The following is a 72,089-nucleotide window of genomic DNA, read 5'->3' as shown; positions in this document are numbered from 1 at the left end:
GTCCCTTCCATGACAGGGGTGGCACTGGATGAAATTTTAAGTCCCCTCTCCCAACCCAAATGTCTCTGTGATCCTATGAAAACAGATCAACACTGGTGCAGGAGCCAGATCCAGCTCCTGGAGCACCAGCAGAGCCAGAAGCAGAGTGTGGAAAGGCAACATGAGAAGAGAGAGAAACAGCCACACAAAGTGTCTCCTGTTTGCAGGTGCTCACAGTGCTCGTGGCCCCAAGGCTCTCTGCCAGCTCCTGCTTTTCCCCCTGCCCCTAAAGTAAATAGGATGCCCAGGTGTTGACAAAGACTATCAGCAGAAAGCAAGGTTAAAAAAGCAATAATTCAGCCAACTAACTGCCACCGCCGTTCCTCCCTATCCCTGCATTCTTGATAAACAAATTCATAACAAGATTTTACTGCTCTGTTCCCCGGAGCAGTCTATTAGTCTGTCGTTCAACATGCACTACCAGTCGGAGCCGAGCTCCCACAGCACAACATCCCTTCAGATGATCTCCTTTGCATTGGCTGTGATGTAATTATGCTAATTATCCAGCCGGCTTTAATATCCTCGCATTTTCCAGGAGGTTTATGATCAAACCTGTTCCTTTAATTGACTTTCCCTGCCGTCGGAGCGGGGCTCTTTGGATGCTCCCTGCCACACGTTCGTGTCTCTGCGGCTTCTCAAGGCCACGGGGAGCTCAAGCACAGCACTGCATCCCAGCTGACAGGAATTCCAAAAATTATTTATCCCAACCTGCACTTTTCCAATGTTTGATGGCTTTCCCCCATCCATGACATTACATTGATAATGCCCATCTGCATTTTGAGGTTTCATCCTCCTTCCTTCCTTCCTTCCTTCCTTCCTTCCTTCCTTCCTTCCTTCCTTCCTTCCTTCCTTCCTTCCTTCCTTCCTTCCTTCCTTCCTTCCTTCCTTCCTTCCTTCCTTCCTTCCTTCCTTCCTTCCTTCCTTCCTTCCTTCCTTCCTTCCTTCCTTCCTTCCTTCCTTCCTTCCTTCCTTCCTTCCTTCCTTCTTCCTTCCTTCCTTCCTTCCGCCACTTCCTTCCTTCCGCCACTTCCTTCCTTCCTTCCTTCCTTCCTTCCTTCCTTCCGCCACTTCCTTCCTTCCGCCACTTCCTTCCTTCCGCCACTTCCTTCCGCCACTTCCTTCCTTCCGCCACTTCCTTCCTTCCGCCACTTCCTCCTTTTCTAAGCTAGTAGTGTATTAAATTTCCTGGGAAGTCTTCACATATTTACCCTTCACCTTGAAATTAAAGCCCTGCCTGCACAATTAACATTTATCTTTGCAAAACAATGCAAAACCCTAAAAATTTTGGAATCTGGATTCTTGCAGCCAGTATAAAAATGATGCATATTATAAAACAGACGTGGGGGCGCAGAAATCAGTCTGGAACAAATTGCTTTAAGTAAAATATATGAAAAATATTATTTGACATAAATATCTCATTATTTTCCCTACAGCATAGTCCAAACCCTACCAGAGTGGATCACAGAAAGTCGTCCTTATTCAAGGGGCATTAGCTTACTTAAGAATATTTTCTTTCATGTTTATAAAGTTTTGGTGCAAGTGCTCAGTGCGATATGGGTTTCATTAGCTTTTTCATTTCAACTTTTGCTGCGTGCTTTCTTTTCCTAAAAAAAACAAAACGAAATCTGAATTTTCATGGCTTGGGGCTACCACAAATTTTTCTCCCCATAAAATGTGATTTAAATTCCAAGAATAGTTGGCTATCATCAGAATAGAAAAACCAAACATGACCCAGATCCCTTTCCTAGAGGTTTTCTTGGCGCACATCATTTCCCTAAGTCCTAGTGCATGCAGTGACCATTGGTTGCATAATTCAGAATAATTTAGACTATTACCCTTTTTTTTTTCCCCTCCATTGCCAGTTAGCTGAGTGACCTCACAAAATCACAGAATGTTTTGGGTTGGAAGGGACCTTAAAGCACCCACAGCACCCACAGCTCAGTGCACAGGTGGATGAAGGTCGATCACACCTCTTCAATTTTCCTGTCAGATACAGAAACCCAGCTCCAGCAGACTGACACATGCAGGTGGCAACACCAACCAGGGTTTTTTACACAGCTGCTTTTCACCAGTGGGTGATCCTATCCCCACCTGATCCCATCATTCCCACATGTCACAAATTCCAAGGGCACAGGGTCAGCCCTCCACGCCAAAGCTCAGCCATGGAGCTGCTCAGCCCAGCACTGCTGGTGCCCTCAGTGCTGCAGTGAGGACACTCTGCTTGAGAAGAAGGTGTGGAAAATGACAGGATCAATCTCCTGGGTGAATCAGACACAGGTTTAGGGAGAAGACTCTGAAGGATTGCTCCTTCCCTGAGAGCTGAGCTGTGAGGAGTCTGGTTTCCTCAATCCCCTCATGACAGCACAAGAAAACAAATGAAGGACACAGATTTCCAAGCCAAAGCCAGGACAGGAGGTCCTGAAAGAGCCAGAGGGGAAACTCGAACTGCTGGTTCTACTGGGAGTCCCAAAATCCTCAGAAGCTGTAAGAGGAAGAGGGAAAATTGCTCCTGGGAGATCCCCTGTCATTAACTCAGACCTCTGGTACTACAGGAGGAGTGAGCAAACAAAGAGACCCGTAGGACATCCCAGGTGTGAATTTCAGACTCAGGATTTGCAAATGGGCAAATCTCTGGCCCAAGAGGTCAGGGACTATTCCACAGCAATTCCAGGGACATCAGTCTTTAGCAGACATGAAGAGGGCAGTATAAATCACAGAAGCCCAGAATGGGTCAGACTGGAAGGGACCACAGTGGGTGCTGCTCCCAGCTCATTTCTCCAGCAGGCCCATCCCAGAGCACAGGGCATGGGATTGCATCCTGATGGGTCTGGAATATGCCCAGTGAGGGAAACTCCACACCCTCTCTGGGCAGCCTGTCCAGGGCTTGGTCACTGTCCAGGGCTTGGTCACTGCTCAGGGCAGGAGTTCCTGCTCGTGTCCAGGTGGAATTCCCTGGGCTCAGTCCCTGCTCATTCCTCTGGTGCCATTGCTGTCCCCAGAGCAGAGCCTGGGCCCTGCTGTGTCCCTCCCTGCACACAGGGACACACATTGAGATCTGGCTCCAAACTGCTCCACTGGCCAGAACCACCAGGCCATCCTTGTGACTTCTTCAGAGCTGCACAAAGCAACAGCAAAGCTGAGGAATCACAGAATATCCTGGGCTGGAATGAACCCACCAGGATCACCCAGTCCAGCTCCTACCCTGCACACACACATCCCAACAATCCCACCCTGTGCATCCCTGGAATAGTGTCCAAACACTCCTGGAGCTCTGGCAGCCTCGGGGCTGTGCCCATTCCCAGGGAAGAACCTTTTCCCTAATGTCCAAACTAATCCTCCCTGGACAAAACTCCAGCCATTCTCTCAGGTCCTATCACTGCCTGTCCCTGAGAGATTCCAGGGAAGTTCAGCCATGCAATCGGAAACACCTCAGAAGGACCCTGGGCATGACGAACCTCCTCAAAAGCAGAGGCATCCACCTTTGCTGATCACGTGGGAAATGAGCAGGCTGGGTCTATTTACATTGGGCTAAGCCCACATCACATGCCTTTGAAATGATTTCCAAATAGATCCCCTGCCTGGTGGGAAAAAAAGCAGAACTGCACTCAGCTTATCTCCTAGAGCACTCAACGACAAGCAGGAGGGCAGCTGCTGAGACAAGGAGATCCTGTTGTCTTTACCCCAAACCCACAGGGAAATCAGGGCTGCCTGGCAGAGGGAAAGGTAACAGTTTCTGATACAGCAAACTGTGGCTGCAAGCAAGCTTTGCATGAATGCCTTCTAAAACAGCCCAGAGCTTCAGGGCATGAATGTGGAATTCCTGTGTCTACCCGGACCATGCCAAGGCTGCTGCAGTCTCCTGCCTTTGCTACTCCAGCAGAGCAGAAGGAGTTTGCTAACACCAGCCCAGGGAGAACCTGGCTTTCATCAAAACCACCCAGCTGCTCCTGCCACAGCAAGAACAGTGACCAGGGTGCTGTGGGACAGTCTGGCAGGAGAGGAGAGGGAGCACAGCTGGGAACACCTGGAGCAAAGCTCACAGAGGGAACCTCGAGCAAGGAACCAAGGATTTGTGCCCAGGAGTGACAGACACCAGCAGACCATGGGCTGGCTGGGCTGCCAGCTGCAGCAGCACAGGGGAAACCGTGCCCAGGAGGAAGCCAAGCTGTCAGCACATCCCTCTGTCTGTCCTGAGCAGCCCAGACCCTGCCAGGGGCTCACAGAGCCTGGCACAGAGCCCAAAATGCCCCTGCGGGTTTGATTATGACCCATGGAGCAAGTTACCAACCTCAGATGAAGATCAGCAAGCTGTCACAGACATCTTTTATGGAAAATCCTTTCTTTAGGATTGTTCCTCCTGAGAAGCTGAGAGGCCTCAGGAGCAAAATGTAAACGATGATTATCTGCTGCTGTGGAATGCAGCAGGTGCATCTGTGATTGGTCTCATGTGGTTGTTTCTAATTAATGGCCAATCACAGTCCAGCTGGCTCGGACTCTCTGTCCGATTCAGGAGCTTTTGTTATCATTCCTTCTTTTTCTATTCTTAGCTAAGAATGAAGAATAGGTTTCTTCTGATAAAACCTTTTCTTCTATCCTTTTAGTATACTTTTACTGTAATATATATCATAAAATAATAAATCAAGCCTTCTGAAACATGGAGTCAGATCCTCATCCCTTCCCTGATCCAAGAATCCCTGGGAACACCATCACAGCAAGCCATGACAAATTAAGTAGAATTATAGTGAATCTATCACAAGGTGAAAAAGCAGATTTTGGCGTTTTTAGAATGGAGATTCAGAGGGGCAAGATGGAGGAATCTGGGCCTGTCCAGCCTTTCTCCTTCTTCTTCTTCTTCTTGGCCTCCATCTTCTGCTGTGATGTTGGCACTTTTGGATTGGTTTAGAGTAGAAGCTCACTGTCTAACATTGGTGATAGGTATTGGAAGGTAATTGTAAATAGTGTACATGTAGCTTTTAGTATAAAAAGATAACACCAGTGTGCCTCTGTCTGTCCTGCTGAGCAGACCTGGGCAGGACAGGAGAAAGAATTTTATAGATAAGGAACAATAAACAACCTTGAAACTGAGAAATTAGGAGCCCTGACTCTTTCTTCAAGCACCAGGCTGGGAAAAGTGACATTTTAACATTTCTTGGGGTCACTCTGACCAACAGAGATTCCAACATCAAGGGCCTTGCTAGAGTGTCACAAGGTGCTCTAACAAGCTCCATCCTCACAGAAATACACAATTCCAACCAAATGTTGGCACCTTCCTGACATTGCACCAGCTTAAATGCAGTCATTGTAGGATGTCTTAAAATCGTGGGTTTGTGGCTTTTTTTCCCCCAAATTCCAGCTGTCCTAGGCTTGGTGAGAGTAGGGTTTTGGACAAACCCTCTTGAGAGGGGAAGATGTGACCTGTTAATGACACAGATCAAAAGATTGCTTCCCCAGCTAGTAAAAGAATGAGGTTGGAGAGCTAAAGAACAACACAACACAGACAATTTTTGGATGACAAGACAGTCCTGTTATAAGGAGGTAGATACAGGGGGTTTTGGAGCAGCCTGAATTCATGCAGCAGTTTTGGGAATGTGTTTCTGTGATGCAAACAACCACAGCTGCAGGGATTTCAGAACTGAATGTCCACCCTAGGTGGAAAGAGACAATTTCCATGTGATATGGGGGAGGAAGATTCAAAGAGAGAAATACTCAGCAGAAGGCTTGTCAGAAAATTTAATTTTGAAAGAACTGGAGACACATGGGATGACATCAGCTCAGGGAGGCAGCCTGTCTGCAATGATGGCCAAGGGACCAAATTGTCTCCTTTGCTTTTATTCAGCACTCCCACATAATCAACACTTCCCCATGTAATATTTCAACTCTTGTCAGAAGTGCTTGGTGCTTCCCTCTACTATTTTTAATCCAAATATAACTAAATTTGTTTGTTTCTCTTGTGTAAACTGAAAACTATCACCTAGCACTGTTCAATAAAGGCTTTATTGATAACTTAAATTTTGTAAAATATTTTAACCAGTGTAGGTCCTCAGGCCTTGTGAAAAGCAATTTTACCCTCTCAGTAAGGGTGGCCTGTAGTGGTGTCACCTCTGCAAATTCCAAGACTACCTGGAACAAAACCAGTCCATCAACTGCTGTAGAACCAGTTTCATAAACACCAACACCTGTTTGTCACATCTTTTATGAAAAATTCTTTCCTTGGCATTTTTCTTCCTGAGAAGCTGAGAGGCCTCAGGAACAAAATGTAAACGTTGATTATCTGCTGCTGTGGAATGCAACAGGTGCATCTGTGATTGGCCCATGTTGGATGTTTGTAATTAATGGCCAATCACAGTCAGCTGGCTCGGACAGAGAGCCTAGCCACAAATCTTTGTTATCGTTCCTCGCTATTCTATTCTTAGCCAGCCTTCTGATGAAATCCTTTCTTCTATTCTTTTAGTATAGTTTTAATGTAATATATATCATAAAATAATAAATCAGCCTTCTGAAACATGGAGTCAGATCCTCGTCTCTTCCCTGCTCCAAGAACCCCTGTGAACACGGTCACAGCCATTCATCATTTTGCCTCTTTGAAGGAGACACTTTCCCTTTTCAGCTGCTCAGAAAGCCAACCTGCCCTTGAGTTACATTCACAGCATCTCCTCCACTGCCTCAGTAACCAAGGACAAGAGAGAGACCCTGCTGGGTCTCACTGGTCTCAAACCAGACCAGCCCCACAAGCCAAAGGAAGGGGGACACAAAGGAAAACAAAAGTTTTGTAGCCCTACAAAAGTCACTTCAGAGTTTCCATGACTGAGAGCCATGGGCTGCCAATGGTGGTGCCCCGTCAGAAAATACTGTGAAACCATCCTGAGGCTGGGAGGCAGGAAGGCGTGGGTTTAAAGGCTGCTGCTGCAGATGCATCCTGGGGTAATGGCAACAGAGAAACCCCCCAGGAGTTCAACCTTGTTTGAAAGTGCAGCCGTCCATGGCCTTTAACCTGGCTAGCGAGAGGGCGGCCAACAGCCCACTGCAGTCGGGGGGAGTCAGTCCCGGTGGCAGGGCCCCAGGGCTGTCTGCTTCAGGCACCCGTCGGCATCAGAGGCCTCGGGCTGTGCCTGCAGGGACGAGGTCTCGGTGAAAGCTGCGAGGTCGGTTGAAGAATTAAGAGTCGGACACTTCCTGGGGTCCAAATAGGTTTAATACCTCTGCCAACCCGACATAGAAGGCCAGGGACTAGCATAGAGTGAGAAAGAAGAGCGAGAGAACAGGGGTTATAAAGGGAGGTGGAAACCAAGGGAGGGGTTTACAACGAACCAATCTGGGAAGGCCGGGGGATGAGCTTAACATAACTGACATAATAGGAAAACCAATAAATACAAAGTAAAGGAGGGGCCCCGGGACCACAGCCAACCACAACCCCCAGTGAGAAGAAGGTTCTGGAAAACTGGGAGGACTGGGGGGTGATTGACTGAGCCCAGGGAGGAGGAAAAGTTTACTAAAAAGGGAATAAGAGGGAGGAGAAATTATATAACATAGGTAATTGACACTAACCGAGGGCAGGGGTAACCATAGCAACATAACGGAAAGTAACTACTGGCGGGAAACTAAGGAGGGCAGAACCATTTACACAGAATGAGGGGGGAACAATACCTAACATGAGGGAATATTACAAAAAACTTAAAAACACACTACAACAGAAAGCACCCAGGGCTGACACAGAAGGACCCGAGGACTCCAGCAAAACAAGGGCACAAAGCACTGCCCGCTGACTGCTCTTATTTGCTCTCATCTTATCTTTCCATCTGCCCACAGACGCTGCTCCTCCCAGTCTGCCTCCCCTAGCACTCCTCCACACAAACCTTCAGCAGATCACTTTCCCTCCCATGGCTGTGGAGGTTTGACACCCTCGTGGAGAGAATTTAATGCCTCTTGTGGATGAAACAACCCCTACAAACACCTTTTAAGGAAGCGAGGCTGAGAAAAGAGATCTCTTTTCCTGGACTTCTGAAGTTATGGTATTACCTCGATCATGTTCAGTATGAGTATCTCATTTTTAATCAGCACACTCAATCAGTTCTTTTCTCTAAGGAGGAGGCTCTAAGGGACCTAGTTTGTCACGGAGTTGACATTTTCTTGGCCACATGGAACACAAAATTTAAAAAATCTTATAGTACTCAGTGAAAGGCAAGGTTGCACCAAAGCCAGCCAGAGCACAGGGCAGCAGAGAATCTAAAATAAGGGGGAACACCTGCTGTAAACCTCAAAAGGTGCATCTTTGAAATCATCAGTTTCAGAATTGGCTCAATCACAGCTGAGGAAAACAGACCTCCATGGATGCAGGTACACCAGTGTTAGCAGCCTATACATGAATTTTGGGTTGAACTGGATCTGCCACTAAAACACTCCATGCCATGGGAAGAAGTCCACAAATTACCCCCTTGCTCCTCCTTGGTTTTTAATCACTTCCTCAACTAGATGACTTTTTCCTTAATTAGATGACTTTCAATTATTTGGCCTAATATCAAAGAAATATAAATTCTTTTCAAAAGCTGGCTGGATTTTGACAGGGTCGTGGCAAATCCAGGCTAGCAGCTCCTTCTGCAAGGGCCCTGGAGCTCCTTAGGCCACTGCCAGAAATTAATCTGCCTTTATTTTTTGTTAGACACCCAGTCAGACACAACAGGCCCATCGTTAGCAATTGGTATAACCAGTGCCACCTGCTGCAGTGCTCATTAACAGGACATTAATTATTCTAAACCCGCCCTGATATTTTGACAGCACCAGACTTGGGGACCGAAGCAGACTAGGGGAATTTCTCCGTACCCCATGCCTGAGATACAACTTCCTAAAGCTCTGCTCATCATCCCAAAGTCAGGATAAATTATTCTTTCTGCTCACACAAGCATCTCAGCCCCTGGAGCACGCCTGGGGGGAGCACTGGGTACAAACAGATCCCAAAATTCTACAGTCCCAATGTTCTACAGTTGTCTTTTCAGTGAGCTCAAGGTTTTGGCTCCCGAGGGTTCACTTGTGTAAACTCATGGGGAGTGGGTGGAGCTCAGAGAGAACACCCAAATTATGGTCATTGTCCCCTAATTATGGCATTACTGCAGCAAGCCTCTGTTGGACCCCCCTGATTTCAACAAGATGCTCAGAAGTAAAGTTTAAGAGGGTATGTGTGAACATCCATATGGGAAATGGGAATACCGACCTTCAATTTGTGTCCTTGGGATGGTACAGAGATCAGAACTGCCTTCCCAGAGGCACCAGGTTAGTTTCTTACATCACACAAAATAATTCAACCAATGGCTGACCTGTTTCCAGGTGTCTCCAGTGGAGAGAGAACACCTTTGTCACACTGCTTTTGTCAGCCAAGAGAAACTGCACAGAGCAAGGGTGGCTGTTGACACAGCAAGCTAAAAATACAATACACATTTATGACAAAGTGTTCTATGCTTGAAATTAAGCCTCTTCAAGCTTCACTTCATCGAGGCTTTGGTCCACCAGCCAGGCAAGTTTCAACCCAGTGCAATCCAACCACAATTAAAATATTTAGACTGTTACTTGCACGCTAATTCCATTCCCACTTCCCCCACCCTGTTTTAAAGCAGAAAACTTTGAAGCTGGTTTTTTCCTCCCCCTTTTTAATAGGAATTCCTGCTATTGGCTAATAAGTATTCTGAAAAATTTCCTCTTTAATATTCTTCCTAGGGGCCTCAGAAGAGTATAGTGTTTTCCCCACATTTTACAAGCGTGACTGCTGTCACGCAAAACTCCACTAACTATGGACTTAAGTGTTTTAAGAACAGAATCAGGGGACAAAAAAGTCTTGTAGACTTTCAGGAAGTCAGACTCTCTTCTGCATTCCTCAAAAACAAAGCCTTCCCTCCCAAAGCCCCATCACAAAACATGTTCATGCTAGGGGATGAGAATGTACTATTTGCCAAAGAGCACTTGGACACTCCCAAGAACAGCCCAAGCTGTAAAGAAAAAGCAAAAAATGTCTTTTTCAGAATAAAAATTCATGCAGATATTACAGCAAACCTCTTCCCACAGAGGTTGTGGACTATTTATACTATTATTTATAAGACTGCTTATCCTCATGGTCAGGTAACTACCAGGAGACAGGGTTCTCTGTTCTGTTCTGCTGGTTCTTCATTCTTGAACTCAAGTTGCTCCAGAAGAGACTGAGGCTCAGCTTTGGCAATCAGAGATGCAAAACTGGATTTGTGCTCCTCAGCCCCATTTCCATTAAACCTCTTCTGTGCTCCAACAACTCCTTCAGTGCTGTAACAAAAGGAAAATGAGTTTCATGATCTTTAAGCAGATGCATTATCACGAGCGTTCGGATAACTGCTTAGGGTGCCTTTGTGACCACGTATCACTGCTGAAGCTGAGCACCAGCCACCCTCTCATTCGTTTTTTTCAGCTCCACCACTTTTCCTGTTTTAGTAAACCTTTGTATTTCCCAGCCCTGGCTCTTTGCCCATTTTAATTTCATACGCTGCACAAACCTCAAAGTCTGCGTACATTATGAAGACATTTTCCCCTCCCATGAGTACTAACAGCACCGCTGCTAATTGCTGCGGTTTTTCTTCCCATTGGACTCTCAGACTTGTGAAGCTGTAGAAGAAAAGATAAGTGTACTTGTCTAGAAGGAGATTGCTGTTTCTAAATTAATGCTATCATTTTGCAGGCCTAAGTATACCGAAAGAGATGCTGGGTTACGAACGTACGCTTCCGTGATGGAGATGCATCTCCTGTGCAAACCAGGATCCTGTTGGGAATGTCCAGTCTGGAGGCAGACACTCTCCAGACTGACCACAGTGTCTGCCAGCCCTGCCAGCCTGCTGAGCTCCTCAGGTGCCTGGCAGCTCTTCATCCAAAAGATATTTTCGTTTGTTCCTCACTACAACTATTTTTTTTCTTCCAGGACTTCCTCTATCAGACTTAATGCCCTTTGCTGTTCATCAGACCACTTACAAAAACATAAGGTAAAAGCTCTTTTTCCACTATCAGGAAGCAGCCTGGATAGTGATTATTCATCCAGCCCTCAAGTGGACATTGCTGATCTTCATCCATTTATCCCAGGCTCCCTCTGCCTTTGCCAACTTTGGCACCTGGAAAGAGGAAGCACAGGCACACAGCACAACTAATTCTATTTGTGAACACCCTGGCTGAGTGCATTTCACTTGGGCCTGTACTTGAAATCAACACACACTGTCCTTCTCATGGTGTTACCCAGCAGGGAAATTCTTCCTGCAGCTCACAAATCTCTCAGGAACATCAGTGTGATTCTTCCCAGAGCTTCACTGAGATCAAGTCCTGCCCCTCTGCTGCTTGAGGCGTTTTGTTTTTAACCACAGACTCCACCAGTGATCCCACAGGGGAAAAAGAAATGCACCAACACACAGGTGTGAAAGCCCTGGGGAATCCGTGCTGAGTAACCCCCACATGAATCTCACCAGCTCTCACACATGCACATTTTTCTCAGCTTCACTTTGTGAATCCTGCAGATCCACCCACCAAGGACATTCAACACAAAGAGAAGAGACAGGTCTCCTGAAGTGTTTCTAAATTCATTATGCATTGGTGTAATTTCAAAGCAATTCATGCATCCAGACAATTCCAGTGTATCTGTCCAACTGTTTGGTATCTCTGAAGAGTTCTGAGTGTGTGGCAGGTAACTGGGGGGTCTGCAATTCCCTGGTCCAGGACTTGGCTCTACACCTTGACCTGCCCTCCACTCCAGTTTCCTCAGAAATGGGTGCGTGTTTGAGGCTCTGGTCTCCCTGTGTAGTTACTCCTTGATCAAAGGTGACCATCTTCTAAACAACTTCTCTCCAAGATTAAATACAAACTCATAGTGAGCATCCAACTCTACCCAAAGATCACCTGCAACTATGTTTAGTAATCCTCCACACTAAGTACACAACAGCTGTTCTTGGAATTTTACTTCAAAATGAAATGGCAAGCAAACTAGACTTTAAAGCAGAGTAAGTGATAAAATCAAGCTGAATTTGCAGCCTCAGGTACACATTGCTTATAAGCTCAATTAATTCATGAGGCATAAATTCTTTATGATACCTTGCTATAGTTTCAGGCAAGCAAACAGAGCAAAAATGCTGCTGCTAACAGAAAAATCAAGAGTGTGAGAAGCTTGCTTTGTTTCACCTTCCCCTGCTGGGAAAACAGTAGGGCCAGAATGTCTATGCCCATAGACACTTTGGATCCTATTCCAAAAGAAACAGGACAAGCAACTGGCCTTTATCAAATCCATTCTGACTACATCTTCGACACACAGGGGAACGATCAAGAGCACTGAGGTCTGACTCTCTACAGATCCATTGTCATTCATTTTTCTTCTGCCAGCCAACTTGTCCTGATTACAGTTAATGAAACAGCAGCTAAGGCAACATCAAAGACTGCTCTCAGCTTTGAAGCCTTGGTTCTAGTTCTTGTAGCTGTGACAATGCAGGACAAGAACCTTGCTCCACACACTGCTTTCCCAAGAGAAGAGATGTCAACCTTACCCAGAGAACTTTTGACCCAAGAGAGAAGGAAAAGAGGACCAACGTGACTGAAGGGTTTTTAAAAAGGCCTTCTTTAATATGGCTTATGATGGTTATTCACTTGCCAAGCTTAAATGGTCAGGAAAAACACATTTCATTCATATTTTCTCAGTAGTGATAAAGCTTCAGACCAGTTGCAAATTAAGTCCCTGAGCAGGTGTCCTGGGGTGACTTTATGATGGAGTGCATCCCTTATCCCCTGATATGTTGTGTGCCCAGAAATGGTCCTGCAGCTTTAAGCTAGGCCTAGAGAGTGAGATAGAGGGGCAGGGGGAGTGGTGGAATTTTTTTATGCTTGTGTTCAAAACACAGAGGTAAGAGTTCAGCTCTCTCTGAGCTCACAGCAGTGCAGAGCAAGGGACGGACCGGGAGTTCTTCTTTGCTTCTTTTGCTGGTTTTCCTCATTAGCCAAGGCAAAGCAAAGTTTTCCCAGGCCTGTGGGGTTTTTACCCTTATGGAACTGTTCAGTTTTCCTCTGGTCCAGCACACCAGGACAATCACCCAGGCCCTCCCCCCAAAGCTGGACACCAAGCCTGGATGCCAGGCTGACCTCTGGAGAGACTCAGCCACACCCACAGAAGGGCTCTCTGAATTTGCCACCTTTTGAGAGCAGCAAGAGGTTTCATTGTTTAACATTATTCTTTTTTCTTTTTTTCCTTTTTTTTTTTTTTTTTTTTAATGTTTGCGAGTACTTTTCTTGTGAAATAAACAGGTTTTTTCCACTTTTCCCCAAAGAGATTTTTCTCCCAAATCAACCAGTGGAGGGGCTGCTGAAATTAGTTTTTTTAGAGGAGACCCCTTTGTGAAGTTTCCTCCCAAATCAGGACAAATATCTTGGTGTTCAACATGGAACTTGAGAAAGTGGAAAAAACCTGAACTGATTGCATTTTGGTTTCACTTACTTTGTCTTGGAATTAAGCAATCCGTACTCACCATGTTGTTGAGTTTATTGAGGCCTTGATGTTTCTGTGGCCCCTGGGGCTGTTTGAGGTGTTAATACCTTTCTGGTCCCTGGGTTTATTTTCCTATCCACAGATAGGTCCAGTATTGACCCTGGCACATAGAGAGGCATGGATTAGGATTATGACCACCACGGATGTGGTGATAAAGATTTAAAAGGACTTAACAAAGGTACTGAGGTTTGTTAGAAATATGAGTGGTTTATGGTTTCCCTGCACCCCGTGTCCTAGTTTCAATAGCATGTTTTGGGGGTTTATTTGTAATTGCACCGTTTGTTAGAGGAGGAGCAGGGGGTGAGGCTTTCCATCCTTTCCTTTCCTTCTTTTCCTTTAAATCTGTTAACGTCACTTTTTGAGAATGCTCAGTTTCCCCTGATGCCAAGGATACCACCCTTCTGGTATTTCATCTGGTAGGCTTTCTCTGTATAGTTTGCAGCTTGTCTAGAATGAGCTGAGATGTCCAGAGGGGTTGATGAGACCCCTGGCCCAGGCATGGACCCAGCTGTGGAAAATTCCAAGTGGACTGGAGAACGGGAGAGAACGGGTCGAAAACCCTGAAGGAATTTTCTGATTCAATAGCCTGTGAACAAATTCAGAACCCAGATGAGGTGGGGAAATATCTGGAAGAGAACTGCCACGATGACTTTAAGGAGAAAAATATCATTGCAATAAGCTGGGCCCTGGCCTGTGCTTATTGCATGCTGCTAGATGGAGGGCAGCAGAGAGAGGCAGCAGGGCAGGGAGATAAATGAGCAGCTACCCAGACACTCAGGCTGCAGCCAACACCCCAGCTACTCAGGCTGTAGTGAGCCTAAACCGGCATCTAAACCAGACAGTGAGCCTAAAGCAATGGCTGTTGCTCCTACCAAGAGAGGCGTGAAACACAAAACCAAAACCAGTTGCCCAGTGGATGAAGAATATGCAGGGAAAGGAACCTCAAGGCCAGCAACAGGCACAAAACTGGAAGTCACTATGGATTCCTTTTTCCTGAAGGACTTTCATGGCCTAAGGATTACACTCAACGACCCGATGAATCCATAATTACTTGGTTAGTCTGTCTTTGGGATGCTGCAGGTGAGGCTACAGTTTTGGACAGTAGTGAAGCAAGGCATTTCGGATCCCTGTCACAGGATCCTGTCATCGACCAAGGAATGATGAGTGGGGCTAACCCTCACAGCCTCTGGGCACAGATCTTAGGAAATGCGTCTCAAAGATATCTGCAGGCAGATGATCTCCATATGCAGCAAACCCAGAGGAAGACCATCGAGCAAGGGATCCAATGCCTGAGAGAAATGGCAGTGGCAGAGATTATCTTCTCAGATGATGTAACAACTAGGAACCCAGACTTGGTACCATGCATATCTGGGATGTGGTGAAAACTTGTACGACTTGGGCCACAAGGATACACTTCTGCTTTAACCATAATGAAAAGGGATGAGAGGGATGAGACTGTGCTTGACATGGCAAAGAAGCTCCGAGCCTCTGCAGATGCTATACATGGACCAACACATATCAGAATCACAGTGGTGGAAATACGTCTGCAGAAATTAGAGGACAAGGTAGAGGAGAATCACAAGAAACTCAGGGAGGAGACGAAAGAGGACCTTTTCTAAATCTCAGCAGCACAGATCAGAGGTTCTGATATCCATCACAGAAGTTCCCCAGATGGGGAGAGAAGGTACACCCCACAAGCTGAGCTGTGGTCCTTCTTGCAGGACTGTGGAGAAAACATGAGGAGGTGGGATGGAAAACCTACTGCTGCTCTGGCCCAATGGGTGCATGAATTGAAGGAAGGCGAGGCTCAGAGAGGAAGTTCCACCAAAAGGAAAGCAGCCTTCCCCTTGAAGGAACATCCAAGGGAAAGAAGGATAGCCAGGCTTAGAGGGGCCCTGCCTCTAGCCAGGTGGAGGCTGGGGAAAACCATGGTTTTTGGACTGTGTGGATAAAGCTTTAGTTGATACTGGTGCACAATGCACATTAATCCCATCGAGACATGCGGGGGCAGAAACAAAAAAGTTCCTATTGCTGGCGCGACAGGGGGATCACAGGATTTCACTTTGGTGGAACTTCCTCTCTTCCTTCCAGAAGGGATTGCTAATGCAGCTGGTGTGCTTTATAACTATTTTTAGTTATAAAACTATTTTTATAATTTTTTTAACAAAGGCAGTATTTTTATAATTTTTTTTTCAACAAAGGCAGTACCTCACTGATGCTTCAGAGCTAGCACTGGAACTTCAGCATCCCCAAAATTAGGTTAGCCAAACTTGTTTTGGTAAAAAGAACAGTGCTTCATACTCAAGTAAAACACTGTGTGGGCGGAGTGTAGTGAATCCTGTATTTCACAATATTTTAACTCAAAACCCAGCTGCAGTAAAATTTCAGCTTGCAATGCTAAAAAAAAACCCCAAAACAGTAACCACAATGAAGTGTGACAAGTTTCAACGCTAAAACAAAACACAGTTCATTGTGCCAGCTATTCAGAGCTGCAGATGATTATCAAACCCCCAAATTTCACACCCTCCCACTTCAACATGAAAAACGTTGGACACATGGAAACAAAGAGCTTGATGAAGTATAGGAGTTGTGATTTCTAGCTGTGTGTTAATTAGTTTAAACCTTTTATTCTTAAATATCTTAGCTTACTACTTTGATAGCACCAGAGAACCTCTTAAGGCAGACATTTATATCTACACTATGCACTTAAAACAGGCTCCTTTGCCAACAGCCTATGCTACCTGACAGCTAAATTCAGATTTTACCTCTCCCTGTCAATTTTTTATGGAGTCTGAAGTTAAATTATTTACTCCCCTTGCCTGCAATTGGTCTCAAGGAGGTTAAGATCTGTTTAAACACAATGTCCTGAATAAAAACAAGAGAACACCCCAGCTCTCACGGTGTTCCAGATTTGTGTAACACCACCTGAAATCAAAGGACTCTACACAAAATGCTGAAATATGAGTAGGGAATGCCTATTGCAAGGACCTTGCCACCTAAAAAGGAGCCACATGCAAAAGGAAGAGGGAAACATGCACAGATGATGACACTCTACTGTAATCAATTCTCACAGTTCAAAGCTGCCAAAGTCCAGGCATTTGACATGGTTCTCAAAGCCTCAGGCCTGAGACAACTTATAAATAATCAGGTTTTGCTTTGGAGGAAGGGTTCTGAAAAGTCAGCTCTGTGCCTTCAAGCTGCCAAAAGGCAACTCAAAAATAATTTTTAGGTTTGGTTGTTTACATTAACCACCTGGTGTTGCATTACTTGGCTTTGGCAATATGAAAATCAAGGCTCAGGCAGGGCTTTTGACAAGAGAGATCAGAACCCCAGCTCATGGCATTAAAGTCAATGCTACACAAAATTCATACAGATTTTCTTCAGCTCTGTGATATGCGTAAGCAGCTGGCTCCCCACACTTTACTGAAAGCATCTCCACTTGAGTACTCCCTATTTGCTAGGTGTTTTATTTTGCAAAATAGCCTCATTGAAAAAAAACAAACCACTTTTATTTGTATTTTGGACATCAGTACTTTGACTGGCAGAAGAGGAGGGGAAGGAAAGTCACATTCCTTATGTACCACAGGCATTCTACATTAAGATGCTGCAGTCATCTGCATGCATTTGAAGAAGAGCAGAACAGCAGTGTCAGAAAGGCACTGGATTAAGAAACAGGAGTAGGTTAAAGTTAGTCAAGAACTGCCAAAGGCACTGAAATGAAACACAGACAAGTGAACACTACAAACACAGATAAACTCCCTTGTGCCTCTTAAGCTGTGGCTGGAACTGCAATGGCAGGAGAACATTTGAGTGGTACCAGCAGCAGTCAAAAACTGACTTCAGCACAGACCAGAATGGTCCACAGGCATTGTCTGCAGAGTCCTGGCACTCTGCTTGGAAGTGCCCAGCCCGAGAGGAGGCAGAGTCAAGGTTACTGCAGTGCTCAAGGCAAAGCAACTAACACTGCCACAGGGGAAAGGCACATTCAGAAATGCACAGCCAGGAGACCACAGCATTAGGCCACCCAACTGATTCAAGCAGCAACCTGCTCAAAAATGGGAGTCTGAGCCAGGAAAGTTGATCTTATCGGTCTCACAGGTGAAAGTAAACAGGATGCAATTTGATTGTGGCAGGGAAAAAACAACTGCTTTAATAAACTCCATCAGGAGCAGGAGTCTGTACCACCAAACACACACAGATCCAGAACCTCCACAACAGCTGCATGGAAAGTGGTGTTAGGATCTAAACTCTGCCTTTCCACCCACCACATGCGGGACACTTGTACCATTTAACAGGGTGGATAAGGGCAACTCTTGACCTTCAATGAAAAAATATACACAGTAATTAATTAAAAAAAGAAAAAAAACAACGGCCATTTTGAGAATTAAAACTTTTATTAGTGTATTCACATATTAGGCAAATGCAACACGCATGAAGCTTATTTCTTAGGTCCACAAGTTCTACCAATACATTAGTCTACTGGTAAAACTAGCACAAACTGGTAACTGCTTTGCCAATTTTTGAAAGGTGTCTGGCCCATTTTCTCAAGGCTTGATTTTTGGTATTGCTTCTATGCCCTAGTCATTATGGCATAAAAATATCCATCACTATCATCAATTCAGTCAAGTGATTAAAAGCTGTAACACTGGCCACATTTTTGTTCTCAAAGCTAAGTTATCACTAGCTGTACTTACAAAGTACAGAACTAGTGTAATTGATGAAACAATGGAAAAAAACAGACAAAGGCAATCCTGCTACTGCCACAATAACAAAAGAATGACAGACAGCTAGATCACAAGATTGTTAGTAAGATGTGTATTTTTCAAGTCAGAATAACCCTTCTATACAGTTTCCCAACCCAGCCCCAACCCAGACTTATTTGTAGAATATATTTCAGAATATTTTTAATATGGTGCAGCTGTAGTGTCCAAGGGTTCACAATAACATGCACTGTCATGAAGAACCTGAAAGTCCTCCTTCGCTGGTCATACCTCAGCAACCACTATCCTAGAGGTTTTGCAGAAGCAACTACTTTTAATAACAAGGCCCATTATGACATAATGAATGCGTATGATCTGGTGTGTAAGTAAACTATAAAAGCGACTCAGATAAGAAATTTAAATTCTGTTACTGAAATATGTTAAGAAGCTGCATCTATTTAAAACCTAAACAAAGAGTCTAGCTTACCCTGGGAAATAATTTTTCAAGGTATATGGCTCCAAAAACTAATCCCCATAAATTTTAGTGACATATGAAAAAATGAAAAAAATACAGATGATAAGGGGTAAGACTTATTCAATGAAAAGAAAAAAAATACAGATGTAAGGGGTAAGCCAATAACCTTGTGCACTTAATCCAATATCCAAAGCCATGGCAAATTCTCAGTCTATGAGAAAAAAATCACTCATTTCAATGATCCAAGGTATAAAAAGTCCCAAATTACACCACTGCCAGCAATACTGCTGGCAACAGATGCATCAACTCAAATGGGTACCAAAAAGTAGACTGCTAGTGTGATGGACACTCAGAATTTATAATATGAATTCATTTTAGGCCCCATTAAGTATATAAACTGTCTTAAGACTTCACAGATGAAACTCAAGACATTTCTTTCCCTTCCAATGGAGGGACTTTTCTTTAAGAACGCAGCAAAAAAAAAAAAAATCAGCTTTTCTATAAGGAAAGTCTTTTTATGTTTAGGACAACTTGAAAACCTGCTTATATTAAAAAAATATAAAAGAATAAGGGAGCAAAGTCTTGGAATTTCATGAGATACTTGCCCCAATCAAAAAACCAAAATTACTATTTATGGGAACTAAAATGTAGAACAGCACAATACTGTGATATTTGAGATCATGATACATTATCTGTATATATACTTAGCTATTCATGTTATTGATAACCATTAGGACACTCAATTATATACCCAATAAAAAACACCATTAAAGAGTCTTTAGAACTGTCCCTTCTTTCTGAAGAAGGCTTTTCTATACACTAAATTTTCATCTAGTATCAGAGTATAGGAAACAGAATCCACAAGGTGCTTTAACTGATGAGACCTCAAGTGCTGTTTTTTCTTTTTTCTTTTCATTTTTTTTCTTTTTCTTTTTTTTTTTTTTTCCTTTTTAAAAAACCTTTTTAGATAGTAAACAGTTCATGGGGACCACACACAAATACTACGACAGACGAGCTGTTATATTAAGTCTGTTGACTGGACTCGGTTTTTAGCCCACAGGTGACAGAGGAGAGTTTTAGGACATGCTGGAGCAGCGAACTGAAGGGGAGCCCATCTGAGTCAATACTTTGTCCAGCCACTGTAGAGGCCCGTTCAGGTGAAGCTCAATCCAGCAAGGAGTGCTTGTTACCGTCTGCCGCCTAGAAAACAAAGAATAGGGAAAAGTCACTCTATGGGGTTGGTGTCACCAGATTTTGGGGAGGTTTCTGCCAGAAGCTGCCACCAGCTTCCCTTCTGTCTGGCAGAGATACCCTGTGGCAGCTCTGAAGATGGACATGCTGCTGGACAAGGCTGGGCCAGCTAGGAATGGTGATGCCTCTGGGATAACAGATTGAAGAAAAAAAATGAGGTTGTTACCCAGTTTTAATTGCCACAGAAGAACACGGTGAGAACAAGTAAGAGGAATGACTCTGCAGACACAAAGGGCAGTGGAGAAGGGGCAGGAGCTGCTCCAGGTGCCAGAGCTGAGATTCCCCTGCAGCCCATGGAGGGCACCAGGGTTGCAGAGATGCACCTGCAGCCCCTGGAGGAGCCCATGCCAGAGCAGGGGGTGCCTGAGAGAGGCTGTGAGCCTGTGGGAGCCTGTGGGAGGGAAGCCCATGCTGGAACAGCCTGCCCCTGAAGGACCACATCCCATGGAAGTGTGATCCACATTGCAGCAGTTCATGGAGAATTGTTGCCCATGGGATGGACTCACACTGGAGAAGTTCACGTAGAACTGTCTCCTGTGGGAGGGATCTCACACTGGAGCAGGGGAAGGATTCCAACTCCTCTTCCTTAGTAGTGGCAGGAACAACACCTAAAGAACTGACAATGACACGCACTCCTACCTCCCTTTGCAGCTGGGGGAGAAGGTAGAGCTGGCAAGGGGTGAAGGTGCTTTAGGTGTTATTTTACTTCTCATTATCTTGCTCTGGTTGTGTTAGCAATAATTCATTCAATAATTCTGACTCAAGCCCGTCTACCCAAATGGTATTTGGGGAGGGTCTCTCCTGGTCCTTATCTCATTACTATTTTGCTCTATTTTCTCTCCCCAGTCCAGCTGTGGACAGGAGTGAGAGAGCTACTTTGGTGGCTGCCTGGAATCCAGTCAGAGTCAACCCACTACAGCCAGGGAGCAGGTTCAGCTGCCACAAAATTCTGCATCATATGATTAGATATGTTTCCATCCATACCTAGTACACCTAGAGATAAAAATCCGTAACCATTACTGTAACTGTTACTAAACCTCTTCCAGAAAAAAAGGTCCCAGAACTCCAGAGCATTTCACACATGTAAGACAAATCAATAATTACCTGCTTGTTCATAATAAATGAAGAATATTTCACCCTGAAGAATAACATCACAAGTATTTTCTTCAAGTGCCACACCAAAAGCCTTACTTCTAAAAAGAAATTCAGAAGTGAAGGTTGTCCAGCTGATGCAGTGTTCACACCACAAACAACTGTGTGCAGTTGTATCTCAACTTTTCAAGGGTCTGCGTGCGTTCCTGGATTTGAATTTTGTAGACAGCTACTGAGAAATATGGAATAGAAACCCTTGGCTCTGCACTGCCAGCGTGGCCAACAGCACAATGCTATGGTGATCATAAGCTCTGGCTTTTTGAGGTAAACTGCATGATAAATGTAACAAGGAAATTGGTAGATGTTGTCAGAAACACCGTACCAAAACACTGTGTGGTTGCACTGTGCTAACTGATGGTATCTCAAAGGAACACCAAACTTTATCTCTGATTTCCCGTAATCTTACACTTCTACATGTGTTTTGTACTATAACATCCTCACAGAAACAACTGAAGTAGAAATTGGGTTTCCCTTGTCTTTTATACTAACTTGCCTATAATTTTCCACAATAGTAGACCTTAATTTAAACACCATATAGCAAATTTCAGTAAAGCTGAAGGGCTGACAACCATAAAAGCTTCATTCTTTCTCCCATATATCTTTGTTTCAGAGATCTGCTATTCAAACATCTTCCTTCTCATCTCCAAAGTAAAGAAATCAGTATTGGACAAAACAAACTCTGCCTCAGAAATACTATTTCACTGTACCCACTCAAGGCATGGGAGTTTTCCCTAACCAGACTGGCAAGACAATGGTTGCTAAGCCAGTTTTTTGTAGTAACTCCAGCTATCCCAAGATTCAAAGGCAGCAGATTAGTCAGACACAAACGGAGCTCCTTCATTTTTACTGTCGGCATGCAGCCTTTTGCTTTAAGGAAATCTGTTTATATAAAGAGAGGAACTGAAAAAAGGCAGAAAGATTAAGACAGTGAAGATTGATTTCAAAAGTTTCACATTTTCTAGGAGAAGACAGCAGCTGGGGTCTGTGCACTTTCAGCACTCTACAAAACAGTTATCTTAGCTCCAAATGCCTATGTCAGAACAAAGTGATACAACAGAAAAACAAATCTAAACCACAGGAAATATAGATTGCATTTAGTCTTGAATCCTCTCCCAAAGGAGGAAGTTCATTATTCCACCACTGTCAACTCTCCTACAATGTGTTTCACAACACAATTCCTCAAAATTTTACAACTGGTTCAGTTCAACAATCCTCCCTTTGCACCACGCTGGTAAAAACTGGTAAAATAGTGACAGTCACTGAGCAACCATCTTAAAGCTAAAAACTCAACCTCTTCAACCCAAAGATTTCCAGCTCAAAGATCACTAATTACCTCTGCTGAACTTTGTTCAGAGGATGATCCTGGACCTGGATTGTTCCTGCGCTAACATGAACATTTGACTGGTGATCTGAACTTCTACCCTCCCCAATTTGGGCCAACATGTAACAAAGCAAAAAGCTTTGTTAGGTATTGTGTCTACCAAGCCTATAAAACATATCACCTTGCTGTACCTGCACATTTATGCACATATGCTCAAAATGCAAGTAATGCTTTGCCTTTGCCTAAGCTTGTTCTATGAGAAATGTTTTTTTTCACATAATAATGAAGCACAGATGTTTTAACAAGAGTGATGGGGTTTACAGTGTTTCCTGATCCATTTCAACAAGTCAAGCTACATTAATTTAAATTCAAGGTTATGTCATTGGAGCCACCACTTCTTGCTCTAATCCCAGCTAGAGCATATTTACAAGCTTTGTGTATCAGTAATTTATTAGCATCATCTTAAAGATGATGTGCAAAGAAATTAGTTCATCATGAGTCAGTAACCAGTTTTTGTTCCGTTTTGGCAGTGCTACCACTGCAGCTTTTTCAATCCTATGGTCTACATACAGTTTATAGACCAACCACCAACATTCTCCCCACTCAGAATCAACTTTAACAAAAGCCTCCCCACAGTTTTAAACCAGCACTTACACTCACTTCAAGATGCCTCTATATAATCTGACTGATTAAGCCTTTCTTCTGCTCAGATTTGAATGTTGTATTTAATTATGCCTAAGTGTATACATACTCCTTCAGGGCCAAATCCAATAGCTCTTTAAACCTGAGCCAGATTTTTTTCTTACTTCTTCCTAACAAAGAGGTACCAATTTATTCCATTACTCAAATTTCTCATTTCATCTCATTAGACTACTACAAAATTGGCTTCATTTAGCTGAGAAACCTCCCCCACATACTGACACTGCTATTTACATGTATGTATTTCAAGAGCAGATAAAGGAATCAACCCAAGTGGAGCCTACACACCATTATTCAACTTCAGAAATTATATGGCTTTTAAAAAAATCGTTATGCATTGCATTAGGGTATTGACTTGTCAAACTTCATTCTTTCAGTGGACATTTTCTAGAGAGGTTTAAGAGGTTTGTTTAAAACCACAGGTCTAGCTCTCCAAAATAATGAAATCTTTAGAACTGCTCAGTTAGAAGTCAATTCCTTTTCTTCTTGAATTTCCATACTGCATTAAAAACAGGCATTGTCCTCAACTACCACTTTTCATTTGTGCTAACAGAGAACACAATTGGAATCTATTCCAAAGCAGATAGAATGCTATTTCTTTCCACTCAAAGAACTGTTTTTAGAAGTTTTACTAAATAAACACAATCATCTTACTCCTGCAAAGCTTTTTCCACTGAAAGTTCCAAAATACTTGCCATCCCTTAGATGCATGCTCTCCAGCTATTCCACTCTGCAAGAGGCATTGCCCATCTCTCCATTGGGTACCACCAACCCCATCCTGCACCACAGCCTAAGGAACTCATGCTACAAGCAGAGCAGGACAGAGACCAGAATGACTGCAAGTTTAACACACAGCAAATAATCTCACAGCACAAACTGTGGAACTTTAAGATGACGGCGTGGATTTCACCACAACATGCAAGCCAGCAGGGCTGAGCAAGAGAACGGAACTTTGACAACATTCCTTGCTCAACAGTTGGCTTCAATGCAACACCAAAAGTTTATGGACTTTGTAACTTAGCAGTTCCGTAGCTGAGGGGGGGGGGGAAAAGAAAAATATGGGTTCAATTTGCAGAGAGCATATCCACAATAGCAGCAAGAAGTGTGTATGTATGGCTTACATACACACAAGCCAGACAGAAATGGTATACTAGTGAAAGAACAAAAACTATTAAGTCAAAATTTAAGAACAAAGGAGGTTATTTTCTTACCTGTATTCAGCCCCCCATCCTTTAACAAAGCTCATTCTTATGGTACACATTCTAGTCAGCTGATAAACTGCTTCAAAGCCCTGATTCACAGATTGAGCCAGAAGAGCAGCAAATTCTTGGTTATTAAAGATTTTTAGATTGCATCCTATAAAGAGTCAAAAAGGTACAGTCAGTGAATACACTCACATTTGCTACACAGAAGCCTGAATCTATGAAGAAATTACAAAAAAGGAAAGCAAACATCATACAGTGACCACTTCCACTGGGTGCTTTCACACAAGACCTTTGGCAGGCCACTAACCTGGAGGAATCTTGCACACAGTTGCAGGATGCCAGCCGTATCTTTGATTGCAGTTGGGGCTCTGAACGAAGATCGCGCTATCACTCAGGCACTCGGCAAAAACCTCTCCGCCAATGTAGTACAGACGCACTCCCCTGCCTGTAGCAAAATTCAAAGGAACTCTAGTTATGGTATGACTAGACTGGGGAACAAGGAAGATTATTTTTCAGAGAAAGCAAGGTTTTTCTTTACAACACAAACAGAAATCAATTATCTACACAACCTCACTGCTGTGCTGACAGCTGTAGCAGGAGCAGAACACAATTAAATTGGATTTTTCTCCCATGAATGCAAAATATATGAAGGAAAAGCAGAATAATTTTTGGTCAAAAGTGAAAGAGCCTTTTTTAGCCATATAATAGCTTGTAACCAAATCCAAGCTCAGAAGCAGTGTTCATAAAACAGAATTAAAACTTGTGCTAATATTAAGGCATTGTATGTGAAGCAGCACAGGCCACTATGGTCAAAGGAGAAAACATAAGATCACCACTGCAACACTCTCTGCTTAATACACCCACACTATTTCACAACCTACTGCATACCCCTGTGCTGCTTTAACAAAAACAGTATGATTTCATTTAGGCCTATTACAAACAAAAAAAACTGTGAAAAAAAATCTCAATTTTCCACCTTTAAATTGTTACTTTGTTCTGTCTCTGAGTGGAAAACAAATCTGCATGGTTTATTTCTAGCAGAAAGTAAATAATGTGCAAATGATCTCCCAGAGAGAACTATTTATAATTAACAGATACTTAGAGGCCATAGTTTCCATTCGCCCTTTTTGTTAAAACAATTTTTCAAACAAAATGCGAGCTCCCTCTATTAAAGAGTAAGGGCTCATGAGATTTTTGCTCTTCCTCATCATTGATCTTTTGACCAGTCAGCACAAGTACAGCCTGGGTTTCTGCACATCTAAAATTTTATTAGACAAGCATCTGGATTTGGCATTTGGACTTGGCATAAAAGGAGTCAGTTCTACTGAAGAAGTTGAAATTTTACTGCAAGTAAAAATAACAACAACAACAAAAATCTCATAAATGTTGCTAATGAAAGTATCCAGAAAAAAAAAAAATGAATGTAGTTTACTGAAGAACCTGAAGTCAAGACACTGCATTGTGGAAAACAACATTCTTGACTAACCATTACAAAGAAAACCTTAATCATGTCAGAACAATGGGTTCTCAATAGCAGCTTTTCCCATTCCAGAAAAGAATCCAGAATTTCATTCTATCAGTCTCCATTCTGCATTTTATAAACTACAGTAAACTAAGCAACATAGGAATATGTTGTAATTAAAGCTTAAATTTCAATTACAAGCAAATCTGAATATAAATGCTGCCCAGGGCAGAGTGGTCCATTGAGGATGCTGGAAGCCACAAATCTGCCCCCTGGGATGCTTTGGTGCACCATCATTTTCCAGAAGGCAAGAACAGCAATGTGAGCTACTGGAGTGCCACACAGTAGAGTGGCTCGCTCCTGTGCTGCCCTGAGCGTGACAGCTGTGTGACTGCAGCTGCCACCAGCTATGGAGCTACCAAGTGAGGAAAGGCAGCTCCTTTCAGCTCCAGCCATCACTACATCTCTTCCCAGTTCAAACTGGCTTCAGCAGCAGAAGCTGCCATGTTTCTCCCTAATTTCAGAAGCAGTGACTCTGTGTCTTTCCACTTCTGTTCTCAGCCAGTGAAACCAAACTATCCTTGACAAGCCCTGAGAGATACAGCTGATGGCTGGCCGCACAAGGGTGAAAGGAACCCAACACACATCCTACCTGGGTCATTCCAGATAATTTAAGCAACAAAATGAAATTAAATAGTTAAAAGATCAGAGATCTTTACCTATATGTCGCCTTGTCATTTCCACTGTAGCATTTCTGTTTACATTGGAAAGCAGACCTAGACAAAATCGCTCTGAATTTGATGGATCTGTAAAGCCATCTACAGTCAGGGAAGGCTGAGACGCATGGAAGGTTTCTCCCACTCTTTGATTCAACTCATAATATGCTATTGAACACCAAAACGCAGGCTCCGAGTAAGTAACTGGTTGCAAGTCTAAAAAAAAATTTTAAAAACCAAACTTAACACAGATTTTGAGGCTGAAAGTAGATCGATCTACCCTGCTATTTGTCTCTCCCAGAAATGACAGCAGTAGTCTCCTCAAACTACTCAAACTATATTTTGCTTGCTGTCCTTTTTACCTACTTCAGTAAACAGAATGGAATTCAATCTTCCACACAAGGGAAGGAGGAGGGGAAGAAGGGATGATCTAATCTGACCACAGCTCATTTAGTTCAGTACTTGCATTTTGCTCGGCAAAATGATTAAGCTAATGGTGCTCTGAGCGCCAGACGTTGAGACATTCCTGTTGCCTTTTCTGTAGCTTGCAAACATTTTGGCAGCATTAAAGAAAAGATTAAACTATCAAACACGGAACAACAAAAAGAAAAAAAATATAATCATGTTCTTTTGTATTACACTCTCTCTTTAGATAAAGGTAGTTCCAAGCTACTTTATTGTCCCCTACAAGAGACTCTTCCCTGTGTATCTTCAGGCTTTTTTCTTCACTGCTTCCCCTTTTTACCTACCCTAATTACTTACTCAGCATTCTGCATTTTCCTGTCACATCCTGTCACCATTCCTTAAACAAACCCAGGGCAATCTGATCTTCCTGCGGCACTTACAGACACACAGCAATAGCACTGGATCAAAGCAGGTGGGCTGCTAATGTGGGAGCAACTACTGTGCTGTGGTTACAGGTGAAACAGTACATGAGAAGAGCAGCAGAACACACACACAAGGGAGACAGCAAGTCTGGGCAGCATCACAGAGAGGCAAACATCCTTTTAAACTATTCATTTTATAAATGCTATTCCTGCACACACAAAGATACCACTTCTTCTCTTTGCTACGAGCTCAACAGGTACAGAAATAGAGTAATTGTTAACAAGTGATTAACCCAGCCCCATTATGCTTAACACCAGGAAGCCAACACAAGAGTGACCTCTTAATATAGCTCTTAATTTGTTACAGCACATTTTCACTTTTAAAGTAATTACATATATAATGAAGAATCACTACACATGGAGAAATAATTGTAAGTATTTCCAGCTTACCCAGGCTATGATTAACTGGAGAGAGAGTACTAGGAGACAGCTCTGCTGGAGATCCTGTTGAAGCAAGACAGACAGGTTTCAGAGCAAATGTTTTTTATTTTTTCAGATCAGCAGGCATAACCATTATCTACATCAGGTTTTCATTGAAGTTTTTCAGAGTAAGAAACATCAGTTTTCTGGAATATCACACACTTACTCTGAATTAGGATTTCATTCAATCTTCCAGACTTCTGTGCATACCCCCCCTCCTTGTAAAGACTCAATTAACTTAGCACAGTATTTTGGCAGAACTGCCACTTTGCACACACTCCCAACATTATTTATGCACTTCTCCAGTGAGAAGGTAGTGATTTCCCAAATTCAGTAAAAAAACAGGTAAGAAAGAGTCGATGAGACAAGCAAGACATTGTCTCTCTGTTCTCAAAGGAAAAGAGTTATCTTGGAAAAGACCTTCCAGTATCTGAAGAGAGCCTTCAAGAAAGTTGGAAAAGGACTGTTTACAAGAGCAGGTAGTGACAGGAGAAGAGGGAAAGTCTTCAAACTGAAAGAGGAGAGATTTAGATTAGATATTGGGAAAAAAAATCTTTATGCTGAGGATGGTGAGTCCCTGGCACAGGTTTCCCAGAGAAGCTGTGACTGCCCCATACCTGGAAGTGTCCAAGGCCAGGCTGGACAGGGCTGGGAGCAACCTGGGGTAGTGGAAGGTGTCCCTGGTGGAAAGAGACGGTCTCTAAGGTCCCTTTTATCCCAAACCATTCTATAATTTATGATTCTATGATCGCCAGAAAAGAGCAAGCTAGATTTCCTCATTTGAGGAAATAATTCTTTCCCAGAAGGAGGAATTTAAACACTCATAAAAAAATGAACTCTCCAACACAATTTGCACACAAGGTGGCAAAATACAGAAAAGCTTTCACAGAAACATTCCTACGGTGACCACTTATGTCAGGCTGTTTTAATTCAGGTATTTATTGTCACATAGTGGGAAAATATTGCAGTTCTTACAGAAACTGGTGCAGCAGATTCCAACTTACTGCAAATGGTTGCTAACATTAGCTAACCAAGCACACTCAAGTCTGCCAACACACAGCAGGAGGCTCTTACCCAGCACATTAACTGTGCTTTGTCCAAGTCTAAGGTCAACCACATTATCTAGAAACCCTTAAATACAAAGGCACAAATGCCGTTACTTTTGCCACAGAACCTTCCACACAAGAACTAATTTTAAACATGGCAGAAGTGGTAAGTTTGTCAGAGTTAGAGACGGTTCTCAGAACACAGACTGTCTATAGCTTGTTTAGGCCAACAGACATTGTGCTTCAATGAACCTGTTTGCTGGGGAATGGCTGAAACCAATTAGCTATTAAAATCTATTTTAAGGGTCTCTGGTCAAGTCTTAATTAGACTTGTATGCTTCTGTTACAGAACAAATGTAATATACTTAATAAGTCACAGAATGTTTTAGAAGCATTTCCCTGGCAAAATCTGCTTTGTTCATTAAAGACTGAAAGTGGTATTTTAGGCATAAAACACCAGGTTTTACAGAGGAAAACTGCAATCATCTTTTGGGCTGAATTCATGCTCCTATGCAGAGGGATCACAGCTACTAATACAAAGCCTTGAAAGTGATGAAAAATAAATGTTACCTGTATCCATGCTTTGGTTCAGCTGCTGGTCACTTGTTTCTCCATCTTCACTGATATATCCTGGAGGAGGTGTTTCTTATAAAAAAAAGAAAAATCCACCAATTTGTAAAATGACTAGGCAAACTATTGTAAGATCCAAGTCTTGTGGATTCTGTGATGACATCTTCATGAGCTCTGTTGCACCTACCTGAACACTGAATCTGAATGTAATTTTGCTGTCCCTTTTTCCTTACAGTAGGACTTCAAACAGGTTACCTGCCTTATTGGTATGTAAAATGTATCTTCTTTTGTATGTCAATCAGTTGCTGAAATTTGTTATATAAATATCAGAATCCTTGTTTGTTCCATTTAAGAAGTTGCTGTCACTACAATGAGTAACAATTTTGTAATTGTGATCAACAGCTTTCATATTTAGTAGAATCACAAATGAAAAAAACCATCTGGGGATTTCCACAAAAAATAATGTGAGCTGTCTTCATGTAGGATAACCATCAGATCAGATACCCTCCCACACCTTACTGAAGTTGTTAGATTCAAAGGTTGTTTTTCAGTTCAGCTCCCAAATATATATTTCTTCCATACACAACAGCTGATTTGACTCATTTATAACTCTATTGACTTAAAACACTGCAAAAGTTCTGTTATTGTAACCACTGATACTTCTGAGCTCTATTAAAACCATCATCTACTCTTTTAACTAGCTTTCTTTAAAGACAGAATTTCACAGACCAAAGTAAATGCAGTACCAACTTTGAAGCGTTCTGATACCGGAAACTGTGTCTAATTCCTCTGAAATATCTTCAAAACCAGGAGAGTATGCATGTTCCTTTTTTCCACTCAAGATGTTTTTTGTAATCCAGATAACAAATTAACCAACTGCCTTTCAGGAAATAAATTTCTTTGAACTGGGCAAATGTCTTTTCCTACATATTATAGGCAAAACCTGTGTTTCTTTAGTGAAAGTGTTTGAAGCTAACTATCTCTACAATCACCTTAGAATTGTCTCTGAAACTTCCAGGGGTTAAACACCTTTAATTGCACTATTACCAAACAGCAGAAACTTAAAGACTTTTTGCTTAAGAAATAAAGTTATAACAAGCATCATGTCTGAGATGTACTGCAATATTATGAGATCAGAAGGAAACCAGTGAGAGGAAACTAGATTAAGTCAGTTGATTAAATTAAAACTAACTGAGAGAATTTTATCTTTGATTCATTCTGTGTGCTAAATATAGACTTGACAGAATTCAATTTAAAAGGACAATTAAAGGAAATCATCACTAGTAAGAAATACGATAACAAAAATCATATCCATTTTGAAGATTTGTACAGCATTCATTGTGATAAAGGGGACTCCACCCTTCTCCAAATCATTAGCTACAGCTAAACCCACAGCTGTGGCAAAAGGTCAATACACATTCCTAATCCAACCCATGACTCCTTTCCAGTTGCTAATCTAGGCTCTTTGGCACAGATTACTTTCCATGTCTAGTCTCTGCCCAAACACAGAAGATTTATTCTACCTAGTACTATTAGCAGTTTAGGGTCAGAGGATGAGCACCACACAGCTGGAAATGAGCACTCAGGTGGGACACCAAAAATTTAGAGCTTGAGTGCTGCCAGAAGTGTGGGTGATGCAGCTCAGCTAATCCAGAACCTCAACTGGAACATGCAGCTCTCAAAGGCCACCCTACACCCCTGCACCTTCTCTCTTGTAGATCAAGTACTGAGACAGGTCTGGGGTACAAAGTTACCAGATGTGAGCCTACCCTACCACTGAAAAAAATGGTTCTCTGAAGAAGGCTATCAAGGCACACAAGGCTTATCAGAACCCAGCCAAGCCTTCCAGATTAAGTCAGCAAGGTCAAATAAAGTAAGATACCATGATATGAGCACAGGAGGAGGGTGTCAGTGACAAAGAGAAGGAGGTGTGGTTACCTGCATAAACATTTGAAGATCATGTGAATGCCTACAATCATCTTGAGCAAACTTCCTGCAAATAACTACTTTAGCTTGTCCGATCCTGGCTGTTTGGATGGCCTGGAAAGGCCCGGGGTGGCCTTGGGGCAGCCCGCGCTTCAAGGACGAGAAGAGGCTTCAAATCTTTTCTCGGTCTCAGTGTTTATTAATTGTTTATCTAAAAGATTTTCTCTCGGCCCGACAGAGCTCTGCTCAGCAGCCAGCCATGAGCACACTCCCCTGCCCTCCGGGCGGTCACCTATCTTTATACCCATAGTTACGTGTACAATATTTATCATTTTTCCCCAATACCTTTTGCCCTTATTAACCAGTGCACTTTTAGTAATGACCAATCCCAAAGTGCCACCATCACCACAGAAGATGGAGGAGAAGAAGAAGAAGAAGAAGGACAGGACACGCCCCAATTCCTCCATCTTACTTCTCTAAACCCCCTGTACAGAAATCCTAAACCCTGTGTCTCACCCTCTAATTAACTTATCCCTTCACCATTCACCCCGGTGAAACCCTCCTATCCTCATACAGGTGTCGTCTCCTGTGTAGGATCAAAGTCCAGCCACCAGACACTTCTGGAACATTCCAGGACTCCCGAGCCCCCCAAGGGTGGTCTCGGTGACTTGGCACCTCAGTCCTGAGATTCCACATTAGCTCATTTCCATAGCACTGTGTTTGCAGAAAGTGGCTTTCCAGTAAGCTGTTTGCAAACCTTACCAAAAGCCCTCAGTTTGAGTTAAAGTATAAGCAAGTTAAGAAAGCAACACCAACTCCTAGTGCCTTCAATGGCTCTATAAAGGTGGAAACAGATGTGGCCAAAATTAAACAGAAAGGTCAAATTAATTGATTTTTTAATGCCATTTCAATTCTTGGATATATTTAAAGAAAACACAAGCATCATTCTGCTTAAGACCTGTAAGTACAACTTGTACATTGCACATATTTGAGTTTTGGGGCAGTCATCTCATTCTTTCAGAGACTCCAAATGTGAATTTTCAGCTTATTCATAACATGAATGCATTAAACATTTATGAGCAAACTTCAGCTTTGCTTGGTTTTACACTCCATGCGACTTCCTGAAGAGACAGGAAACAGGAAGTTGGGGCAGGAAAAAAAGGTCACCAATTTTGTTTCGATGAGGGTAACAGGGTTTCAGGTGCAGCACTTTAGCACTGTTTGTTTTGGGGTGGAAAAGGGGGGAAAGAGAGGGAGGAGAGACTCTTTAACAGTTCAGTATTGTTAGGTTGCTCTTTCATACAGAAAGATAAAACAATATGCACACAATAGTAACAAAAAGCTAAAGCAGACCACTACTGATGTGAACTACAGATCAAAACACTTAAGTCACTGCACTGCAACTTAAAAGTCTTCTCCACATATTACACAGAATGGGATTGAGCATCAGTTTATTACTCAATCTCAAATGCACAGCATTTGGCAACCCCTTGCATGTTTATGAAAGAGGCTTAAAGCAGAAGGTTAAGATCTACTGTGGACTTATTAGCATTCTGAATCTCAAGCTACTGAAACCAAGTCAGCTATTGTGAAATGACAGCAATATAGTTTCATGCAGGATCACGTTCTGCAAACAACATTGTTTAGGTATTTCCACTGGAATTAGTACATGAGATAACTAAATCTGATTTAGTGGTGCATATTTCAATTAATTTCATCATTTAAAAGGATGAAATGACCATCTTTGTTCCAGTGGCACAATGTCAGAACACGCTGTCTAGAGTGGGAGTTAAGAAAATACCTGGTATGTAATTGCTCTGTGGCTCAATCCCAGCTGGAAAGTTAGTGTTCTCAGGAATGGAATGGGTATAGTCATCCAGAGGTGGCAGCTCCGTTAGGATCTCAGTGTGCCGTGGCACGAGCACAGGAGGCAAGACTGGAAAGGCAAAATTCAAAAATCACTGGTAATCAAAATACACAATTTTGTAAGCTAAAATGAAAAAAAATAAAACTTTTAAGAGTTTCTTCAGATGTTTTGAAATCTTCTGAAACTCAGCACTGCTAATTCTACATCTGCACAGCTAGTTACTGGAAGAGATGTGATTCCTGAGGTGCCTTAAATAAGACCACTTCACATTAACAAAGGTAAATCAACTTTTTTGTCCTATCTAGCCTGAATTGCCCCTGGCCAGGTGGAAACTGCTAGCAGTCCTGGAAGTGTTTATAAACACATTTGTAAAGATTTTTCAGTAACTTTACTATTAAGAACTTTCAGGGATATGACCTCAAAAAAGAATCTTTTGAAGTCTTGAGAGAGGACATCACCTTTCTCTCATTTTTCATTTAAAACATTATGCTGAATAAACACAAACAGATGCTGACACGGAAAGTCATAAGCAGTCCTCCTACCTGGTGTCTCCACTCTCTGGTAGTGGTAAGGGTTTACACATACTTCATCCTTTTTAAGATTAAAAGCATATTCACAGTTTTCAATTGCCTTAAGTTCATGGTGGCTGTGCAGGTCTGGCCAGCGCCAGAGGCGGCAGTAAATGACATGAGGCAGTCCCTTGCGGTGAGACACCTGCAGACGGCCATCGAGGGATCTGCAGGGGAGAGACGTGGAGAAGCGTTTACACACTGCGTGCTGCCTCGGCCCCTCCAGCAACAGAGCACACACATGGGGAGCTCATTCTCAGAACTCAGTGCGCTGACTCTGCTAGTGACATCTGTACTCTAACTGAAAGGCTTCAAATGCAATGACAATGATCGTATCAAGCAATGTCGACTCATGTTTGAGCTGCTCAAATTATTGCCAGTGAATTTAGACTTCATTAAAAGCCACTTACATACAACCAAGTATTTAGAATAATTGCTTCATATACTTTCTTTTTTTTTAAATGTTGAACACAGTTGTTAAAAATAAAATCACACACTTAATGGTCCCTTCCACTGCTAAAGGCACCTCAAGGCTTTGCTGTGGCATGGATGCTTTATGGTTTTAAGCATAAGAACTCCCACAGGACTGCAAATAAGCCTATAAGCAGTCAGCTGCCCAAGTGATCCACATGGCAGTATAACTGCAATGCACAACACATGAATGCACATCTTGTAAGGGCTGTACAGTTTATCTTCTTCACTTCATCTGCCTTGCTACCAGCTGAAAATGTTTTGCTAGTTTTAAGACAGACTGCATATGCTTACACAAATGCAGATGTTTATGATTGTTATGGGATGGGAGACAAACCTCAATACACAAATCAAGTAATGTGACATGAAAAAATAAAGACCCTGTTTAGAATTTGCCCACCATTAAGTACTGAAGAATTTACAAACAATTCTTTAGTAGCTCGTATCTGAGCCAATTAGCAAGATTTAACTGAAAGCTTGTGGCATACAAAGCAGTTTAAACACTTTGTAAGATTAGGTCTAAAGAATTAAGTTTGCCAATTTTGTTAATATAAATACCAGATCACATTAGAGCTTGCATTTAACAAGTCTTCCCATTCTTTCAATAGCACTGGCGTGAAAAAGGAGTAACAGCAGAATTAAGAGTTTCATTGGTCAAAACATCAGCTGTGAACACACTGATCTCTACACTGGCAAGGAAATACTTCAAAATGCTGAACCATGAGAGGCCTAGGAATCATTTTAGTCTATTTTACAGCTAAAGCATCCCATTACAGACCCTCCAAAGCCAATCCCTCCCACAAGATTTTTATGATGCGAGAGAGGGCAGAATATTCACCTGGTTTGTTCAGAGAAGCTGTAAAGGCCTGCTGTATCCCACTGATCTATCGTGTTTGGTGTACTCAGTCCCCAAATTTCAGAGCAAGTGCTGTGCATAAATTGAAAACAAAAACAAAAAATTGATATGAATATGGAACATGGTTATTCAAAACACCATGAGGTCAAACATGGAAAAATGTACAGAATACTTCCTTTCACATAGAAGATAGAGCACTGTTAGACTGGCATTTAAACTGACATCTCATGCTATATTTTCTATATGAAGGAGGCTATCAAAATGGAACAAGTGATTCAAGGTAAATGATAAATGTTTTTAAAGGTGAACAAGTTCTCAGATTTTAAATAATTGATACAGTTGCAATGTTCCTTAAAACAGGCAAAACTTCCTCAGCCTAGTTCTTTACAAAATTCAATTTTAAAAGGTAGTTTCTGGGTTCGGTTGGTTTTTGGCTTTTTTGTTTGTTTATTTGTTTTTTGTTTTTGTTTGTTTCTAAATATAAACTGCCCTAAGACTTCAAAGAAAGGCCATGTGTATCCAAAACTGAACATCACAATCTAAAGTTCAAGTATCACCACTTAATTAATCAGCATTAATCTCATTTTCCATGCACAGAGTAATTTGTTGCTATTCTGAAAAACAGAAATTCAAACGCTGAAGAAAAACACATTATAGCTGATATTTAGCTGTTTTCCGTACTCTCCTTGATTAAACAGCTAAATATTCTTTCACACAGTATACAAAACAGAATGCTTTACAGTGTAGTACCTTAAGATTCAACTATCACATAACTTTAATTGCTAAATCAAGCAGGAGAAAAGGAAAGGCAGCTAAGCCTTTACAAAACTGACTGAAGGAGCAGATCACAATAGAGAAGATAAAGGAAAATTCAGTCATGGAAACAAATTAAAGCAGAGGCATATTTAAACAAAGCAAGAAAACAGCATAGGATTGTAATCAGGCAGCAGACTTTCAGAAGCATAAATGAAGCTCAGTTCTATAACCTACTTGCTCAGTGACCACTGAAAACAGACACTTTATTTCATATAAGTAACATACTTATATACTCTCACTTCAGAAATGGAGAAAATTTGTTTCACAAGCAAATCTCTCCTTCCTAATTATGCAGCCTGAAGTTGGCTTGCTGCTGTATTACCTTTAAAATTAACAGCCTCTGAAAAGCTGCAACAGGAAGAATACAAGGTCACCAAACTTCTGATTTTAAGTACAAGTGTTGCAACTGAAATTTAAATTACCAAGTTTAGCTGATACACTCAAGTTTGGATTGAGTGCTTAAGAAAAGAAAAGTGAGGCTGATGCTTTTTTTCTTCTCATTACACAGGGAAAATTCATTAGTGTTACAAAACAAAAGAGCAGACAGCACTTCACTGGACTTGAAACCACTGTCAGGGCTGACAACCACCTCAATTCCACAGTGACTTTTAATAAAACCTAAGTGCCAGCAGCTGGTGAAGGCAATGAACGGGTCTCGCTTCCTTCTTGCCTCTACCACATACCTCATTTCTAATGCCATGCCAGTGAGGCTGAAACATGCATGCCAGTGAGAAGCAACCCAAATCAATAAACAGGCCATCTGACCAGAGAACAAACATGGCTGAAAATACAGGTTTTGAGATACTTTTCAGTCAGATCACTTCTCTTCACCATAGTTTTATGAGCACTACTAAGTAAGAGGAGAGGGTGGCAACAGACTGCTTTTATCAGAATTAAATATGTTAAATAAAATAAAGCCTTTTGATATATTACTGGTTATCTTGTACTAGATGAGTTTGCCTAGTAGAGAGCAGCAGAGAGCCAGAGATGAAGGCCCATTCTCTGGCACAGACCCAGCTCTCCAGAAAAGCCAACCATCAAGCATCCAGATCTCAAGGAGATCACAGCTCTTCCGAAGGAGTGGGCAAAGAGGGATCCTGCCCATGGCTGCATCAGCAGGGCCTGCAGCCTCTCTTTTCCACATTCCTAAGATGCAGTCAGAACCCTGGGTCTCCAGAAGCTTTGCAAGGATTGAAGCAGTTGCCCTGAAGACACATGGACACCAGGGAGCATCTCTGCACTGTACTGTGTCCTCAAATATGCACCACTACTGCTGCTAAGACAGATCATCTTTACATGCAATTAGAAGAACAATCAGCAGACACAAAGCCTGCTGCATATTAATTGACACAGTGAGCTCTGACAGCTCACTACCTTTGAGCAATGGATCCTTCACACAAAGCAGTGCTCCAAAACTGTGGAGCTGTCACACAGATTACACGTTCCCAAAATTGTGGGGGGCATCATTGGTGTAAGCATGACATTGCCATGCATTTGGTTCACAAGGCTTTTAAAACAGCACATGCAAAAGTAAAATTTCATAGCCCTTGACAAAACAAGATGAATAGGAACAGTATTTTATATTGCTAACCTCTTCTCCCTATTAACATTAAAAGCTGACAGCATATTCCACAACCTACAGAAAGACAAACAGTATCCTGAAGCAGACTGTGTGACAGAGGCACAGCTTGGAATGAAGCTCATGGAGGGAGGATGGGCCAAGAGGCACAGAGAAGTGATTAGTCAGAGCAGCTCCCAAGTCATTGGTTTACATGATGTGCTATCCTCCAGGATACACATCTGCTTGGAGTTGGGATTAGTACTAGTGTTTTACTGTTTCATCTACACCAGGACTATACTTAAACTCCAGTAATGCACAATCAAACACAGAAGAAAGAGCCTGCAGGAAATCATTCCATATGATCAATGAAGTTAGCTCAACAAGGATTTTACTGTTTGCTGGAAGAAACATCTAAAGAAATAAAGAGGTTTCTCTACTTCCTGCTGACATAAAAGATCCATTGCCCACAAGGTGCAAGACCATACCCTAGCTACGTCCCCTAGGCAATAAATCAAGACTCTTAAAATTCACACACACGCACACCAGATCAAAACTAAATTCCTCACAACCTTAAAAACCGTACTTCAATACACAGTACTTCCATGGAAGGCCACAGTATGTTCATTCATACACAAGCCATTGCCTGACAGAGGGCAGGCATGTCTACTCATCCCTGAAAGGTGGTGCTGGAAAGGTGACTGAATTCTGAAAGATGTTTTAACCACCCGTAAAACCATCTGAAAATAAGACAGGAGGTACAGATTTTTAATAGTGCAGAATTACTGCCTCAAAATAAACAAGAATCACTCACTCCTAAATCAACCTTTCTGAAGCATCCAAGATCTTGTGTGGTGCAGAGTCCTTTCCATGCATTAGTCCATAAAGGTTTCAGGAGAATCAAGTACTAACATCTGTACTCGTAAGTCAAGCCTTGTCTGGAAATGTTCCCAGGCCCTGGAACATGATCATGTACGCTAGAAAGCAGCTAGGACATTCCCCAGCACCAGGCTGTGCCAATTATTGTTCTCCCACACAATTCCCAGGTTTGTGAGTCGCACACCATCGGGACCCAGTCACAGTGGATAATTCAGATGCAGCTCCCCTGCTCGGCTAGCTGAGGGCTGAAGAGAATGGACAAGGCAGTCCTTAGCCAGTTGGACAGTGCCTGGGAACGTTCCCAGGCACCTTTAATTTATTAGGAAGGAGGCAGCCAAAACATATCACCATTTCACCCTCAGAAAGCACTCAAGCTGAAGCCTGGAAGCACACTTCAGGCTTTGTATTTTACCAAACAAGGGGGTTTGGTTTTGAACTCGCTGTACACTGTACCACTGGTAAGCCATCATTGTTTTCAAAATATAATTTGGCTTCTGTGTCGCTGTACCTAAATGTTTCCTGTGCAGACAGTGTTTAAATATACCCCAAAACACAAGTTCAAAGCTAATGTACTTCCTCTCTCCTGGACACTTTCATTCCAAAGAGCATTTTCACTGCTGTTCTTAAAACAATTTGTTGACAGAAACAAGCGAACATTTGGTCCACAGTACAAAAGCTAGTTTTTTATCTTTTCAACACTTTTCAACAGTAGCTCCCAACAGCAAATCATCATGTTCTGTGGCCTTTAGTACTCCATGCCTCAACAGAAGATTGTTACTTTTGCAGTTCCCACAAGTGCATTTATTATAAGGGACTTCAGGGATATAAATACCAATTTGGCTCAGATTCCCAGGTGAGGAGGAGGGTCTAACAGGAGAAAACTATTTCCTAGAGAAAGAAGAAGTGCTGAAAAAAATATTTGCAAGGAATAAGAAGCCCTCTTTGAGATCAAATACTTGTAGGGAAACCAGATCTAGCAGGTATGTGGTGAAGCTGCTACACACTAAACCTGGGACAACTGGGGTTTGGGACTCTTTAGGACTGATGTGGTAAAGAAAGGATCAGATAAGTTTATAGATGGTGGAACCAAAGCTACTTCTGTCAGCTTTCCCTGAATGGAAAGGGTTGTAAGAGCTGATGTTTCAACCTGACTTTTTATCTGCTTATAAGGAATATAATCTCATATGATACTGTGCAATTCTGGCAAGAAGAATCTTTAATGTGGCTATCAGCGTGCAACAGTTCACAGAATGCCTTCACTTCTTCCATTTCATCATTTCCTTTAACAGGAAAATCTGAGTTCCAAAAAACCTGTTCTCTGGGCAAGAAATTACCTACACAGCAATGAGCTGTAGCAATGCTTTACTGTTTTCACACAAAATGACAAATCTGACTGTCTTTATTCAGTAAGACAGAAAACTCGGACATACACAAGAAACATGTGGACACAGAACAACCCCAACTACTATGGAAGATAATCTGCAAGTATTTGTATTGCTTTATCTACAGATGATGTTCCCAGTCATTATTCCACTACCTTAGTGGAATAACAGTTAACTGTAAGTCTACTATAAAAACTGGGCTATCAAGTCCTGGTACAAATACAAATAAATTATTGATCTGCCCACAACAAATGAACATAGAAAACAGTTTGTGCTACACTCATGAGTAAGCAATGAAATTATTTTAAGGCAGTGTATCTCAACCAGAGGAATACTGTCTCTATCAAAATCCATACCAATTAAAAAAGCCTACATTAATGAAATAGTTTAAAGAAATGCACTGTATTGATCTTCATGAGTCCAAAAATACACATGGAGCCCGTATCACCTGGTACACACTGTCCAAAACCAAGTTCTTGTATTTAATATGTTTAGGTGGTAAAGGACACTGCAGGAGAACACTGAACAGGATAAGATGACCTGTGACAGCACAACCTCATCTCAGTGAATATAGAAAGACTTTTGCATCTTGGCTTGTGGCAGCAGTAATTGTAACTATAAACATCAGCAGTTGGAGATGTACATGCACGGACCAATCCACAATCCCCTCACTCATGTCCAGATGCCAACTGTTAAAGCCTACTGGTACTCAACATCGGCTGCTTAATTAGGATCAGTTTCTCAAGGCAGTTAAAAGCCAGATGTACTGATTTGCAGATTCAAGCAAGTATGTGCAAGCATTGACCAGATATTCATGGCCACAGCATCAACAAGCTCATGTCTACACATAGCACTGCACATCCTCCAAGACATCCCTGCACCGTCCCCAAGAGCACTTGCAAAGCAGAAGATACAAACAGGGATAAATAAAGGTGATAGATCTTGTCAACAATACTCATTTTTACAGAGGGGTTTATTTGAGGCTATAGCTGAAAAACCTGAAGCCAAAGAATTTTAATCAGTACCCAGTGTGTGACAGTTTCGGTGTGCACCAAAACTATCACACACAGCGCTTGGGCTGATCTAGGTGTATTACAAGTTGTTGCTATCATGAATTTATAACCCATTTTTATTGAGAAACAGACTGAACAAATAACTACCCTATCCCTATTTACAGTGTTGGTAACTCCTTGTGCTCAAGGTATTTTTTCAACTAAATTAAGTGCTTGCAACAAGTACAATATCAGATGGAAGCAGGCAGAACCACTTCAAAGATATTTACATATGAAGTACAAGAAACCATAAAGAAGCTTTTAAATATTGTCACAATTCATATATAACTATAGTTACACCTTTTTCTTCGAAGTCTTGCAAGGTGGGACAGCTCTAAAGGAGCTAAAAGCCACTTAGTTCAGTTGGCAGCCTCCTCTTTACCTGAAGTGGTAACACTAGAAATATGACAAATAAAACCTGAAATGCAAATAGCACTGTGCTAGTCAAAGCCCACATTATACAGAAAAGATTACAGAAATGGTCTTGGACATTTAATTTGCTTATTTGTGAAGTATTACACTGAGCCCCTAATATCCTTCCTGAATCTTTCACATCTTTCAGAATCTGCAGCCACTAACAAGTCTGCCAAGTTCATGTTCAAGGCAATCTTCTCCATTTGCCTTTCTCCTGCATCTTATAATCGTGAGCCTTTCTCCCACTGAATCTAATTTGTCTGCCCCTACATTTTCTGAGGCACTCGTAGTGCTGGAGCTGTGGTTGAAACAAAAAATAATTTCAGCAATCTGTGACAGTACTCCATTTATCTCTTAAAATGGGAGATGAGAATCAAAGTCAGTTTTCCAATTCTAGAATTCTCACGCAAAGTCTGCCCTACAGAAGTGAGCCTGATGTTGGTTTTCACTGTTTTTACTCAAAGACTAAACAAGAAAAAAATGCAACAACAACAAAAATGATCAGATTTTTCACTTGAATTAGAGAAGTTACTTATACAAGCAAGCAGGCACCTTTATACTAGCCTAACATTTACCAGGCTTACGACCTTGTTATTTTGACAAGTAGGCAGAAAAGAGGCAGAAAATCTGCTTCAAGAGCTACACCAAGCTATCCAAATTGGAATTAGAGCAATGGTAAAAAATGGCCATTAGACTTATGGAATCCCATTTTCTCATAACAAATGGGCAATGCCAGGGCTTTAGCTTTGCTCATGGCTACCTCTGTAAAATTGACCAGAGAAAACAGGTTGAAGTCTGAAAACTCCAGATCTGTACCTTGTATACAAGACCTGTACCTTTCTTTTTAAAGAAATAAATCAATCTTGCTATGTAATGTCTTAGATCCAAGACTTCAGAGCAATGTAGTGAGCAGGAAGCCAAGGCAAGAACCACAACACGGACTTGGCCTCCAATTTATCACTGGTGTGGCTACACTGAAGCAGCACTCCTGTGAACACACTGCCCATTGCACTCCACTGTTTCTACCTTTGAGAAAAGGACCAGTCAATTGATGTATGGAAGAACAGAATCCTTCTCATATTAGTTACCTTCTTCCTGATGCAACTGAGATTCAAGAACAGCTGAGGAGATATACCAAGCCTTTGGAGCTACTTCAGGAATGGTCTCAAAGTCTCCAGTAATAGGAAATTGAATTAAAACACTTAAGTGTAACAGAGATTAAACTAAGTCAGCATTTTAAAAAGCTCACTGGCTTACAAAGATACATGTATTGTACTCAGCACAGACAGCTCCTACCAAACTTGCCTGATCATGGTTTCCTTAATTCTGGGTTTCAAATGAAAATATGTTTTTATGAGAATAGGCTTTTATATTCTGATTTGATAGTCCTTTCTGCATACTCACAATCAGCACTTTTCCCTATTACAGCCTGAAATGCCTACAAACCAGAGAGGAGCAATGCTAACTGCATGACCAGTCTTTCCAAGCAGCACCTCAGCTAGCTGCATCACCAAGTGTCCGAACAAACCCACTAAAATGCAATCTGGTTGTCCTAAATGCCTCAACTACTGAAATGCATGCTGCTTATGTTTCTTTTCCCCATGCTGGGGGTGACGGGGAAAGGTTACTTGCACTATGCTGACTTAGGAAAGACTGAAACAACCTGCAATAAGGACATGAATGCTAAGCTCCTTTCATGACAGTTCCACCATACTCCTCCTTTGAATTATTTTGCATCCCTGCAGAACTGATCAATGTCTTCACTTGCATCTCCAGCATCCCATGTTACAGTGACATAATGTCATCTGCTCACTTAAGTGTACAAAACCAGGAACACACATTCATCACATGGAATGACTCAGAGCTACAGCAGTTCATTCCTGCTTGTCAATGACATCAAGTTAGCGAGATCCTGATCTCATTATCCTGCAACAGAAAATATAAAGTTTCAGTAATTCCGCATGAAATAATGATTTCTCTTCCAATCACCTCCTAGAGGGATGACCTAATAAATTAATGAACACCAAATAAAATCCACAGGTATGAATTCTTTTTGAAAATTATCTATACCACTCTGTGGTGGCACTTGCCCTTTGGAGGAGCTCGACAAAGGTTCTTTTATGTAGACAATTCTGTGATAGAAGCTGGGGTAGAAAAGCAGACCCCTAGAAAAGTTCTGTTAAAGGGCTGTACTAGCAACCAGAGTAAATGAACATTTACATGTATTTACACCCAACTATAGGTGGATAGTTTAGGTAGTTATAGATGGTTTGCCACCAAAATGTCCCATTCTTCAAAGCAGAAATAGAGCCTGGCAAGTCTAGGAAAAGGATACCAAGTACTGTCTTACAAAGTCCTGGACTTAATCTTCTTGCAGAACTTAAATCACAGATTTCTCTCTCAGCACAAACTCAGCAAAACAAAAGTAAGTGTGGACTGTGCACTGATCATCTACAACTAGGAGTGCTTCCTCAAGTATCTCTAACCCCTTAGATTTACTTATTTAAGCAACTGCCTTACACAGTTACTAAAAAAAAAAGAAATTTAAAAAAAAATCGCTTTTCCTCCTTCCCCAGAATCCAAGAGTAGACCTTTATGCTTCAAGCAGAAGACACAGATACTTGCTGAAAACTGTAACACTACCTTCTCTCCCTCCCTCCCCCCACCCCACAGGCACGTTCAAGACACACCACACGCAGCCAAGAAAGATACACTTATGTATGTGCATATTTAGTGGAATATAAATCAGGAACCATTACATAACCTCTCATCTTTCAGAATGCTTTTACGAATAAAGTTTACATAGAACTTTATGAAGTATATTCAAAACCATTACATCAAATACAAAACGCAGCATCTGAACCAAGGAAAATGACTTAATAACCTTCCTTATAAATAGATGTATGCTAAAAAAATTAACACATCAAAATAGCCAGAAAAGCAGGAGGCACAGGATGCAATTAACCTCTCTAACACTGTGGGAAAAGAAAAAAAGTCATTGAATAACTCCCATTTACTTCAGATTAAAACTTCAAGGATGTCCACAGGGGACACGAAAGTGGAACGTGATGTACAGAAGATACTGTTAGAGCCCAGCATTTGAGCTGCCCAGGGCCAGTAGCTGATTTTCTCTAGTTCTGCTGAGTGCCAGGCCAACAAGTGATCTTGATGAACAGCCTATGCTTCTGTTGCCTTTTCTAAAGGAACACTTCTTCCTGGTCACATGTGCAACAAACTGCCTACATAGGCAAAAATACAGATACAAGGCTCTTCAAAGCACTTTATCATCCTCCCTTCTCCCAAATCCTGACATGCTAGCCCAGTGCTGTCAGACAGAATAAAGCAGTCCATAACAACCAGTGCTACCTTTATTTTTCTCTCAATGCTAGGAGATCCTGGAAGGATAGAACCTCAAAGTTCAAGAGCAATTTTCCCAGGACGCCATGGAAACCAAGCTGAAGTAAAATATTCCTTTCTTTTCTCATTGTCCATATGGTCTGCTCCGACACAGATCTGATCAAGGAGTTTCTACTCTCCGCTCAAAGGCAGGTGGGGAGTAGAGCCTGAAAATCTCTAAATGACAAGGTCAAGCAATACAGAGGTGGTGTCAGGACTGAGAAATAAAAGGCATGCAGCGCAGCTCAGCCTCCTTCAAGGCTCAGCAGGGAGCTGGCCACAAGTCTCATGCTCAAAGACCAAAGATGTGAAGCATCCAAAGGCAGCCCATGGAAATCATGAGCTAACAGCTTTGCTGGGAAACTTGCCCTGCAGTTCCCCTACTCCCAACCAAACACCACACAGCTTTCAGCAGCTCTGCAGCTCACAAACACTGAAGCAGTCTAACTGGAGGTAAGAGGAACCTAAGCATGGAAAAACTGCCCCCAGTCACATGTTGCAAAACAGCCATCAAAACCAATCACTCCTAGATGCCCTGTATCTACTGAAGATGACAAGTGTACAAGAGCATTCACAAAGGCAGCTCTCTAAAGACTAACCAAGGGGTGGAGGGAACTCAACAACAAAAAATAAACAACCCCATGCAACAAAACCAACAATAAAGGAAAACCTATTACCATGTAAACCTACAAACACTGAGGACGTGGATGTTTATGCTTTAAGATGGCATTATTGAAATGGTAACTTGGAGTTCCTACATTGCTTTATTTGTTACACTATTATTGCCAATAAAGATTTTCTAATTGCTGCAGTTTCACATCTTTAGAAACATAAACTACTCTGTGATAACATCAGGCAGTGGGTTATGATGACACCCAGAGCATTTTCACAGGTTAATGTCGTATCATTCTTTACAGACCTGAAAATCAGAAATATCCAAAGACAAAGTATCTGTATATGAAGACCTATCCACCACAATATTGGCTGACATACCCACAACAAATTGTTTTGTTAATAGCAGACAAATCTCACAGAAGATCATACTCCCAACAGACATTAAAAAATGACCTTTATCTCAAGTTCTCTAACCACTGTTAGTCACAATAGGTGTGGTGAAAGCTTCCCCCAGAAGCTAACAGGTACAGCTACCAAGCAAGGGCCAAGTCAAGTAATTTTTCTTGAGGAGTCCGTCATCCTCCAAGTGGGTGAGTGACTGATGCTACCATCTGCGTGGGCTGTTTTGCAGCTGATAGACAGCTGAGAAAACATGAGATGTTTTGATTAACCTTCTCAAACTAATGTGTATTTGGGACAGTGAAGGGGAGAGATTAGCCCTTCAAGTCAATTGTCCACAGTCCTCAAAAAGGATGTTACCTTGGCCAAAAAATTACTCGTGGAACAACACTTACAGGATCTTTAAATACCTCATTTCAAACTGACTTTTCCTCTGAACAGCCCCTATGACTTACACATACATCTCAAAACCCAAGAAGAAGGACAGAGGTTATATGCTATGAAATGCTCAATGCAGGGAGGCCACCACAATCCCTGCTGCAGCCCAAGCCATGCACTCCTGGCAGAAAACTGGTGAAGCAGAGAATACACTGACCTTGATCCATATGCCAAACAACAGACTGTCTTTATGAAAACATAAAGAAATACCAATGATTATATAGCTAAATTATAAGTGTTTCCTGTAAGGAATTTCAAATGAAGTTAAAGTTTGAGCCTTAGAGAAAGCTTCCCCAAGCAACACACTGAGGGTGAGAATTGAATGGTACTTGTGACATCACTTTTTGCCAAAAAAATACAAAGTTATGTCTGACAATGCCCTTGCCAACACTGACAATGCCCATATTTCATTATGAGAATAAAGAAAGCTCACAACTAGCAAGGAAGCCATAAAAAGCCTTGAAGAGTTGCATTATTCAGATAGAATAAATAAATGAAACATTTCTAAAATGCACTTTGCCTGTTTGCTTAGATATTATATTACTTCAAATGCTTTTCATAAGACAAAATCAAGAAGGTAATAGCCAATGTGCCTGACTAGAAGCCTCTATTCTCCTCAGGCCCAGAAGAGAACATGGGACCCTACAGCAGATACTGTCATCAGAAAACTTGAATATGCAGGAGACACCTCTAGAATAAGAGCCAAAGTTACTTCCTGAGCTTTGCTGACTAGAGCTTAGGCAGAACGGATGCGTTAAGACCTTGGCCAAGTCCTGAAGTCTTCGACATCTTGCTCATGGTCCACACCCACAACATGCATCTGAAGACTGTGCCCACAAGTGCTCTTGCCTCACATCCAATTGCCTAACAGGTAAAACACTTTCCCAGGACATCCAACAGTTTCTTTTCCTCACTCCACCTAGCAGAAGTCAGCCCTGATCTACCACCACCTGCCCTCTGCTGAGCTGGCAGTTGCCCTGCTCTCTCTCTCTCTGTCCTATGGCAGCCAAAAAGATCAGTGTTTCAGAGGCTCAAGGAACACTAACATTTAAGTTAACAAATACATGGATTTTGCTGGAAGGACAGGTGCTTAAATCCTTCTTGGAATGTCTGTGGTTGTTTGCCAAAACATTGAGGGGCTCCCAGAGGATCAACAAACACATCAGCACTCAACTCCAGTAAAAATGTCTTCCCATCAGCAAATGGAATTACAGATTTTTTTAAATGACTGCCATTAATGCAGCTTGCACTAGGTAGAGCCCTTCTGTTTTCCTCCTATATTCATCTAATTGAGACATACAGTGGACAGCAAATGTTTGGGTACTAACTGTGTTTAGACAAGACATCAATCTGCAAGACAGGTACATGGGACAAACAGAACATTCAAAATTAAAATGCACAAGAATTGAAAAAGCATTTTTGTTATTGGTTTTGTGGAATTCATGGTTATGGACACGTGAATTCCCTTCCCTGGTACAGCTGTTCAGTTCATATTCAAGTTCCTCCCACTGCAGCAGAAGTGGGAGAAGACAAAGAGAGTAAAGAATTATCAATGAGCTTGGGTCACTGGAGGCTATGCTTCTGCAGGTTATGCAAACTGTAAGGTTCAGAAGCCACTCCTGAAAAATGTAGTTGGGAGTCCATGAGATGAACATTTGAGTAGTCTACTAGAGACAAGGCTTTTTCAGCCAAACACCTGAGTCAAAAACCATTTCAAACACAACTTTCTGTGCCACAAAGCTGCAAGATTCCACATCAGGTGGTATAAGCCTTTCTTCATGTTCAAACCTGCAAAACTACAGCATGAGTTGAAATTATTTCAAGCATCAGAGGAACTCAACTTGAAGCCTTCCACAAAACTAAGGGGAAGTAAAAAGGCCAGTTCTGGGAGGTAACTCACTAACTGAACTAAACAGTAACTTTGAAATTCTTCATTTAAACTAAAACTGAGTATGCTTCACTTGCACCAGGCTTTTCTCTATCCACTTCTCAAGAAAAGAACAAACGAAGCACTGAAAAAGGGGCCTGTCTACCTACAATTATGAGTGAAGATTCTACATGAAAATTCTCAACTCTAGTTCTAAGACTTCCTTGTATATTTGGAAATGAAAAGCCACAGTTTGGAGGATTTTTCTGCACAAATGCTGAAGTCAGATTACTGTGCAGCACTTGTTCAAGGGGATTTCCCCAACCTCATTGTTCTTCTGCCAATTCTAAAGCATATGCAGCGAGATGTGAACTTACTCCAGCTCCCGATTGTTCTCTTGTATCCTGCCAGTCGGCTTCAAACAATGCAACATGACAGAAGCCAAAGAAAGCTGTTCATGATGAGACAATGGCATTGTACACAGTAAATTTTAGAAGCTTTCCACCAATCAACAGTGCAACTGAGTCAGAGTAAGTGAAAAAAAAAAACAACCCCAAGTAGTAAACAAGACATGGGAAATTACTTTTATTAAATTAGCAGGTGTACATTACAAGTGGGATTAAATCAGTAGGGAGCCTATTAAACAGCTATTTGTGTTCAAAGCTGCAGCAGTAAAGGAACTGCAGTATCTTGTTTAGCCTATAAATTCCTCCTAGCCTAACAGCCTGAGCGACATACTTGGGAAGTTTCTCATGTAAAATTGGCTAGGTTGTCATAAAACATTCACACTAGTAAAAACAGCACTCAGGTGTTTTGTTACAGTACCAAGAAAACTAAAATGGCTGACTTTGACAGAAGAATATAATGAGGAAAGGAGTCTTCACCACACTGAATAGCTGGCTAGCTAAAGGCATGGGTTACCAACAGCAAGACAGGGAACAGTTTGGCATAAACTAGGGCTGGGTAAAGACTGACTCCTTTATTGGAGAAAAAAACCCCTATTTATGAGATAATTTGGGGCTCAGTATTGACAATAAAGCACAGTCAATATATTTTTTTTGAGTGACTAATACATCTTCTTAAAGGCAGCATGAACTGTCAAGATGCAGGTATTACTCTTCCTAGTCAGAACTTGCTAACAGAACATACTGTGCAGGTAAATTGCTAAAGTAAACACAAGCAGCCTCGGCATCAGTTGTTAACCTGATAATTAACTGCAAATTAAAAATTAAAAAAAAAAAAAAAAGAAAAAAATCAAGCAAGCCTAAACACTTACTTTAACACTTATTTTTGATTCAGACTTTTCCTGCTTCTTACCATTAAGGCAATCCTAATGAAGAGCAGCATCAACTTAAACAAAGAACTTTCACAAATTCTAACCATTCACATTCTCACCCCCAAATTTGCTTTCACATCACTGACAGTCCAACAGCAAAACATACTTTAAGCTTTCTCTCTAAACAATTAATATGCCTTATAGCAGTGAAGGTGGCATTATTACAACCCTTAAAAAATTATGTATCTCCATTTATAGACAGAAAAATAACAGCAAATTAGAAACTTAGGTTACCTGGGAAAAGGCAGGAAATCCAAGGCCAGAATCCACATTCCCCCAGCCTTTATCCAGAATTCCAGTTAGTATACAATGTAATCCTCAAAATTCAACATTTCTTCCTTCTGACTCGAGAGACAAGCTCCTTTGAACTACACAGCATTTTGCTACTTGCTAAGTATTTTTCACATTTGTATTTTTACTCATTGACCTAGCTGAAATGACATGCCAATACTCCCTGCTTGGCACACCAACTCTAACAAATTATGTGGGTAAGTCACATGGCTTCCTGAATTGCACGAGCTTAAAGCTGGCAGCCCTAAGTATCTTTGTTTAATACTCTAAGACTTCCTTTTTCAGGATGACATCATTGTAAGATGCTGTAACCTGAGCAATGCCTACACTAAAGCTTAACCTCAGCTACAGCAATTCAGTCCTCACCACCAGCCACAGCTGTGCCACAAAACAAGTTAACAGTTATGTTTTAGTATTTGTAATTAAACCCCACTCAATTACACCTGAACACAATTGCTATCCTTAATTTCAGTTAGAAGTTCATTCCATTCCACCCTGTGCCATGGGCAGGGACAGCTCCCACTGTCCCAGGCTGCTCCCAGCCCCATCCAGCCTGGCCTGGGACACTGCCAGGGATCCAGGGGCAGCCACAGCTGCTCTGGGCACCCTGGCCCAGGGCCTGCCCACCCTCACAGGGAACAATTCCTTCTCAATATCACATCAAACTCTGCCCTCTGGCAGAGGGAAGCCATTCCCTGTGTCCTGCCACTCCAGGCCCCTGTCCAAAGTCCCCTTCTTATAGTCCATTGAAGGTATCTGAAGAAGCTCTCAGGTATCCCTGAAGAGAGACTATTCCAGTAGAAAGTGGCAGTAGAGGAAAACAAAGCTATTAGAGAAAAAAAAAACATTACCTTGTGCTCATATCCATCTTGTGTCGTACTCCACACATGAAATACAGCAACAGCATTACTCAAATAGGAGAAAACTAACAAAATTTGCTTTTAGACTATAATGTGGGAATTATATTGAAAGGGTTAATAAAAGAAGGAATAACAGTATTTAACATGATAACATTACCAACATTGCCATATTAATTGTTAAACTCTAGTTTAGACAGGAAGTTTCAGGGAGCCTTGAAGTCAAACCTCATGTGAATTTTTATTTCCCACTGTATGTCCATGCAACATCTAAAGGTGTTTTGCAGCCTCAAGTTTGAACATGTCATTTTACATAATTAGGGCAGCATCCTTTTTTCTATAACCACATCCTTTAGTCTTTTACAGAGAACAATGGGTTCCACCATAATTATGGGACTGCAGAATAAGGGCAGTTTGATTCTCCTGCTACGCCTTTCCAATGAAGACTCCATCCAAAGAACTCACAGCATCAAATGTCATAAGGAGGAGCACAGGATTATGAAGCTAATCTTGGCCAATATCCCCCAAAATCTCAGCTGTTTCTTGCAATACTTCCAGAAAAGATTTATTTGGCTTCATTCTAAAGAACAGTTTTTATTGAAATTCCAACAAAAGAAAAACAGAGGGGGGTCTCCTTCATCCTCAATAAGCCTGTCATGAGAAAAGGGAGTCAGTTTATCAACAAGCGATTTACAAGCATATTATTCCTGTAATCTCAGCAAGAAAAATAGTACTTCAGTGAACTTTGAAGCATTGTCTTAAATATCTATAGATATTTTTGAAAGCTTAAGATGTTCAACTATAGTTTTCACGCATTTTCATTTACATCCAACGGAACGCATCCAGACTGAGAAACACTACATGGTTTGAGGACATTTTTTATACATTAAACTATGATTAAGAATAAGTGTCCATCCCCGACTTGAATAGTGAATTATCCCATCTCTGCTACAAACTATCAGAAAGTGCCAAGTTTTCTTTCTGGGAAAACAGGCTTCACCTCTGTCTGGACTGCAATGTTATTGCAAGTGCCTACCACTGTCCTCTTCACTAACTTGCTCATGGCTTGGCAGACGTTGGGAACTCTCCTAGAACAGTTCCCAGAGAAACTTTCCCTGCACCCCAGTTTAATTGCTGAAATCACCCGTGTCCTATGGCTTTAACCTGAGAAGGAACAAAGGAGTACCTGTAGTGCTCTCCTCTGAAGTAACCTGGTTTTGGGAAAGATATTAAACCCTGAAAACAATCTATTCTAGAAGCTGCATCAGCTTGACAACTCAGCTCTATTAGTGATCAAAAGCATTTCTAAAACTAGGTTACTGCACTTACCTATGTGATCACTTTCCTGACAAATATCCCCAAGACATTCAAGACAACATGCTAACTGGTAGAGGGTTTGTTTTTTTCACCTCTTTACACCTAAATTTACTTTCTACTCAATTATGTGAAGAAAAAGGGATCAAAAAAAGCATTATTTTAAAAGATTTGTTTTCAAACAGCAGTTCCAAGCCAGCTTCCCCATCTTTGAGCAGGGTATTTCTCTGCCCAGTGTACTCCTGCTGTTAACTCTTGTGTAGACACTGTGATCTGCACCCATGTTTGGAGGCTCAGAGTGACCAAGAAAGAGAGCCAATCTGCAGAAAACAATTTTAACATGGGCCATAAGCCATGCCTAGGCCCCTTGTCTTATTCACAGTAGGGAATGAGAGAAGGGCTGTGGGGCAAGCAACCAAAGGAATAACATTTATAGAATAGAGAAACAGTTTCTTTAAAGGATTTTAATCAACTCAAATGGTGTTTTTTTCATGCGCTTGACAAATTTTCATCAGATTCTGCAGTTTTAAGTATTGAAGCATTGCAGAGTACATGAGAAATACAGCAAAATTATGATATACTGGATTTATTTCCTGGATACTTTAAGTAAGCCTAAGAGAAGTTGTGTCAATAGCATTATTCACTTCAGCATCAAGAGCAGTCTTTCAGGCTCAGAAGTCACATGGATATTTTTTTCACTAAAAAAGCCCTAACCAAACAACAACCAAACCCAAAAACACTACAGCCTTCAGATGCAATCAATGCATGCTGCTGTGTTTTTACATTTTTTAGGAAAGAATATCAGAAAGATATTCTGAATGCAATGCGTAAATAACAACACCCTATTTCCCCAGAACAATCAGGGTGTAACCAATTCCATGGGAGCAATTAAAAAAACTACCAGCCTTTACTATTGGATGAAGTGAAAGCCATATAAGTATGGCTTTAAAATATTTGAAATATTACTACTTCCTCCTAAAAAACTCAAAGCACCATCAATGTTAATGAAGTTGATCACTAATTCCAACCAATCACTTCATTTGTAACTGTGTGCTTCACATTCCCAACACTCCCTCACTATCTTCCACATTCCCAAAACCATGGACCCATTGTAGGATTTTCTCATTGTTTCTGAATGGTACAAAAATTCAGAATTCAGCTCACATTGGAAGCAGAAGCCAGGTGCTTTAGAAATCTAACTATGGACTGCAAATTCCAAAGATCATCTACATTCTTACTCTCACTCTGACTCAAAACTGGGAAGCTGCAAAAAAAAAAACCAAGCAAGAATAAGCTTCTAAAAACCATGGCACATGTTAACAAGACATGTTAACATGTTAAACAAGAGGGACAGAAATCACATATAAGACCAGATAATACTAAAACTCCAATGGCAAAGCTGGCTGGAAAGGAAGAGCATGACAAGAGTATCAGCCCTTGCTCTGCTCTGGAAGCAACTGCTGCGTTTCACCTGGGATGCTGAGGCACCGTACCAGCACCCCAGCAGAGACTCTCTCAACTGCAGTTTCAGAAAGCTGGGGTTTTTAAACCTTTCTTCAGCCAAAAATCTGCCAGAGCGCTCTCCAACTTTCAACACTGCTCTACTTTTGTGATGCAATTCAATATAAATCAGCAGTAAAATTTACTCCTCTGCAGGAACCAGAGCCCCCAAATAAAGCTGAGATTCAAGTGTTACCTACAGCCCCACATAAAGTATCAAAAGCAACTATATATAATAACTGTAATATGACTACTGCTATTAATGTCAACAAAAATTTGTCCAAATTCAATGCTTCCCTTCCCGTAGGCTTTGGTCTGGTTTTTTGGTTTTTGTTTTTTTTTGTTGTTTTTTTTTTTTTTTTTAATTTATTTCCAATTTTGAAAATAAATGAACTACAGCAAGTCAATATTATCCCAAACCTGTCCCAATCAAACTCTTTTTACTAGTTGTACGTTATAAGGCACTTGAAAAAAACAACTGTTTTGTGGTCCCATTTAAAAAGAGCAGAAATAAGGCATGAAGCATATCTGTACTCTTTTTAAGAGAGAAAAATGATTCAGCTGATCACACCAAAATACTGGGATGCTGAAACTAGTTGTGTTTTCATACTTTGGATTTCAATTCTCTGTGCTGTTACCACTGAAACAACTTTTTGAATAACAAAGATAAGACTATGTGCCAGACTGTATGCCAAAGATATGACAATATGCCAGCTGATTATTGACTACATGGCATGGTTTGGTTTGTAAAATGCTTGGATTTCAGCCTCCACTAGTTACAAAGCATTTATAGACTGGGTTTTGAGGAACCAGGTCTAGTGGAAGATGCCTCTGCACATGGCCATGGCAGGGGAGTTGGAGCTAGGTGATCTTTAAGGTTCCCTTCAACCCAAACTAATCTAGGATTCTGAGATTCAAAAGAATAATCCAGGCTAGGAAGGAAGAAACTGCTCCATTAGAAGAAGGATGGTCACAATGTTTCTCCACTGACTACATCTTCTGCCCATGTCAAAACTGCATGAGAGAGCATGAAGAGAAGTTCTTAAATGCCACCAAATTCATTTTGTATTTTAGAAAAGTGAACTCACGTGCCAACATTTAGTTTCAGAATACACAAGGATTATGTGATTAGAATCCCACTGGCTTGCTGGGAGGATTCAGCAAGATAACTACAAATTACTTAGAGGGCTAGTGTCAAAAGGACTTCTGTACTTATTTAGCCTCTGCTCTAGATTACTGACCCACTTATGAAGAGCTAAGCAGTCCTGCTGTGCAATGCCAACACCCACTCCATCTGTTTGCTTCTGCTTTCTCAGAACCTCCATTAGTCTCGTAAGAAGTTGTGTTAATTACCACATGAGCAGCTTTGTGTAGTACACACAGGATCAGCCTCCCTTAGTGTGCAGTCACCTTGACAAACAGCACCGGAGAGGAATAAACCTGATTCAGCACAATTATCAATGACACACAGTAAGAAATGCAGATTTCTTAGTAGGTGATTTAATACAACTTTTGTTCAAGCTGCTTCTCAGTTTTGTGAAAAGTCTGTGGGAGTTTGGACGCTTTGGGTTTCAATGATGAAAAAGTATACTAGAGTTTAACACTGTATCAAACCTCTGGAAATCTCCCAGGGGACCAGAAATTTCTGAAACTGCAAATGAAACTTTTTTTGAAGCAATAATGCAATAGCGACAAACAGAAGCATCCCACGACAGTTGTTGATATCTGCACCAAATTAAAAACAGTAGTAAGTAAAACTAAAGCTAACTAAAAAACCAACACACACAAAAACCCTCCCCAAGCAGAACAACATTTGGAAAGCTAGCCCAGCTGTCACATCAGAACTGCATCTCAGCAGCTTGGCACCACAAACTTCCTGCTGACTAGTAAGGAAAAAAGTTTCAAATTCAGCATTTTATTATTTATCCCTGCTGATCTGCAGATCTTTAAGACATTCATTAAAGTGGGTCTCAAGCAGTGGTTTCATTAACTTACTAAATCCAAGAACAGAATCTCCAAGAAGTCATTACAGTACCGAGTTGACATTCATTATTTCTTGGGAACCCAAACTACTGCTGTCAAAGTGAAGTAATATCAACAATACAAAACCCAGCTATGAAATTAAAAAATTCTGTATGGCACTGCTGGCAGCCCTGATATCACCCTGCCCCTTAGTGCCAAAACAATTTTTTAATTTAAAATTAAGCCCTGTATAATAGCCAACACCAACAGAAAAACTCTTTCTGCCTAACTCTTAAGGTACTCAAGAGAAGTAAAATCCAGGTCCAGTTCTTTTTACAGCTGAGTGCAGGACAGAGAATAGCAAGAACTGCTAGTCACAGAATATCTGTATTCCACTTTAAAGAATTATTTATTGTGTCTACTTTAGCACAAAAGGTCACACAAGCATACTCTACTATGAGGAGACTAGAGTCTACTCAAAAATAATGATGTATTAGAATACTGTTTGTATCTTCTAACAAAATTCACTGTAGACATCTCTTCTTCTGAAATAGCAACATCTACTGTTCCAGTATCCCTGAAGGAGGGCTCTATAAAATCCAAGAGCTCTAGAACCTAAATACACATTTTTATATTGTGTGTTTAACTTGTGTCATATGAAACAACTTCCAATTAAGCACCTCATCTGAGTCTCAGTAAAGACTTGCTAAATACACGGAGTCATCTCAAGAAACATAAAACCTTACAGGTTCCAGTCTTAGTCTGCTGATAATACACTAAGACAAGAAAGCACTAATATTTTTTAATCTATTGTTTCCATCTGGAAGAAGGAGAAAGCAGAAGGCAAAACCAGAAATTTTTGGGTATATTCTAGGGAAGAAAATACAAGCAGAGTGTAGCATTAGAAACAAAATGTGAAAAGAAAAGAGAAAAATAAGAATTCAAATAGTCAGTTATTCAGGGTATAGTCATGATTTTCCGAGACAGCTGTGTCAAATCGAAAACAGAATGCTGAAACCATTATCAGATAACAGCTACAACACATTTGATATATGGAATCATTAGTGACAGAAGTCAAATCTAGCTTGCGCTATGATTAATACAAAGTTTGAAAGTAGCTAGGATAAATGCGCTAACACAGAAATGAAGTTCATAAACCAGATGTAGCTCCTCTCCCCTATAAATAACTTTATGCTAAAGTGACTTAAGTGCCCAGAAAAGTGAAACTGTCTAACTTTTTCATGGAAAACACACCTGTGAAGTGATTTGATACTTCTGTCTCACACAATGAGCTTGCCCAGGCACCCCAGTGGGATTTCAGTGCAACATGAATCAAGAGCAGACGGCATTATACTTACAAACATAACCCTTGCTCTCGCACAGCAGTTGCTATGAATTAAGCTGGGAAAGTCAAAGGGGTAGAATGCAAGTTGTTCATCTAAATCTTTATACATATCAGAAGAGCAATTCTAGAAATACCCCAAGTTATTAAGCAAAAAGTGTTTTCATTAAACAATAACAATAATTACAGTAAATAAACTGGTCTTCAGACAACTTGCCTCCAAAGACAAAATTTTCCTTCAAAAGGGAGAATGGAGGCAGCTTGTACCATTTAAACTAGCAGATAAAACTGAAAATAATTAGATTACTGAAGTGTTGACCAAGGAAAAACTAGTCTTTTGGTATTTTTTCAAGTAAAAGCGTTGGCTCCAGCATGCTCCCCTCCCCAAGTATAGACAGGATTATTAAATAAAAGCATAAGGCAGTGCTACAAACTAAGACCAGTGTTAAATATCATCAGAATACATGAAAAAGAGAATCCTACATATCAATAAAAATTGAAATGTAACAAAATTGTGATTTCACAAAGCACGTGATTCCATTATAAGCAAGCACCATATTAATCCAATACAGGTTTTAAATAATTTTAAAGAATCAAAAGCATGCAACTATTTTTTAGTCATTTGTTCACAGAAAGTCTGAGCACCCATTTAGTCATTTCCTAAGTGGCTGTAACAATTTCAAATACAATAGCACTTACCTTGGTATTGTCACACATTTTGTATTGCAATTCTGAGTGGTAATTGCCTTCTCAAGCTCATCCAGCTGTCCTGTTTTCTTTAGCTTCTTGACCAAGCTTTTCACTGCTTTCTCACACCACTTCTCCTCCTGACCATTCTGCTCACCACCACCAGCCCCTGCAGTGCCACCAGCAGATTTTTTCCACCCCAGAAGTCTCTTCACAACTGGTGGAGTGAATGGCAATATGGACATGACTTCCACCACAGAGGACACTCAGCAAGCAATGAATTGGAGATTCCCGCCTGATCCCTAAAAACACAAACCAAAACAAGAGACATGTTAGCACTGAGGTTCCACATGAATTAAATACCTGTCTGCCTCAGGACATTTCACTGCCAAATTCCAAAGGACACTGCATCCCAAAAAAACAAAAAAAAAGATAAATAGCTCAGAAGTAGTCTGTATTGCAGTTAGACACTTCATCAATAAAGATCAAGTTTGCTGCAGACTCTTCAACAGCTAACACAGACCAAGATTACTACTGGAATAGAAAATTAATTTTTTCTCAAGTCTTTCCTGACTAAAGCAAACTTCACCAAATATAGAAGGTAACTTGAGTCTAGCTTTGTACCTAGGCTAGCTGGTTTAAGTAAATTATTAATATTTACCCCAAATGACTGACAAATTACATACATATGGGCACGTTCTGCCCATCTCCAAATTAATTTAGCAGATGAAATTGTGTTTGGAAGGTGATTTAGTGGTTATAGCTTGAGAGAAACCTTACAACAGCCAGTCATTTCACAAATCTTTTCTCACTTTGTCATGTTTTAAATAACTACCAGTTTTTTTTTTTTACATGGGGGGACACCAATTTCAAATTTCTCCTAAGTCTAGTAATAAGCCTAGTCCCCTCTAAAATTCAGTGGTATACAGATAATAAATCCTCTCAAATGGCAGTCCTTAAAAAGAAGTCTTTCAAAATTCACTAAAGGAACAGTTAAAATCTTAGTTTGTAGGCATCAGGGTAGTAGAACTGTCTGTTTTCAATTTTAAAAGCCTTTCATTCATTATAACTACCTGATCAGGATATTAATATAAAATGAAATATTAAAAAGGATGCTGAAACTGGAGCTATGTTTAGCATTCAGTGCAATATGCACTTCAAATCATTTAAAAGAGAAATGATAGCCACTTAGGAAAAAGCATCTTGCTTTTGCAGCTTCCATTAGGCTGGGTTTAGGCATTAAAATAAAATACCTGAAATCAACCGACAGACACAGCTGTTAGAAATTAAGGAAACAAGGACATTAATGGTCCTATGGATGGAAGCATAGCTTTGTAGTCAAAAATGATCCTATTTCCAGGCAACAAATGGGTATTTGAACTCCAGAAAGTTCCCATATTCCCAAGCTGAGTAAGTTAGTTCAGTTGAAAATACCTTGTTTTAGCTAAAAGCTAACACTACCTTCAGGCTATTTGATTTGAGCTTTGAAGGCAGCTTATGTGTCTCTCCAACCTGTACAGGCACACTCCTCACATCTATCCAAAATATACCAACTTCATCTTACTGAAGTCCCCCACCTGCACAACAGCATGATCCGAGGTACTTCAGGCTACAGCATTCATGGCTAATTTATGCCTTGTCACATTTTTGCACTTTCAGTGAGGGCCAAGTCAACAAACGCTAGATTATATTCTACAGGTACTTTAAATCATAACTTTGCAACTTCCACAAAACAGAACATTCAGTAGGCATGACATTTCAGATTCAAATAAATTACACCTCCATAAAACAACTTCTCAGAGCACCCAAAAAATATGACAGAAGCTAGCAAAGTAGTTTTCTGGCGTCAGGGAGACAAAGGTGCTAACTAACAGGGCCTAAGATCAACACTGATAATTTTACGCAGGCCATTGAAAATGCTCCATCCTAAACCACACAATCACTGAGTGTTTTGAGAAGAGACTGTTAAAAATCATCTTGTTGCACCTTCCGCCATGGGCAGGGACACCTTCCCCTATCCCAGGCTGCTCAGGGCTCCACCCAACCTGACCTGCAACACTTCCAGGGACGGGGCAGCCACAACTTCTCTGGGCAACCTGTGCCAGGACCTAACCACCTCCAGAGGCAAGAATTTCTTCCTCATACCAAATCGAGACTAACCCTCTCTCAGTTTTAAACTATTGCACATTTTTTGTCTGTAGAGGCCCTGGTAAAAAGATAAAACATTCATTTTCACACAAGACTATAAAGAAATTATCTTCTTCCAGCAACATTAAATTATTACTGAATTGTCCCCAATAACTCCAACTGATGGTTTTGCTGAACATTGCATTGGAGGCTGGCTACAGCAAACATGAAAAATAAAACTCAATAGACAACATTTTTTAATGAAACACTGACTCAGACACTCAAGGTATAGTATGAAAAGGAGTCAAGCCAACACAACAGCTTTTTGCCACAGGAAGCTCAGTTCTCCTTCCTTTCAGTGGTACCACCCCCTCAGCACCAGTGCTAATGCCCTTCCACAAAAATTCAGCTAGGTAAGAGTAAAAAACGATCAGTTTTCTAGGGGTTTTGCCAAGATAGTTCTTTTAAGCTAAAAAGCTGCTCACACATGGTACTGATGTACTACAAGTGATGTCAGATGAATTACAGGAGTGTGGAAAGAGAACTCCAGCCCCAGACTTCCACTGCAGCACTAGTGTTGACTGCATAGCTGGAAATGTGCTTTAATTTAAGTCATTTATTTTGGTGACAAAGCCAAATTAAGCAGCCTGATATGTTCTGAACCATTTGAGGGCCTGGCAGTGAGACACATTAGACCCCTAATGAGTACACCAAGCAGCTCCAAAGATTAAACAGGCAGGCATGCAGGGCCTCCACTGGTTGAAGAATCACACTCAGTTTCTAAAGCAGGGAGCAGCAGTCACTGGGAGCTTTATAAAAATACTTCAGCCTCTGAGCAAGGCCAGCACTGGGTGCTTCAGAGGCACACACAAGAAATTCAGAAAGACTGAACAAAAGGAGACAACCCCTTTGGCTTTTAAGACTTTGTTTCAAAGAGCAGCAATTGATGTATAATAGCTAAATATTAAATTCAGTGCTGACAGATGTAGGCAATCAAGTACCACTATCACTGCTGATCCACACACCAATTCTTATTCTTATCTGAATATTTTCTGTTCTTTAGCTTCAAATTTGACACCTTTCAGTGCCACAGAATACTCCTTTGACTGTCAGCCTTATAAAACACAGACTTCAGAAAGGTCTCATTTACCACCAAGGCGGTAAATAGCCTCTTTTGGAGCCTATTCTTCCAGGCCCTCCAAACAGTCTCAATGCTTTTATCCAATTTTTCAGCTTTTAATACTCCCTGTGATGAGGTGCTCAATTTTGAAGTATTCTCTCCCCTAATAATGAAATAAAATTTTCTGTGTTCTCTGGTGGCTTGGTGTTTCTTTAACAAAGATTTGCCTTTCTCCTTCAAATACACATTGAGTAACTTAAATTCTGGAGCACAAAAGAATTTAGAAATTCCATATATTTCATTTGAACTCTCACATTATTTTGACATACTCAGAGGAAAATAAATTTTTAAAAAATCTCTTTTTACATTTCCAAATGACAGTAAGCTCAGACCTAACTAATCAGAAATTTCTAGGTACTACACTTTATTTTATACAGTTGCCTTACAGATTGGGCTCATCCAGCTTCTGCAGAAGATGTCAGAAAGCAAAAACTGATATGTTACCTCCATGAAAATCAACTGCAAAAAAACCCAAAACACCAAGAGACACACTTAAAGAGGTATTTCTAACAATGATTTTTTGCAACTTTGCAGCTATTTAACAAAAACACAACATACATGACAGCTGCAGACTAGGAGTCTGGGAGGCTTAAACTAACTTCTTCCTTCTAGCTATTGTTTTGCCATGTCAGTGATTTGCCAGGAGTTATCAATAAGAATTTCAGTAAGTTATTCCAGTAGTGACCCTGTATCTTTCAAAGGGTGAGCAGAGAGAATGTGACACAAGTAGGACAGGGACTTCATTCAGCTTAATACTTCAGCCTATTGTGATGAGTACTCACATGAGAGTATGTCAACCAGCTTAATTTATGAAAAAAAGGCACTCTGCTCCAAGCCTAGAGAAGACAGTGCAAACTGCAAGGCACGAGCGGGCTGAATTATGAGCAATCTGGACCAAAGGAGATTTTGCAATGAAAATGCAGCCATGGTGCATCCAGCTCAGTGCTCCAACAGCTCCTAAGGCGGAAAAAGGACATGCTACTCAAGGAAAGCATGTGAACCTGACTGTATTCTGCACTCCATTCTCCTCACAATCCTTCAGCAATTTAAACAGTTACAAAATTAAAGGCTACATTGCTACTTACTCCCATCAGAAGCAATTTATGGACTTGCTGTCCCACAAATCCATCTAACCACCTTTTGAACATGCCTTCACAACCTCTTGTGGCGGACTGCACCAGTATTTAAGTGCCCACTGTTAGAAGAACTATTTCTAGTAATTTAATTCATTCCCTTCCTAGTTTCAGAAAGTCACTCTTGTTCTACCACTGAAAACTTTGCTGCAGAATGAAGAACTACTTGCATTCATCTGGCCTGCAAGCTTCACAACTCTGTACATGAGAATCACGTTCCTCCCTCAAATAAGAGGGCTCTCAGCCTCTCCTCACAAAGAAACTATCTGAACACAGCTCACCCAGTTTGGGATGCTCCCCTGGACAGAGACCAAGCCTGAAAGCTTTACTTCTCCCATTAAATTAATTTCAAGTACTTGAAGACACTGTATAAGGACTAATGCAAGGACCACAGAAAAATATTGTATCAGCCTAACGTTATCTTTGCATTTATTCATTTTGTTATATTATCCTAAAGCTCTCAACATTATAACTTAAAAATAAAGCATAAAGACAGAAGTTTACACCTCATGAGGAACTGGAGATAGAAGGCAGGGTGCATGTGTCTGCTGCAGAACATCTGTCAGGAGCTCAAACAAACATAAGGATCCCTAGACCTGCATTGATCATTCTAACTGTACCCACCCAGATGGTATCAGAAACACCTTGTTTACACCAATGGGTTTAGGACTCACTGCTAAAGCTCATTTTTGACCAGCAAATCCCATTTCTACTCATCAATTATAACTTTTACCTTCAAATGGATACAGTAATAGAAGAAGCTTTGATCTTTTAAAGAACAATAATTGTACACACTGCCACTGCTGACACTTGCCTCTTGCTAGAAACATTCCTCTAGATTTTTTTGCCTGGTACACATTCTTCATCCACTAAAAAAAAAATAATAAAACACGTTCTTCCCCCAAATGCACATAGAACACAATCTTTACCGATGCTGCAAGAAACATTTCCACATTGCTAAAATGGCCTCAGATTAACTACATGCTGAATATGTAACATCCCCTCTTACTTGAAGTGTTTTTTTGTGATTCCCTCGTAGTTTAGAGCCAACCTCCTCAAAAAACTGAGACTCACAGCTTTTGCTTTTAAAATGAGCTCAGATGTCTTCACCATCACTGACTCCTGGCACCATGACCCCTTTGCTCCCTTCTGCTGAGGCCCAATGGCATGGCCCAAATTTGATCTTTATTTCCTTCCTGTGCACTACCTCCAATATCCACTACAAGACACCAAGACTCAGGGACTCTCTGGGCAACTGCAGAGAGATTTTCAGGATCCCTTCCCAAGCTCAACTGTAGTTGAACTAGTAGTACCAAGTCAGCATAAAACTTCCATTTCAGTCCTTTCCATCCCAGTCCATCTCCAGAATGTGCCTTCAAACTGCAGCTAGGGATACTCAAAGGAGTACTCACTGTTACCCAGAAAGGTACAAAAGTTCCTTTAGGTTGCTGGAACACAGAGAGCCATGTGCTGTTACTCCCAACAGATTAAGACTGGAAGAGCTACAAATTGCCTAACTTTGGTGGTATTTGTTTCATCTCTGCCCCCGCAGCATATCTCTCCTCCCTGATGCACACATGTTTCTATAGTTGGTCAAACAGTGTCATAGTTGGCAACTTCTAAAGTCAAAGTTTGAGTCATGTCTACTATTATTCCATTCTACTGTGGCTCTCTGGAACAAGTATTAAATATTAAGCCCATGATCCCAGCAATAACTAAGCACAAAAGATGAAGAAAACCTTAAGGGCAGCATACTAGCAGACTGAAATCTTCAAGGGAAATTTTCCTTTCCTGAGTGTCTGGAACATACTATAAACACACTGGTGCTACCAAAAATATCAAGTGATTTCTGGCTAATTTATTCTAAAGCCTTATGCAACATATTTCATATCAGTCTGCTTATTCATCTTAAACTTGAAATAAAGAAATCTGATCTCTCCTGGTTTTACTAGAAGTATTCTGGCTTAGAAGAATTTCATTTGCAAGAGCTCTTCTGAAATAAAGAGGACAGAAGTTAAGCTCCCGAGGAAAGAAGATCGAGGAAAATAATTTGTGGTATTTGAAAGAAAGTCTACAAGCTCATATCCTCCCTATTTTAGTCCCATTTTTGGGATTTTTTTAAAGGCAATGTTTTTTTCATTAATCCTGGAATCTGGAAAAGATTCTTTATCAATTTCACCAAGCGTACGATGTGCACCTGAATTCAGTATGAACTTCAAACTAAAATCAAAGTCAATCTTTTACATTTGAGATAGAATACGCTCTAGCTTAAACAACTCAGTGCAAAGGACAAGGGGCATCTATTGCCCCCACCACTCCTCCAAAAACTGCCTTTCAGGATTCCAGAAGGGCTAACTCTTTCATTTCCTACAAACAGACATCTGGTTTTCTGAAGAACCACTACCAGAAAACGTGATACAGTGCTCATTATTACCGCTCATTCATTCAAACTCAGGTCAGAGCAGGGCAGTATTCCCTTACTGGGGTTTGGCTGTTTGGGTTTGTTCTGGGTTTTTCCTTTGGAAGGGGAGTTCAGCCCCACTGAGTAATGCCCTCAGACTCCAGTTTAGGTTTTCAAACAATCAGCCCAGTAGGGGAGGTGGCTCTGGGGAGCTCCCATCCCAAGGAGCTCTGGCCAGCAAGACCAAGGTCCTGGTTCTGTTTTGATACAGGCTGATGAAGTTCAAGGCATGATGCTTGTGACCTTGGAGGGAAGAAGGAGCAAAGGGATTTCCTCCTCTGGGCCAGCTTTAGAGTGAGAAACTGAAACATGCCTATACAGAGACTCAATTTACGCGTATTTTTAAGTTTACCATGCTCTAGTATTGCAATGCATCTTGAAATTCTACATAACTCTACTCACTGAAAACATAGTTACTCACCTATCATGACTGTGTATCTCACTCACTCCAAGAAGTCTGTTTATGAATCAAATGAGAAAACTCAAATTTCTCATAGAGCTAAACAAGCATGATAATGATCTTAAAAAAGCTTGGGAAGCTGGATTTTTCTTCAATTACTACAGGCTACCTCAAATTGTAGCCAATGCAGTAATGAAAAGGTGTGTTGCTATTGAAAAATTAGCACTCCATCTAACACATGCACTCCTGGCACACTAAAATTGCCTGCAACAGGAGACATGAGAAGGAAGAGTTGCTAATTTTATTGACCTTTGATTAAACTACTGGCCCAATGTATTTTAGCAAGTCTTAAAATTGCAGAAGAGGAAAACTTCCACAACTGTAGTTGGCCAATCCACCTGTCTCTACAAACATGCAAAATTCTTCCACTTATTCAGTATTATGAACAACATCAGAGTACTGCTTCTTGAAACTCAAAGGACATTAACAGCCCCAGAAAAGCTGTGACTAAGCACTCCAAAACACAGCAGTTTAAGCCCTTCTCACCTCATTAATTTTAACTGAAATCTTCCATGTGCAACAGGCAAGTGTCAGCTTCATTATTTTAGAAAATAAATATTCCTGGGCTAAATTTGACAGGAATATTCACAGAGCTGCTATCAGTTACCTAGGTACCTGTTTCAGTTTATAGCTTAGCAGCTCCTCCACTTTGTTAAAGCCCAAACAATTGCATTTAACAATTAGTTAATGCGAGTTCACTTTCAATAGAGGCCTAGAGCTCCTCAGACAAGCCAGCCCCCCACCCCCTTGATAAGCAGGGTTCCATTATGTTATATATCTATCTGATGTTAATCTCCTCTTGCTCCAGGGTTTTAAACCAAGCTCGAGCCCCAGACTAAACTGATGGGAGACTCTGGAGCTCCCCTCTTGGGGTCCCTGCTTGGTCTTCCTTCACACTGCGGCTGTCAAACACACAATCAGAGTAAAAAGTCATCTGCAATAAGGGCTTACTGTTTGCAATGGAGTTGCTGTTACTGGAAGTGGAGAGGAATGTTTAGGAAGGTTTTCTGCAGTGGCCAATTTCTTCTAGCCCAGAGAGTATTGAGCACAGGGCTGCCTGTACTCTCCATTCTATTACAAAAACCTAATCCCATCGCATGACCTGCAGCAATTCAGTTTAACAAATCAACAATTACAAATATTTTGGCAAAGTAAGCTTAGGTATTGTTTGCCTCTCGGCATAGTTCACAACCAGTTTATGGCTTTATGATAAAAGTCATTAAATCCAATCTGAAAAGCAGAATTTACAGCTCACTTAGCAAGTCAGGCCCATAAATGGATGCTTTCAATTACAGGGCATTTACATGCACAACCATTAAGGCAGCACTGAATACATTTGAAAACTCTGGAATACTTTTTGTAATAATTAAAACTTTGCGTACTGTTCTTTATACAAACAAAACTTAGGAATTTGCTTCAGTCTCAAGCAGAGCTCAGATTCATTGTTGCCCAGAACTTACTACAAAGCCTGTTCTCCCAGTACTTTTGTGGGAAAGGGATTAGAGAGATGGAAACAAGGTTTGTTTTTTAAAGTTGCCCTCAGTAGCAGGGAGGTTTTTTTTGAGCTCCAATAAACTCAATTATATCAACTGGTGCTCAAGACTTCTGAAAGATCAAGTGGAACAGGAAGATGGAGGAGGAGAGCCTTTCATTTGGAGATTCACTGTGCAATTCCAGAGTATTTGATTTTCTTGGTCAATCTAGCTGCTGGGTGGAGGGAAACAAGAGAACAGTTCAGAGACCAAATCTTGAACCTCATTTTATCAATGGCTTCAATTGTCCTGTTTCTTTTATTGTTAAACCAAACCTCAGGAAAGCTGATGAATTCTTCTCCAAGGTTCTATCATGCACATCCAGCCTCTTCAATAAAAAAAAATGGATCTTCAAACACTTACACCCCTTTTGTTGACTGTGTATCTGACCCACACAACTGCAGAACAACCAGCTGCCAGGTTACTCTTTTCAACACCCCAAGATGCTGCTCAACATATGCTGAGACTCATCTTCAACTGGAAACCACCTTAAACAAGACCCTCCCCTTCCACTTCTTCAAGGCATTTGTAACTAATGTTATCTTTCATCACGACAGTGCTAAGCAAAGGGGGGAAGGGACTTCACAGACACCTCCTTTACTCACCCTCTCACCCCCCCCCCGAATTCACCGGAGCTTGTAAACGTTAGAAGTTTGAAAGCTGTGCCTCAGAAGGAGCACACAAACAACCCACTCACGCACCGACACCTCGACAAAGCATGAGAAAATCTAAACAAGCAACCTCGCTCTGCTGGCCTCTCACCTCAGCCAGAGGGTGTTTCTTTTCCAGCCTGGAGAACAGAGCAGCACTAATCAGTCCCTCGGTGGAGAGGCCAGCCCCCACAGCAGCAATGCCATGAATCAGTTTGGAAGTACAGCTCTCCAGGCTAAGACAGAGCACTTGAGAAAAGACAAACCTGCTGTTACCTGCGGTCTCCTAACAAGCTGTTATTACAAACCTCTCACTGCCAATGGAATCCAACCCCTTTACACCCCTGGACTGTGACAGCATGAGCTCCACACACAACACACACACAGGCTGCAGGTTTTTGGAGACACTTGTTTTGGCAAGCCCAGTAAACAAACTTTCTCGTAATGCTATCCCACTCACAAGCATTTGAAAAGAGCACAACACACGTGTTGGGTTTTTCTCAGTCAGAAACTGTGACGGATGACCAAAGAGACACAAGACCAGCCTGCAGCCTGAATCCCAGCTGTTCAACAGCTCTCCACAATCATCACAAGGGCTCTTCACTCATTCACACGCTTTTTTCCGTCCTTTTATTTCCCCAGAGCGAACACTAAAAGACCACACTGCATTGCACTTCTCTTCCCTTCCACTCTCCACAAAATGAAAAAAAAAAACCCAAAACAAAAAACCCTACAAACAGGAACTCCACAACTCTGCAGCAACACCAACCACTTGCCCTTATCACGACAGAGCTTCCTGCGTGCACTTATCGAGACAGATGAAACATTACCAGGTTGTGTTTGTTTACAAACAACACCCAGGGATGGAGCTGCCACAGCTCCTCTGGGCAGCCTGTGTCAGCACCTCACCACTCTCACAGGGAGGAATTTCTCCCCAGTATCCCACCTACCCCTGCCATCTGACAACGCACAGGTCGCTGCAACATTAAAGGCGTGAATTAAATCAGTGAATAAAATCCCGAGTCCTGCCTCACGTGGGCCGTGTGTATTTTACACCCGCGGCTCTGCAGACAAGGGGAGGGGATAGACAAAAGGGTGAGGCGAGGCCTCGCCAACCCAAACACAAACTCCTAGCTCCAAACACAACCCCTCACCCCACACTGCTCCTAACTTTCCCCTCCAAAACTCCACGGAGTTTCGCGGACACCTAACCCTGATTGCACGTCCAGGAGGCACATAGGGGTGTCCTAAGCAGCGCTAAGAGCTGGACACGATGATCCTCGCGGGTCGCTTCCAGCTCGGGATATTCTGCGGACCCCTGCAAGGAAAACACACCGGGCACGGAGGGAGGGAGCGGGGGAGAGAGGGAGCGGCACAACTTCTTTATTCCTCCCTCCCCTCACCCACACACACACACAAACGGGCGGCACAGTGCGGCCCTCCCACCACAGCCCGGGGGTAATGCCAGCGGGAGCGGGATAAGCATGCCCGGGTCCCACCACAACAAAAAGGGCGAGGGCGTAGGGAGGCGCCCCCGGCCCCGCCGGGACCAGGCCCGGACGGTTCCTCACGGCCCGCACAGCGCCAGCGGAGCGACCCTGCCCATGGGGCAGGACCCCGGGCCCGGCACCCACCAGCACCTACCGGGAGCCACCAGGATCCGCCGAGAGCCACCGCTCCTTCTCCTCCTTCTTCCTCCTCTCCCCTTCCTTATCCTCCTCCGTCTCCCCGAGTGCTGTGCGGCCGCCGCCTCTTCCCTCAGCGTTACCTCCTCTGAGGACCCACCCCCTGAGCCGCCCCGCCCCCGCCGCTGGGCGGGGAGGCCCCCCATTGGCCTCGTTTATCTTTCCTTTAAAGAGCCGCACTGCGATTGGTCCAAGGGTCTAATTGGCAGTCAGAATCACCAATGGAGTGCCCTCAGCGTTAAAAAAAAAAAGACAAGGGAAGGGGAGTGGAAGAAACAGGCGTGAGGCGAAGGGAGGCGGGTCGAGGTCGCAGAGCTCATTGGTTGGCTGGGCTGTCAGTCACAGCGCGCGCGCCCGCCGCGGGAGGCTGATCGGCGCGCGCCGGAGGTTCGGATGAGATGCAGCAGCGCAGCCGCAGTGCGGCGCCCCCGCTCCGTATCCTTCCGCGGCGGGCACGCTGGGAGCGGAGAAAGAGTGCATCGATTCCCGGCGGGAATTGCCGCTGGACTCCGGCTGGGGTCTGCACGGGTGGGCTGTGGCACCTGGCTTCTTCCTGCAATAGTGTGACACCTCGACCAGGGCAGCGACCGCCCCCCTGTGCCGGCACTGCTGAGGCAGCTCCAGTGCTGGGGACAGCTCTGGGCCCTCAGCACAAGAGAGACACCGAGGGGCTGGAGCGTGTCCAGGGCAGGGAACGGAGCAGGGAAGGGGCTGGAGCCCCAGGAGAGGCTGAGGGAGCTGGGAAGGGGCTGAGCCTGGAGCAAAGGAGGCTCAGGGGGCCCTTGTGGCTCTGCACAGCTCCCGACAGGAGGGGACAGCCGGGGAACAGGGCTGTGCTCCAGGGAACAGGGACAGGAGCAGAGGGAACGGCCTCAGGTGAAGTTGAGGTTGGATATTGGGAAAATTCCTTCATGGAAAGGGTTGTCCAGCCCTGACACAGGTTGCCCAGGGCAGTGGTGGAGTCTCCATCCCTGTGGGGATTTAAAAGCCGTGTGAATGTGGCACTTGGGGACATGGGTCAGTGGTGGTCTTGGCAGTGCTGGTGTCAGAGTTGGATTCGCTGGTCTTGGAGAGCTTCTTCAGCCTAAACGATTTTGTGTTTCTAAATAGATTCAAACTGCCCAAAGCTCCATGTTCCAACAATGGCACAACAGTTCCGGGCGGGGGTCCCGAGGTGTGACATGCACATGAGGTAGCCTCAGAGCCTACCCAGCCTCCCTCTGCTGCCTGCACCCCAAACTCAGTAACTCTTTACACACTCTTAACATAGGGGTTCCCCCCATATTCTGGGGATTTTTAGCTACTGTCTTCAATAGTCTCTGCAAAGCTTTAACCACTTGTGTTGAGGTAATGGTGAAAGGTAACCAAGATGCTGTGTCCAGGGTCACCATAAGGGAATCAGAGCCTGTTGTGGCAGTGCATGTTTGGGGACCCATCTGTGAAACCCATGGCTGTTGTGTCTGTAGAGACCTTTGCAGTGATGCCCTGTGGCTGTTCAGCCTGGAAAAGAGAAGTTTCTGTGGAGATCTTACAGCACCTTCCAGTATCCAAAAGGGCCCACACGGAAGCCAGAGGGGGATTCTCTGTCAGGAACTGCAGTGACAGGACGAGGGGGAATGGGTAGAAATTGAAAGAAAGGGATTTTTAGGCTAGATCTTAGAAAGAAATTCTTTGCTATGAGGGTGGAGAGACACCGGGACAGGTTGCCCAAGGAGGCTGTGGATTCCCCATCCCTGGAAGTGCTCAAAGCCAGGTTGGATGGGGCTTGGGGAAACCTGTGTTGTGGAAGGTGTCCCTGCATATGGCAGTGGGGTCAGATGAACTCTAAGGTTACTTCCAACCTCTTATCATTCTGTAATTCTACAAGGGGGAAGCTACAAGGTGAGAATTTAATGGGGATTTTTGGGGTGAGAAGGTCAGTTCCAGGTTTGCTGTAGGTCTGTTGGAGATCCTCCGGGTTTTTTTTTGGCTTTTGCCTTTTTGGTACTTTAGTATATATCATATATCTCCACTTCAAGCCACTTCCTTTACACCTGAGGTCTCCTCTCCCTAACATAGCAGTTGTCTCTCCAGAGTCATGCTCATCTACTAGACTGAAGGGTTTCTGCACTCAGTGATGTAGGTGTTATGATTCAGTGTCTTGGGCACAGCTCCCATCTCATCAGGGTTGGTATTCCCAGGAGCAAGGTGAGACACCTCACAATATTTAGCCCTTCCACAGAATGTGGACTCACAGAAACCCCCCTCTTGTCTCTTCTGTGCCTGGATTTTCCCAGCTTGAAGCAGACATGTGGCTTAATTTTTTGGAAGCATTTTCAGCCAGTTCCAAACCAGATTCAAGCTGGTCATGAAATTAACAGCAAAGTGAAATGGAGAAGATCCCCTCTGCAGACAAAGCAGAGCACCTGAGAGATTGCCATCATGTTTTTGAAAGATAAGGTGTTCCAGTCATGTTGTGCCTGGAAACACATACAGACTATTCAGGCAACACTGCACTTGCTTTATGGAGGTTTCACTGCATTCGGAGAGAATTTTTTTTCCCTATAAAGAGTAATTTAATTAAGATCAGTTTTCATATGGATTTGCGTCAGACATTCCCTTCACCTCTCCTCTGCAACAGATTCGTGGCTCCCTCTCCTCCTATCTCCAAGGCTGATTCCTGATACATCCAAATCTCCCTTCTATGTCCCCAACCTACTTGTGTTGACTTTCTGTCTGGAGCAGCACATGCTGTGCCTGGTTCAGGGATGTGTGTGCTCTGGCTGGCCAGCTGCCTGCCCCTTATCTGGTGCCAAGGAAGCCAAGCAGTGCTGATAAGGGCTGAGCTCTGCCTGCCTTTCTTCCTGGCAGAGCACTTAACAACATGTGTCTTCTCTAACAGGGCTGCTGCTTGCCATGAAGCTCCACAGGCTTTGTGTTTCCAGAAGCTCTACTTCTCTGTCAGGTGTGGTTGAAATCAGTCAAAAGGTTGGCCAGTTTATGCTGGGGGACACTTAAAAACACACACACACACACAGAAATCCAACATTTCCGTAAACCTTTTTCTAGGAGAGGAAGTTGCAAGGAGCAGGAGGAAGAAAGCCGATGGAAGAAGGCAGCATCACGGCTGTGAATCCCAGAGCCCAGAGCCTTGAAGTCACCTCAGAAGCAGGGTGGCTGTGGAGGAGGCAGGCAGGATGTGCATCTGATCTAGAAAGAGCTCCTAGCCCAATACCTGTGCCTCCAGGAAGAGCATTGATTTAGATTGGGTATTAGGAAGAAGTTTTTTTTGATGAGGGTGATGAAGCCCTGGCACAGGTTGGCCCGAGAGCTGGTGGATGCCACATCCCTGGAAACATTCAACGTCAGGTTTGACAGGGCTTTCAGACACCTGATCTCACTGAAGATATCCCTGCCTTTGGCAGGGGAGTTGGACTGGATGACCTTTAAAGGTCTCATGCAAATCCAAATCCAAACTATTTTATAATTATGTGAAATAATACTTGATTTAGTAAAACCACTTGCAAAACTTGATCCCTGACACTAAAGCTGGATATTGCTATATCCTGTTAATTAGTCACAGAATCCTAGAGCAGTTTGGGTTGGAAGGCTGGAAGTTCATCTCA

General features: G+C 42.1%; 1 protein-coding gene across 4 annotated transcripts; it reads right to left on the bottom strand.

The window, feature by feature from the left end:
• Positions 1 to 19,660: 19,660 nt before the first annotated feature.
• On the bottom strand, positions 19,661 to 68,594 carry SMAD2 (SMAD family member 2). Of its 4 annotated transcripts, XM_064735651.1 has the most exons (12): positions 68,444 to 68,574; positions 57,269 to 57,558; positions 35,134 to 35,223; positions 33,798 to 33,991; positions 33,190 to 33,324; positions 29,463 to 29,537; positions 28,464 to 28,526; positions 27,817 to 27,870; positions 26,543 to 26,755; positions 24,669 to 24,806; positions 24,368 to 24,512; positions 19,661 to 19,933 (listed from the first exon to the last, which is right to left on the bottom strand). In XM_064735651.1, the coding sequence occupies exons 2-12, from the start codon at positions 57,499 to 57,501 to the stop codon at positions 19,810 to 19,812; spliced, it is 1,464 nt and encodes a 487-aa protein (XP_064591721.1). In that variant the 5' UTR covers positions 57,502 to 57,558; positions 68,444 to 68,574; the 3' UTR covers positions 19,661 to 19,809. The 4 variants fall into 4 exon arrangements, with proteins under 4 accessions (XP_064591721.1, XP_064591722.1, XP_064591723.1 ...); XM_064735652.1 differs by lacking the exon at positions 28,464 to 28,526; XM_064735653.1 differs by lacking the exon at positions 35,134 to 35,223 and having other exon boundaries at positions 68,444 to 68,545.
• Between the last annotated feature and the right edge of the window lie 3,495 nt (positions 68,595 to 72,089).

This window comes from Zonotrichia leucophrys, chromosome Z (genome assembly GCF_028769735.1).
Source record: "Zonotrichia leucophrys gambelii isolate GWCS_2022_RI chromosome Z, RI_Zleu_2.0, whole genome shotgun sequence".
Lineage (NCBI taxonomy): Eukaryota > Metazoa > Chordata > Aves > Passeriformes > Passerellidae > Zonotrichia > Zonotrichia leucophrys.
This window is presented reverse-complemented; position numbering and strand designations above follow the sequence as displayed.

Excerpts from the sequence above, each read along its gene's own strand:
- SMAD2 (XM_064735651.1), bottom strand. The coding sequence starts at position 57,501 with ATGTCCATATTGCCATTCACTCCACCAGTTGTGAAGAGACTTCTGGGG. Across the intron at positions 27,871-28,463 it reads CTGGCCTTGGACACTTCCAG|GATCTCCAGCAGAGCTGTCT; the intron begins GTATGGGGCAGT and ends TTGCTTCAACAG. Across the intron at positions 24,807-26,542 it reads AATGACAAGGCGACATATAG|GCAGGGGAGTGCGTCTGTAC; the intron begins GTAAAGATCTCT and ends ATTTTGCTACAG.